The sequence below is a fragment of the Hemitrygon akajei genome, unplaced genomic scaffold (assembly GCF_048418815.1).
Source record: "Hemitrygon akajei unplaced genomic scaffold, sHemAka1.3 Scf000089, whole genome shotgun sequence".
Lineage (NCBI taxonomy): Eukaryota > Metazoa > Chordata > Chondrichthyes > Myliobatiformes > Dasyatidae > Hemitrygon > Hemitrygon akajei.
The window spans coordinates 2,408,084-2,480,172 of record NW_027331975.1 but is presented as its reverse complement, the minus strand read 5'-3'; the positions used below and the strand labels follow the sequence as shown (position 1 = coordinate 2,480,172).

The following is a 72,089-nucleotide window of genomic DNA, read 5'->3' as shown; positions in this document are numbered from 1 at the left end:
TCATTATTTCAGTTTGCAACACTGTCAAAAATGGTCACAATAAAGACAGAAACCACCAACGCCGTTCAGTCAGAACATTTCACTTTGGCATACTCCCTGTCAGAGGTGACTGCCTGACAGCCGTTACCTGTGTTGTGTTGTGTTTTATCATTGTTTGACATGGATAATACATATAAAACAAACATAACAAGTGCCGAGCACTTTAAAGACAGGGTAACAATGTTCTGCTCAGAGCAATGGTTTGTCCCCGAAGCAGGAAAATAAAACAGAGGGAAGGTTGCTGGGGTGCGAGATCTTGGTTTCGGAATCTGACCTTGCAATCGATTAATAACTAAAGCCTCTAGAAAGAAGCGTAGATGCGCACGTCAATTACACTACCTCTCTCCTTGGAGATACTGCGCTTGTAGTTCTGTGAACAGTTCTGGTCGCCCTGTAATACGAAAGGCAGATGTACGCTGAACGGAATGTAAAGAATATTTACAAAGATGCTGCCGGAACTCCAGGGCTTGAGTTACAGGGAGAGGTTCGGCAGAAGGCATTTTATTCTTTGAGGCAGGCAATTCGCGGATGGCTTAATAAAGATTCATAAAGCTATGATAATGGGGAAATTCCGGGAAACAGCGAGATCCGGAGATGGAGAGTCGGAGGCAATCCATCATTCTGCTCTTCAGCCTGTCGGCGAGTTTCCTTCTCTGTTGGGCGACAATCACTCTGGTCTTCATTCTCATGCGATGCCTCTACACAGACCTGGAAATGTTCTATTCGGCTTTTTCAGACACAGTTTGCAGGTTCTGTGTTTCAGAATTTCAGCAGCTGCACGAATACATTTATCTACGGAATGACCCAGACCAGATTCAGAGAGCAGTTGGAAGTACTTTTGATCTCCCCCGCTATTTTTGTTTTGAAACATTTTAGAAGTCTCTACCACTCAGTCGAAAGGGTCAAGTAATTTTGACATTCCGAAAATAAATCCACACCAGCTCTACAAGCGCATGAATAAATTGAACTTCCTGAAAACGTTGTTGTTCCCAGCAGTTCAGCCTTTCCATTATTTCAGGAAATGAGGTATTGTTATTTATATATAAGTTGTGGGGATAATCAGGTAAGAAGTTGTGAAAGGGAGACATGAATGCGGAATGGTGAAGAAGTTGTGGGGGTGAGTGTGGGTAATGACCAGACGTTAGAGAAATCGATGTTCTTGCCATGATATTGGAGGCTACCCTGACGGAATACAAGGTGTCAGTACTCGAACCTGTGTGTCGGCGCCTTGGCAGTAGAGGAGGCCGCGGACGGGCATGTCAGAATGGGAACGGGAAGTAGAATTGAAATGGGCGGCCACCGCTTTCCGTGGCAGGTGCTCGACGAGGGGGAGGGGCCTTCCGATCTACGTTGGGTCTCACTGATATATAGGAGCTGTCAACGACCGGATACATTAGATGACCAACAGACTCGCAGGTGAAGTGACGCCACACCTGGAAGGACTGTTTGGGCCCTGAGGGAGGGGGTGTAAGAGCAGATGTTGCGCTTGTTCCAGTTGTAATGATAAGTGCCAGGAGGAAGATCAGTAGGGAGGGACAAGAGAGTAACATAGGGAGTCATCCCTGCTGAAAGCAGAAATGGTCGGGAGTTGTATGAGGATGGGAAGATGTGCTCGGTGGTGGGATCCCGTTGGAGGTGGTGGAAGTTATGTACAATTATGTGCAGAATGTGCATTGTGGTGCGGTAAGTGAGGACAAGAGGAACACTCTCCGTGATGGGGCGGCGGGAGGATGGTGTAAGGGCAGATGTGTGTGAAATGGAAGAGATGCGGGTGAGGCAGCGTTCATGTTGGGGGAGAGGAAGCCCCTTTCTTTGAAGAAGAAGGACATCTCAGTTGTTCTGGAATGAAAAGGCTCAGCCTGTGAGCAGATACAGAGGGGGCGGAGGAGCTGAAAGAAGGGGTGACTTTGTTTACAAATGACAGGGTGGAAAGAGGGACCGTCTGGACTGCGGTGAGGCAGTAGGTTTATTAAATATACCAGTGGATATACTGTCTCCGGAGATGGAGGCAGAGATGGAGAAAGGGAAGAGAGGAGTCGGAAATGGAGCAGGTAAATTTGAGGGCAGGGTGAAGTCGGAGGCAAAGTTGAATAATTCGACGAGCTCAGCACGAGTGCGGAGAGCAGCAACTATGCAATCGTCGATGTAGCGTTGGATGATTTCGGGAACGTTGCTGTTGTATGCTTTGAACAAGTCCAGCTGACTTATCCAACTTCATGCTTTCCAAATGCTCCAGCACATCTTTTTCCTTAATATTTAGATACTCAGGCTTTTCAGTCCGCTGTTGCTTATCCCTACAATCCTCAAGATCCTTTCTCCGTAGTGAATACTGAAGCAACGTACTCATTAAGTACCTCCCCTATCTCCCCCCGTTCCATATACTCTTTTCCACTGTCACACTTGATTGGTTCTATTCTCTCATTTCTTATCCTCTTACTCTTCACATACTTGTAGAATGTCTTGGGGTTTTCCTTAATCCTGTCCACCAAGGCCTTCTCATGGCCCCTTCCGGCTCTCCTAATTTCTTTCTTGAGCTCCTTCATGCTAACGTTATAATCTTCCAGCTCTCTATCATTACCTAGCTTTTTGAACCTTTCGTAATCTCTTCCTTTCTTCTTGACTAGATTTACCACAGCCTTTGTACACTTCTTCGGCTTCTCTGCTCCAGGACGAGTAATAACAGATTTTCCAGTCTAACCTGCGTCTGAGGTCCCTTACCGGTGGAAATATTCCTAGGAATATTCTCGGCTACATGACGGAAACGTCCACATCCATCCTAAATTGCCCGAACCAGAATTGGGAGCCACAGTCCAGCTGTGCCCAGCTTTGCTCCAACATCTTCCTGCTTTTGTCTCTGGGCTTCGAAGTGTCCGATGTCCCTCACTCCCCACTCTCTCAACGAAGTAGTGAAGCTGTCCAACTCATCACAAGCACATCGCTTCTCGGAGTGAGCAGTATCTACAGGAGGCGCCTCCTCAAGAAAGTGACGTCGTCATCAAAGGTCCCGTCATTTAGGACATTCTGTCTGTCACAGCTGCAGTCAGACAGGACCCGTATGCGTGTCACGTGCTTTTGTCGTCATGCGGTAACCGTGAATTCCATTACAGAATAACACAGCTATAAATTACAATAACTACAGTCTGTACAGAAATAAATTAAATATACTGTGCAGAACAAAAGACAAAAATACAGAGGAAGATTTCATCACCGGATCGATCTCTGTTCAGAAATCTGATTGCGGATGGAAGAAGCTGCTCCTGAGTGTGTGAGATCGGGTCCCTGTGCCCTCTGGGCGAGCGAGGGGAGTGGGGTGAACTCTTTACTGATGGATACAACTTTTTGAGGCATCGCCTTTTGAAGGTGTTTTGGGTGCGTGGGAGGCTGGTGCCTATGATGCAGCCTTGCGAGAAAACATTTTCAGCAGACTGATCTGATCCTGTGCAGCGGCCCCTCCATGGCGGACGGTGATGCTTTCAGTCAGAATGCTCTCCACGGTACGTCTGTCGAAATGTGCGAGGGTCCTCCGTGACATATCGATTCCTCTCAAACTCTGAATGAACGATCGCCGCCGTCGTGCTCTCTTTGAGACTGCATCAATATATTGGGCCCGAGATGGATTCTCAAAGAGGTTAACACCAATGAAATTGAAACTGCTCACTCCTTCCACTTCCGGTCCGTCAACGAGAGGACTGTTGGATGGTCCCTCGACCTCCCCTTCCTGGACACAGAGGCTGAGGCTGGGGGGAGATCTGGCAGAACCTGGTAGAGTTATGAGAGGCATAGAAGGTGAATTATTGTGGCTAAGGTAGAAATATCAAGTCAGTGATGGTTTGTTTTTAACGCGAGAGGAGAGTAGCTTAGAGGAGATGCGCCGCACAAGTTTGTGTTTTTTTCCCCACAGATAATGGTGTGTGACTGGAAAATCTGTCAAGTGTGGTCGTCGGTAATACATTGTTGTTTACGACGTTGTTGGCTGAGCACATGAACATGCAGTGAATGAATGGAGATGGGTCATGTACAGTCAACAGAGTTTAGTCTCATTCGGTATCTTGTTGAGCGCAGGAAGAGTGAGTCACAGGGCTTGTTCCTGTTCTCTACTGTTCCATGATCCCAACATGTCCAGGTGATGTGTTCACATTGTGATATCAGTCTGTTCATCATCTTCTGTCCATATAACCATATAACCATATAACAATCACAGCACGGAAACAGGCCATCTCGGCCTTCCTGGTCCGTGCAGAACTCTTAATCTCACCTAGTCCCACCTACCCGCACTCAGCCCATAACCCTCCACTCCTTTCCTGTCCATATACCTATCCAATTTTACCTTAAATGACACAACTGAACTGGCCTCTACTACTTCTACAGGAAGCTCATTCCACACAACTATCATACTCTGAGTAAAGAAATACCCCCTCGTGTTTCCCTTAAACTTTTGTCCCCTAACTCTCAAATCATGTCCTCTCGTTTGAATCTCCCCTACTCTCAATGGAAACAGCCGATTCGCGTCAACTCTATCTATCCCTCTCAAAGTTTTAAATACCTCATTCAATTCCCCCCTCAACCTTCTACGCTCCAATGAATAGAGACCTAACTTGTTCAACCTTTCTCTGTAACTTAAGTGCTGAAACCCAGCTAACATCCTAGTAAATCGTCTCTGCACTCTCTCTAATTTATTGATATCTTTCCTATAATTCGGTGACCAGAACTGTACACAATATTCCAAATTTGGCCTTACCAATGTCTTGTACAATTTTAACATTACATCCCAACTTCTGTACTCAATGCTCTGATTTATAAAGGCCAGCGTTCCAAAAGCCTTCTTCACCACCCTATCTACATGAGACTCCACCTTCAGGGAATTATGCACTGTTATTCCTAGATCTCTCTGCTCCACTTCATTCCTCAATGTACTACTATTTACCCTGTATGTTCTATTTGGATTATTCCTGCCAAAATGTAGAGCCTCACACTTCTCAGCATTAAACTCCATCTGCCAACGTTCAGCCCATTCTTCTAACCGGCATAAATCTCCCTGCAAGCTTTGAAAACCCACCTCCTTATCCACAACACCTCCTACCTTAGTATCATCGGCATACTTTCTAATCCAATTTACCACCCCATCATCCAGATTATTTATGTATATTACAAACAACATTGGGCCCAAAACAGATCCTTGAGGCACCCCGCTAGTCACCGGCCTCCATCCCGATAAACAATTATCCACCACTACTCTCTGGCATCTCCCATCTAGCCACTGTTAAATCCATTTTATTACTCCAGCATTAATAACTAACGACTGAACCTTCTTAACTAACCTTCCATGTGGAACTTTGTCAAAGGCCTTGCTGAAGTCCATATAGAATGCATCCACTACCTTACACTCGTCAACATTCCTCGTAACGTCTTCAAAAAATTCAATAAGGTTTGTCAAACATGACATTCCACGCACAAATCCATGCTGGCTGCTCCTAATCAGATCCTGTCTATCCAGATAATTATAAATACTATCTCTAAGAATACTTTCCATTAATTTGCCCACCACTGATGTCAAACTGACAGGTCTATAATTGCTCGGCTTACTTCTAGAACCCTTTTTAAACAATGGAACCACATGAGCAATACGCCAATCCTCCGGCACAATCCCCGTTTCTAATGACATCTGAAAGATCTCCGTTAGAGCTCCTGCTATCTCTACACGAAATTCCCTCAAGGTCCTCGGGAATATCCTGTCAGGACCCGGAGATTTATCCACTTTTAAATTTCTTAAAAGTGCCAGTACTTCCACCTCTTTAATTGTCATAGGTTCCATAACTTCCTCACTTGTTTCCCACACCTTACACAATTCAATATCCTTCTCCTTAGTGAATACCGAAGAGAAGAAATCGTTCAAAATCTCTCCCATCTCCCTCGGCTCCACACATAGCTGACCACCCTGGTTCTCTATGGGACCAATTTTATCCCTCACTATCCTCTTGCTTTTAATATAACTGTAGAAACCTTTCGGATTTACTTTCATCTTATTTGCCAAACCAACCTCGTATCTTCTTTTAGCTTTTCTAATCTCTTTCTTAAGATTCCTTTTACATTCTTTATATTCCTCAAGCAATTCCTTTACTCCATGCTGCCTATATCTATTGTAGACATCCCTCTTTTTCCGAACCAAGTTTCTAATATCCCTTGAAAACCATGGTGCTTCCAAACCTTTACCCTTTCCTTTCAACGTAACAGGAACATAAAGATTCTGTACCCTCATAATTTCACCCTTAAATGACCTCCATTTCTCTATTACATCCTTCCCATAAAACAACTTGAACCAATCCACTCTCTCTAAATCCCTTCGCATCTCCTCAAAGTTAGCCTTTCTCTAAATCCCTTCGCCTCTCCTCAAAGTTAGCCATTCACCCCATTCATCTCGTTCTTCTGCACTGACGGTGTAATATAGGACACTGTATCCTGCAACACAGGAGTAACTCTTCCGCGCATCATGTGCCTGACGAGGGGAACATTCCAGGCTGTGCAGTGACGTAATCAGTGACGCCAAATTCTCAGGATTCTTCGATCAACCGCGTGCTGCAGTGTGTAGCTTTGGATGATTCTAAATGTGAAACTTGATCTCCCCTCGCATTCCCAATCACAAACGCTTTCAGTGCTGCACGGAACAAGGCTGTCACAATTTTATCAATGAAAAATGCATGGCATATTGCAGAGCAGTCTGAAGCTGTCATGAGAAAATCGAAATTAATATTATATTATTTGTGAGTCGGAAATAACTCTAGTTAATTCATGGACAGGTGCACATTGAGGAATATCGGACAGAATCGGCAAACATAAGAGTGCGGAATACACGGTGAAGGGCGCAATTTAGAACTGTTCAAGGCAAGTCAAGTCACGTTTTATTGTCATTTCGACCATAACTGCTCGTACAGTACATAGTAAACATGAGACATCGTTTTTCAGAACCATGGTGCTACATAAAACAGTACAAAAACTACACTGAACTACGTAAAAAGCAACACAGAAAAAAAACAACACTAGACTACAGACCTACCCAGGATTGCATAAAGTGCCCAAACAGTGCAGGCATTACAATAAATAATAAACAAGACAATAGGCACAGTAGAGGGCAGTAAGTTGGTGTCAGTCCAGACTCTGGGTATTGAGGACTCTGATAGCTTGGGGGTAGAAACTGTTACATAGTCTGGTCGTGAGAGCCCGAATGCTTCGGTGCCTTTTCCCAGATGGTAGGAGGGAGAAGAGTTTGTATGAGGGGTGCGTGGGGTCTTTCATGATGCTGTTTCCTTTGCGGATGCAGCGTGTGGTGTAAATGTCCGTGATGGTGGGAAGAGAGACCCCGATGATCTTCTCAGCTGACCTCACTATCCGCTGCAGGGTCTTGCGATCTGAGATGGTGCAATTTCCGAACCAGGCAGTGATGCAGCTGCTCAGGATGCTCTCAATACAACCCCTGTAGAATGTGATGAGAGAAATGCATATAAATGCTGCTCCAACATGAAACTCGCTGCGCCTGTGGTTTTATTTCAATCACTTTATTAATTTAGTTTTGCACTTACTGAATTAACTTCTTTGAAATATTTATTTTCCTTATTTTAATTCAACATTTCAGAGATTGTTTTACCAAACCATAGAAATATACAGATCAGGTGCTGTTCGTTTGGCTCTATGTAGTTTAGCAACGAATCGCATGCAGAATGATGTCGGGCCGAACGGTCTGTTTGTCATAAGACTCTATTACACAGGACGTGCTGCTCCGTACAGCCGTCACCTTTCATCAGTGCACTGTTTCTCTCACATTTTTAGCATAAACCAACTGCAGGAGACTCTTGTTCTAAAAATAGCTCAGGGAATACAGAGTCTATTTTAAGAGTATTTTCTGAATTTGAGGAACAGCGGGAAAAAAAGAGGAAAATAGACCCGCTCACACTGAATCAGAGGCTGACAGGTACAGGACTGAGATGACACACGTAATGCTCGAGCAGAGACTGACAGATAAAGAATGACCCCCAAAAATCTGACACTGTGGAAGAGACTGACAGATACAGACAGGTAAGTTTTTCGTTTGCTTAGAGTAGAGAGAATGCCAGGCAGGATGTTGGAATGCTCCTTTTGCAGGATGTGAGAAGTCAACGAGACCTCCGGTGTCCCTGACAAAGACATCTGCAGGAAGTGCATCCGGCTGCAGCTCCTAATAAACCACTGTAGGGAACTGGAGCAGGAGCTGGATGACCTCCGGATCATTGGGGAGAATGAGGAGTTTATAGATAGTAGCTTCAGGGAGCTGGTTACGCTAAAGGAACAGGGCACAGGTAATTGTGTTACCATCAGGCGAGGGAAGGGGTAAAAGCAGGCAGAGCAGGGTTCCCCTGTGGTCATTCCCCTCAACAACCAGTGTACCAATTTGGATACTGTTGGTGGGGGGTGGAATGACTTTACTGGGACAAGCTGAGGGATTCGAATTTTAATTTTCACATATTGATTGGGACTCCGATACTATTAAAGGTCTAGACGGTTAGAGTTTGTAAACTGTGTTCAGGATTTTTTACTAAATCAATATATAGAGCTACTAACTCGGGAGGATGCAATATTAGATCTCCTATTAGGAAACGAGTTAGGACAGGTGACGGAAGTGTGTGTAGGGGAACACATTGGTTCCAGTGATCATAACACCATTAGTTTCAAACTGACCATCAATAAAGATAGATCTGGTCCCCGGGTCTTCTAAAATGGAGAAAGGCCAAATTTGAAGAAAGGAGAAAGGTTTTAAAAAGCGTGGATTGGGACAGGTTGTTGTCTGGCAAGGATGTGATTGGTAAGTGGGGGCCTTCAATGGAGAAACTTTGGAAGTGCAGAGTTTATATGTTCCTGTCAGGATTAAAGGCAAAACGAATAAGAATAAGGAACCTTGGTTCTCAAGGGATATTGGAACTCTGATAAAGAAGAAGAGAGAGATGTATGACATGTATAGGCAACAGGGAGCATATGAAGTGCTTAACGAGTATAAAAAGTGCAACAAAATACTTAAGAAGCTTGTCAGGAGTACTACAATAAGACATGAGGTTGCTTTGGCAGTCAAGGTGAAGGATAATCTTAAGAGCTTCTACAGGTATATTAAGAGCAAAAGGATAGTAAGGGATAAAATTGGTCCTCTTGAAGATCAGAGTGGTCGGCTATGTATGGAACCAAAAGAAATGGGGGAGATCTTAAATAGTTTTTTGCCTCTCTTTTTGCTAAGGATATTGGCATCGAGTCTATGGAAACAAGGCAGACAAGTAGTGAGGTCATGGAACTTATACAGATTAAAGAGGAGGAAGTGCTTGCTGTCTTGAGGCAAATCAGAGTAGATAAATCCCCAGGACCTGACAGGGAATTCCCTCTGACCTTGAAGGAGACTAGTGTTGAAATTGCAGGGGCCCTGGCAGATATAATTAAAAAGTCGATATCCACGGGTCAGGTGCCGGAGGTTTGGAGGATAGCTCATGTCGTTCAGTTGTTTAAAAAAAAGGCTCTAATCCAGGATATTATAGGCCGGTAAGTTTGACGTCAGTAGTAGGTAAATGATTGGAAGGAGTACTAAGAGATCGAATCTGTAACTATTTGCTTGGATAGGCACTTATTAGGCTTTGTGCGTGGTAGGTCATGTTTAACCAATGTATTACAGTTTTTCGAGGAAGTTATCAGGAAAGTGGATGAAGGGAATGCAGTGGATGTTGTCTACATGGACTTCAGTAAGGACTTTGAAAAGGTCCCGCATGGGAGGTTAGTTAGAAAGATATGTTCTCTAGGTATACTTGGAGAGGTAGTGAATTAGATTAGACATTGGCTCAATGGAAGAAGCCAGAAATCTGTAGCAGAGGATTGCTACTCTGAGTGGAGGCCTGTGACTAGTGGTGTGCCACAGGGATCAGTGCTAGGTCCATTGTTATTTGTCGTCTATATCAATGATCTGTATGACAATGTGGTAAATTGGATCAGTAAATTTGCTGATGAAACAAAGTTTGGAGGTGTGGTGGACAGTGAGGCAGGTTTTCAAAGCCTGCAGACGGATTTGGACCAGCTGGAATAATGGACTAAAAATAGCAGATGGAGTTTAATGCGGACAAGTGTGAGATATTGCACTTTGGAAGGGTACCAAGGTAGAGCATGCAAGGTAAATGACAGGACGCTGAGGAATGCATTAGAACAGAGGGATCTGGGAATACAGATACATAACTTCTTAAAAGTGGTGTCACAGGTAGATACGGTCTTAAAGAGAGCTTTTGGTACATTGGCCTTTATAAATCAAAGTATTGAGTATAAGAGTTGGAATGTTATGGTGAGGTTGTATAAGACATTGGTGAGGCCGAATTTGGAGTATTTTGTGCAGTTTTGTTCATCTAATTACAGGAACAATATTAATAAGGTTGAAAGAGTGCAGAGAAGGTTTACAGGGATGTTGCCGGGACTTGAGAAACTGAGTTACAGAGAAAGGTTGAATGGGTTAGGACTTCATTCCCTGGAGCTTTGAAGAATGAGGACAGATTTGATAGAGGTGTATAACATTATGGTGGGTATATATAGATTGTATGAAAGCAGGGTTTTTTTTTCCCACTGAGGCTAGGGGAGAAAAAAAAAACAGACGACATGTGTTAAGGGTGAAGGTGGAAAAGGTTAAAGGGAAATTTAAGGGGACCTTCTTCACACAGAGGGTGGTGTGAGTGTGGAATGTGCTGCAGATGAAGTGGTAAATGCGGGCTCACTTTGAACATTTAAGAAAAGTTTGGACAGAGGGGCAAGGAGGGATATGGTCCAGGTGCAGGGCAGTGGGACGAGGCAGAAAACTGGGTTGGCACAGGCAAGAATGGACAAACCGCCCGTTTCTCTGCTGGAATGTTCTACGATTCTACCCTCTAACACTGTAGCAGAGACTGACAGATACAAAAGGAAACCCACACTCTCACACTGTAACAGAGACTGACTGATACAGAATAAAATGCATTCTCTCAGACTGAACCAGAGAGTGACACAGACAGAAGGCCAAGTTCTCAATCTGTAGCAGGGTCTGATTCTGCAAAATGAAGCCCGCACTCTCACATTGCACCGGAGACTGGTGGGTGTAAAATGAACCACCCTTTAACACAACACCGGCGACAATCAAGCAGAGATTTAAACCAACAGACTCATTATCCGACTGAATGTCTCCCGTTGGTTAATTGTCTCTGCGCTGCTGTCGTTCTCTCTCAATAGTTCTTTATTTCATGTGAAATGCATATAAACTCTCTCTTCATTTACCGCTTGAACCCGACTGCATAATAAATACTTTGCTCTCCGGCAGACTGAGCAAATACGCTATATTCTCCCAAATCACTATTCATTTTTCTTTAGCTTTTACAATATGGCACTGCAGCTGTTTAAATATATGTTCTGTTTCCATCGTCCCTTTATCAATGATATGATCGATCGTAAAATAACCTGTTTCACGGGTTCAGTGAGGGAAGAGAAAGGATCGGACAGGGAACGGGGCAAATAATTTAATACATGCACTGGTGTGTGTGTGTGTGTGTGTGTGTGTGTGTGTGTGTGTGTGTGTGTGTGTGTGTGTGTGTGTGTGTGTGTGTGTGTGTGTGTGTGTGTGTGTGTGTGTGTGTGTGTGTGTGTGTGTGTGCGCGCGCGCGCGTTCGTCTATGTGATTATAACAGTTTCTAATATGACCTTATCTGATGATGTGACCTTACCTGGCGGTCCTGCGTTTATTTCTACAAGGCACCTCGGAGGAAATGATAAGGACACGTGTATTTCAATGTTAAAGCAGTAGATGAAAGCCTCTGAGTACCGAGTGGAATCTATACTTGGCAGAGAATATTCTGTTAAATGATGCTGGTATTTGCACCAGAGACAAACGTGTTGATGGCTGTGCTCTTAACCCGCAAGGCAGTGAATGGTCCTATCTACCCACTATAATTCTACAGCTAATTGAATGTCACAGTATTTCAGCATCTTACTGTATCTCAGGTAGATTCAACAGAGAAGAACCTCCGTGTGCAGGTAGCTTCGCCCTGTGTCTGACCCCGGGAGTGTGTGATGGGACGGTCTGGAGGGAGATTCACTCGGTGTTTCACCCTGGAAGAGTGTGTTAGGATGGTGCGGAGGGAGCCTCACCCTGTGTCTGACAACGGGAGTGAGTTATGGGATGGTGTGGAGGGAGATTGACTCTGTGTCTGACTCCGGGAGTGTGTGATGGGACGTTGTGGAGGGAGATTCACTCTGTGTCTGACCCCGGGAGTGTGTGATGGGACGGTGTGGAGGGAGATTCACTCTGTGTCTGACCCCGGAAGTGTGTTATGGGACGGTGTGGAGGGAGATTCACTCTGTATCTGACCCCGGGAGTGTGTGATGGGACAGTGTGGAGGGAGATTCACTCTGTGTCTGACCCCGGGAGTGTGTGTGACGTGACGGTGTGGAGGGAGATTCACTCTGAGTCTGACCCCGGGAGTATGTGATGGGACGGTGTGGAGGGAGATTCACTCTGTGTCTGACCCCGGGAGTGTGTGTGATGCCTTTTCCAATTGTAACATTACATCCCAACTCCTCGACTGAATGCACTGATTTATAAAGGCCAGCATACCAAAAGGTTTCTTCAGCACCCTATTCACATGAGATTCCACCTTCAGGGAACTATGCACCATTATTCCGAGATCACTCTGTTCTACTGCATTCCTCAATGCCCTACCATTTCAGTTCATCGGGTGCTGGGGGCAGCAGTAACCCCATGTCACTGATTCTCCTATAATGAGACCAAAGTCAGACACCAAGACACTAAGTTACAGCGGTTTATTGATATCATCATGACAAATGTAAATCGACTCACTCACAGTCACACACAATTAACTGACCGGCGACAAAGAGTGACCGGTTGAATAATCAGTCCCGTTTCTCACCGTCACTCTGTATCGGGGAACCGATGATTATAAAATCACACTTCAGGCCCGTGTCCGGGATCGCTGCAGATCCAGGGTCACTGCCGAGGTATTTGTCAATTTAACATCATTACATCTGACACACTGCCGAATGCACCGTCATCAGCAAAAGGAACAACAGGATTCTCCCCAGGCATAATCACTCCCGGGGACACCGATGTCCTGGGCTCTTCCTGTCTGTGTAATTCCCCGGGGTCTCACGTGGGGGAGTCTCGAGTCCGCACATCCGGCGGAAGCTGTGCCGCCGGATAACAGGCGGAATACGTCACTGCAGGACCACTTCCGATGTCACAGAGCCCGAGCCTGGAACCCATTCCGTTAGAACGGCTGTTAAAGGTAAGGGCGAGGAATCGGACAAAATGTCCCCATCCCATCAGATGTTCACACGGTCACCATCAGTCCGGGTTTGCAGAGAAACCAGTTCCTTCCACCCGATCTCACTGAACTGATTCCCCCCCAGCCTGAAAGAGATGGGAGAATAAAGATGAAATAAACAGATTACACAACAGTGTCAGTAACAGGGGACCGGGGTTAATGTTTCAACAACACACACAGACAAATATCACCAGAAAACCCGCGGATCCGTTGATATTTTATCACATTGAACATTAACACAAACACTCACGCGATCCGCTCCAGACTCGGGAGGGTCAGTATGAGGCGGCGGAGAGCGGGGACAGATCGGTCTGTGAGTGAGTTTGATCCCAGGTCCAGCTCCATCAGTAATGTTTTTTTATTGACATTGGAGACGAGATCCTCGACACCAGAATCTGTGAGACCGACATCCCACAAACTGGAGATGAGAGAGACTGAGGGTGAATGACACAGAGAGACAGGGTGCGGTACAAATCCCCAGTGTTTACCAGTAACGCAATTACTGATCACATTAATGTTCAGTGTCAGACACCAAGTGACTGTAAGCACAATCTCCCATAGTCTGGTACTTACCGCAGAGTCTGTATTTTACACTCCGGGTTTATCAGAACCGACGACACCAGTTTCACTCCTGAATCTCCCAATTTATTAGCACCCAGGTTCAGCTCCGTCAGTGATGGGTTTGTACTAAGAGTGGAGGCGAGATCCTTGGCAGCAGAATCTGTGAGACCGATTCTCTCCAGCCTGGATATGAGAGAGAGTGAGGGAAAAGGACACAGAGAGACAGGAGACGGTAAAAATCCCCAGTGTTTATCAGTAATACAATTACTGTTCACATTAATGTACAGTGTCAGATACCCAGTGACCGTAAACACAATCTCCCACAGTCTGGTACTTACTCCAGTTTCTGTATTTTACTCTCCAGGTTCCTCAGAGCCGCAGACAACAGCTTCACTCCTAAATCTCCCAGTTTATTAGCACTCAGTTTCAGCTCTGTCAGTGATGTGTTTGTACTAAGAGCGGAGGCGAGATCCTCGGCACCAGAATCTGTGAGACCGACTCTCTCCAGCCTGGAGATGAGAGAGAGTGAGGGTGAAGGACACAGAGAGACAGGAGACGGTAAAAATCCCCAGTGTTTATTAGTAACACAATTACTGATCACATTAATGTACAGTGTCAGACACCCAGTGACTGTAAACACAATCTCCCACAGTCTGGTACTTACCACAGAGTCTCTATTTTACACTGCGGGTTCCTCAGAGCCGCAGACACCAGCTTCACTCCTGAATCTCCCAGTTTATTATCACTCAGGTTCAGCTCCGTCAGTGATGGGTTTGTACTGAGAGCGGAGACGAGATCCTCGGCACCAGGATCTGTGAGACCGACATTATCCAGCCTGGTGATGAGAGAGAGTGAGGGTGAAGGACACAGAGAGACAGGAGACGGTACAAATCCCCAGTGTTTATCAGTAACACAATTACTGATCACAATAATGTTCAGTGTCAGACACCCAGTGACTGTAAACACAATCTCCCACAGTCTAGTACTGACTGCAGTGCCTGTATCTTACACTCCGGGTTCATCAGAACCGATGACACCAGTTTCACTCCTGAATCTCCCAGTTTATTAGCACCCAGGTTCTGCTCCGTCAGCGATGGGTTTGTACTAAGAGTGGAGACGAGATCCTCGGCAGCAAAATCTGTGAGACCGACTCTCTCCAGCCTGGATATGTGAGAGAGTGAGGGAAAAGGGCACAGAGAGACAGGAGATGGTACAAATCCCCAGTGTTTATCAGTAACACAATTACTGATCACATTAATGTACAGTGCCAGACACCCAGTGACGTTAAGCACAATCTCCCACAGTCTGGTACTTACCCCAGTTTCTGTATTTTACACTCCGGGTTCCTCAGAACCGCAGACACCAGTTTCACTCCTGAATCCCCCAGGTTATTCCGCCCGAGTCTAAACACAAACAATCAAAATGATGAACAGAGTAATTCATAACGCAGGTCTCAGGGAATTTCTCTCACTCGGATATTTCAGGAAACATTAAACCCTTCAGTAATTCACTGATCGGAGTTCCCATCACTGTCAGTGTCCCTCACTGACCAGCTGCAGCGTATTCACCGAATGTCAGTAATTTAGTCTGTCACTGTGACCCCGTAAACTCCACCCATTCTGTTTCATTCGCCGACGGTTAGAAAAGTGTTCCTGACCTGAGAGAGTCAGAAGGGGCAGGAAGGAAGGGGAGAAAGTCCCACAGTGAGGAAGATTTGTGAATCCTGAAATATCGATGGGAGATGGAGGCAGATACCCCACCTGATGAAAAGGAGGATGGGGAAAAGTGATCCCACAGGAGGAACGGGGGTGGGGAAGAGAGATCTGATGGGAGAAACGGTAATGGGTAAGATAAATCTGACAGGAAGAAGGAGGATGGGGAAGCGTGATCAGAAAGGGGATGGCACTTGTCACAATCTGATTTCCAACAGTTTTACCCAAATCCCTTTACGTTGAAACAGCACAATGGAACAGATTCACAGTTCAGGAATAAATCAAGTTACCTCAGCTCCTGGCACTTGTACAGCCCGGGTTCCAGCCGCTGGATTCCTTCACACTGAATGCGGCAGCTCTCCAGTTTGAGGTGTTTTATTGTATCACAGAGTCCGATGACATGAGACAGGACCGCGCAGTCAATCGGGGTCAGTGTCATTCCACGGAATGAAAGTGTTTCCACTGATCCCAGTGTGTCCTGAGCCAGTCCACGATTCTGAGACTCAAACAGGTAGTGCAATGTGTTCAGGAGGCTCCTTTTACCAGCTTCACTCTCTGTGTTTCCACTCTGGCGTTTAACCTCCTCCTTCACCCAGTCAATCACCCGGCAGGTTGTTGGATGAGGAAATGGACCCAGAAACTCTTCCAGGCCCCGAGCTGTCATTGGGTTGGAGAGACCAGCAACAAAACGGAGAAATACCTGAAATCGCCCATCTGTCGTGTTGTGGGCTTCAGTGAGGAATTTTAGGATATCCTTGGGATGTATAGTCAGGAATTGTGCGACTGCAGCAACAAACTCTTGGATGGTGAGGTGTGGGAATGTGTACACCACGCTCCGGGCAGAATCCTCTCTCTCCAAAAGCTCCATCAGGAACCCGGACAGGAACTGGGAAGGCTGCAGATTGAACTTGATCAAATCTCCATCTGTAAACACAATCTTCTTCTCAGACACTCCTCTGAAGGCCATCTGACCAACCCTGAGTAACACATTACGGGGTTTCTCAATCTCACGGCCGTGGTTTTTCAGGATGTTGTAAATATAGTAGGAGTACAGTTGGGTGATGGTCTTGGGAATTCGCTGCGGGTCCCTGACTCTTTGTGTGAAGAAGGGGCCCAGTGCCAGAGCGAGGATCCAGCAGTAGGAGGGGTTGTAGCTCATGGTGTACAGGATCTTGTTCTCCTTCACATAATTGAAAACAGCTTCCGCCACCGTCTGATCTTCAAAATGTTTGAAGAAATATTCCTTCCGTTCCTCATCAACAAAGCCCAGGATTTCAGCCCGGACAGTGATCTCTGCCTTTTCCAATAAATGTAACGCAGTGGGACGGGTGGTCACCAGCACTGAACACCCTGGGAGCAGCTTGCCCTGGATTAAACTGTACACAATGTCAGACACTTCACACAACCTCTCAGGATCTGGGCACTGGTGCTTGGGTTCTGTATCTCTCCGACTGTCCGAAAAATCAATTCTGTGTTTGAATTCATCCAAACCATCGAATATAAACAGCAATCCCTCTGGGTTCTTCCAGACCTCATTCAGCAAATTCCCAAAGTAAGGATACTGATGCAGAATCAGTTCCTTCAGATTTATTCTGCAGTTAATGGTGTTTAAATCGCGGAATTTGAAACTGAAGACAAACTGGAATTGTTGGTATATTTTCCCCGTGGCCCAGTCATAAACAATCTTTTGTACCATTGTTGTTTTCCCGATCCCCGCGACTCCGGCCACTGCTGCCGAACTTGCAGATTTGGATTTACTCCGGGAAAAGCTGCTCTGGAACAACTGATCAGTCCGGATTTTCTCCAGCTTTCCCCGGAGAAGTTTCTGTCTCCATTCCTCGTGGTCTCTGCCTCTTGCCAGCAGCTCATGTTCCACCAGTCTCAGATCTCGAACAGTAGAAATGACCGTGAGCTCAGCGTATCGATCAACCAGCTGGAAAACCTTCACCTTCTCCCTCATCAGGATCGTGTTCACTCTCAGTGTTTCAGTTTGTGCCCGCAGGGTCTCCTTGTGTTTCTGTTGAACATCTTCCATGGGAACAGAGAACATGGTCAAAATATTAAATGGATCAACTGACATAGAATTTTATAAATTTAACATTCAGTGTTTGAGATTACATGAATTAATTCAATGCTTCCATGGATATGAGGACAGAAAGTAAAACTCTGTTCACAGACACTGGAACTGAGAGCGATGGGTGTCCCAGAAAATGTACAATCCTCATATTCCGGTACTAATTACTTGTGAAGATGAACATTTCCCCGATATCATATTGCAATCCTGACTGCACTTTTGTTACAGCAACTTTTCACTATATTTAAAACATTGTTTGCATCATTAACAGACGATGTTAAAGTTGATCTGCTGTGGAACTTTGTTTGAACATTGTGTGCAGGACACTGTGTAATTTGGCAAAGCTGCACACTGGGGAGTCACAGGTGTCCACTGCTCTTGCAGTAAAACAGGAGCAGAATATGCGGGAAATACTCAAGTCGGAAGCATCTGTGGAGAGAATCACAGTGAGGTTTCGGTTTGACAACTCATCGTAAAGGCAAGCAAGATAATTCTTTGCATTCGGTTTCAAAGATGGAGGAGCGGTGGTCAGATAGCCACTGTAAATGGAAGAGACCACAAGAGTGTCAGTGATGGGCGTCGTGTTTCTGGGAGAGGGCAGTGAAGTCTTGGCAACTGTTACTGATCAAGTCTGGCAGTGGGGTGTGGGGCACTGTCTCATGAGACCTCTGCCTGTCAGGGTCGACCAAAGATGTTACGTCCCAGCTGACTCGATACGCAAACCAAGACACTGCAATTTGGAGAGCAAGCTGTTTCCCATGTAGCACGCTCCCCTCTCCATGCATCTGATGCACACAAACTGATACGGCTTGGGAGCAGAAGCATCACAGGAGCAGCCAGTTTGCACTGAGCACAACATAAGACTGCCTTAGGAGCTCCAGCTCTAGGGTTTTACACCTGTGAGGGGTAGAGTTGCAAGGCAGCAGAGGATTGAGATCAGAGTTCCCCATCCACTGGATTAGCTGCCATTCGTGTCTGACGAAACCCATCTTCCGGACGCGACCAGTTGTAAGGCCCAGTAACCCGCCTCCGGCCTGTCTGCTCTCGGATAAAACGCTTCCACCGGGCTTAGTAGCTAGGCCACACATGAAGGCCAGGAGCTAGACTTGGTCACAGAGGATATTTAATTCCGATGCTATTGAGAGAATTTAATAGGACATGGGATCTTATCCACACCTCTACCTCACGGAATAACAATCTTAAGCAATTAAGGGGCGCTGTATTATTGTCAACAATAAATTGATAAATTGATTTATTGTCACATTCACCACGGTAAAATGGAAATCATTTCTGCCTGCGATCCAAATAGATCATCACATCACATTGGTGCAATGAGGTCGTACAATGAACACCGAACAGAATAGTTCAGGGAAACTGTGTTGCAGTTGCCGAGAAAATGCAGAGCAGAATGTCACTAAGGTAGAAGGCCAACGGATCATCACGGAAAGGTTCAAGATGTCATAAGGTGAGCGTTGGGAACGGACTCAAATGCAAGACACGGACACTGAAGTCCTATGGAGAGGACTAGGTGTATCTGAAAGCAAGGAAAGTGGGGAAGAAACGACAATGGACAAGACAAGGCCCTGGACGATACTTGGATCTGGAGCATGGGCTAGGGCTAGACTAGGAAAGTTGGACCTGGATGAGGAACTAGGAACCTGGGCAAGGACTTCCATCCAGAAACTACACAGGAACACGGAACCTGGGTCTTGACTCGGGCTCGGTCTCCGGATCCAGGCAAGGGCTGGGAGTGGCAAGTCAACAGGACTGGACGTCGGGGCAGGACGCGGGACTCCACGGCTGGACGAGGGCATGAAGCTCAGACTTGGTCTTGATCGAGGGAGAGCAAAGCAGTCGCGGGGAGAGGCGTAGCTCGACACAGACACTAGTCCTGGACGAGACCAGGACTCAGGGACTATGCTGCGACTTGGACTTTGACACGGACTGGAACTTCCTCGGAACTTTGCACATGGACTGGAACCTACTCGGAGCCTTGGACACGGAATGGAACCTCCTCGGAGCCTCGGACCTGAGCACAGGAATACTGAGCCTTGGGCCTGAGCACAGGAACACTGAGCCTTGGACACGGAATGGAACCTCCTCGGAGCCTCGGACCTGAGCACAGGAACACTGAGCCTTGGGCCTGAGCACAGGAACACTGAGCCTTGGACCTGACAGCGGGAACACAGAACCCAGAGACTGGTCCCCTCCTTGGGAACTGGACTCAGGGCCAGGGCTTTAAACGGATTCTGGAACCCTCCTTGGGGACAGGACATATAGGGCTGGGACTCATACACGGACACTAAACACGGGGACACAAAGAGACAGTTCCAAGCTCAACGATAGATAGTTGCTTCTGTTGGCGTGGCAAGGCTCCGGTCGCACTCCGGCGGCTGAACCTGACGGCAATACAGACGAGGTTGCCGATAGGGCTTCAGGCGTAGGTCGCCGGCAGGGCTTCAGGACAGGCTTCAGAGGGAAGGATGTGAACAGTCTAGCCTCAGGGTAATGGCAAAGATGGCCTGACTTACTCAACGGAGGCAAGGACAGGAAAGGACAGATCCGACCATAGTGTAACGGCAAGAAAACTCACTTATTCCACAGAGGCAAGAACAGGATAGCGACGAGACGAAGCAGCAACCATACTCGAACCCAGCCGCAATATGAGAACCAACGTCCCCGCCCCCCTCTATGGGAGCATCCGGGCTACCTAACAGGCTCTCCAGGACTAAGGACAACCTGGATGGCGGGGGGTGGGGTGTGTATTCAATCAGGAGGGAAGCCAGGATGACGAGAGTTGGACGGCGTCGGCGTTGCTGTGTCCATGTATGGCTGGTTCGTTCTGTTATATGGTGGGACGGACCCGAATGCAAGACGCAGCCACTGAAGTACGGGGGACAGGACTAGGTGTATCAGAAAGCAAGGGAAGTGGGGAAGAAACGACAACGGACAAGACACAGGCCCTGTACAAGACTAGGATTCTAGGCCTGGGCTAGGGCTAGACTAGGAAAGTGGGACCTGGACGAGGAACTAGGATCTGGGAACTAGGAACTAGAAACCTGGGCAAGGACTCCGAGCCAAGACTGGACAGGGACCCGGAACCGGGATCTTGACTCGGGCTCGGACTCCGGACACTTGCGAGGACTTGTCGTAGCAAGGCAACGGGACGGAATGTGGGGGCAGGACGCGGGACTCCACGGCTGGAGGAGGACATGAAGCTCAGACTTAGTCTTGATCGAGGGAGAGCAGGAATGCAGAGCCTAGGTCGAGGGAGAGCAAAGCAAAAGCGTGGAGAGGCGTATTTGAACAAGGACACAAACCCTGGACGAGACCAGTACTCAGAGCCTAGGCTACAACGTGGACTTGGACACGGACTGGAATCTCCAACGAGCCTTGGACATGGAGTGGAACCTCCTCGGATCTTTGGACACGGAGTGGAACCTCCAGGGAGCATTGCACTTGAGCACTGGAACACTGAGCCTTGGACTTGAGCCCGGGGACACTGAGACTTGGACTGGAGCCCGGGGACACTGAGACTTGGACTGGAGCCCGGGGACACTGAGACTTGGACTGGAGCCCGGGGACACTGAGCCTTGGACTGGAGCCCGGGGACACTGAGACTTGGACTGGAGCCCGGGGACACTGAGACTTGTACTGGAGCCCGGGGACACTGAGACTTGGACTGGAGCCCGGGGACACTGAGCCTTGGACTGGAGCCCGGGGACACTGATACTTGGACTGGAGCCCGGGGACACTGAGCCTTGGATTGGAGCCCGGGGACACTGAGACTTGGACTGGAGCCCGGGGACACTGAGACTTGGACTGGAGCACGGGAACACTGAGACTTGGACTGGAGCCCGGGGACACTGAGACTTGGACTGGAGCACGGGAACACTGAGCCTTGGACTGGAGCCCGGGGACACTGAGACTTGGACTGGAACACGGGAACACTGAGCCTTGGACTGGAGCACGGGAACACTGAGACTTGGACTGGAGCCCGGGGACACTGAGACTTGGACTGGAGTCCGGGAACACTGAGCCTTGGACATGAGCACGGGGACACTGAGACTTGGACTGGAACACAGGAACACTGAGCCTTGGACTGGAGCACGGGAACACTGAGCCTTGGACATGAGCACGGGGACACTGAGACTTGGACTGGAACACAGGAACACTGAGCCTTGGACTGGAGTCCGGGAACACTGAGCCTTGGAATGGAACACAGGAACACTGAGCCTTGGACTGGAGACCGGGAACACTGAGCGTTGGACTGGAGTACAGGAACACTGAGCCTTGGACTGGAACACAGGAACACTGAGCCTTGGACTGGAACACAGGAACACTGAGCCTTGGACTGGAGACCGGGAACACTGAGCGTTGGACTGGAGTACAGGAACACTGAGCTTTGGAGTGGAGCACAGGAACACTGAGCCTTGGACTGGAACACAGAAACACTGAGCCTTGGACTGGAGACCGGGAACACTGAGCCTTGGACTGGAGCACGGGAACACTGAGCCTTGGACTGGAGACCGGGAACACTGATCCTTGGACTTGAGGACAGGAACACTGAACACAGAGCCGGGAAGCCTCCTTGTTGACAGGACATAGGGCCGGGACTCATACACGGACACTAAACACAGGGACACAAATATACAGTTCCAAGCTCAACGATAGATAGTTCCTTCTTTTGGTGTGGCAAGGCTCCGGTCTCACTCCAGCGGCTGAACTTGGAGGCAGTACAGGCGAGCACGCAGGCGATGTTGACGGCAAGGCTTCAGAGGTGGGTAGCCGGCAGGCCTACAGGCGTGGGTAGCCGGGAGGGCTTCAGGCTAGGCTTCAGAGGGAAGAAAATGAACAGTCCAGCCTCAGGGTAACAGCAAAGACGGCCTGACTTACCCAACGGAGGCAAGAACAGGAAGGGACAGATCCCACCATAGGGTAACGGCAAGGACGTCCTGATTTACCCTACGTAGACAAGGACAGGATAGCGACGAGATGAACCAGCAACCACACTCGAATCCAGGGCCACCTGTATTCCTGCCCCATTATGAGAATCAGGTGCCTGTGATTAAGCCCATTTGAAACAACGGACAGTCAGTAGACTCGGAGTCCGGAGTGAACCAGAACGCAGACCACACGGACCGGACCAGGACACAAGAGCTTCATCCGGAAGTGTATCGTGGGTGTTGTTCTCCAGATATCGGTCACGATCTACCCAAACCAGAATTCCTGGATCCGCAGTTCCGTAAGAATAGCATTTAACGTGCGGCAGACAGCTTACGTTGCTGGTAAACAGCAGGAGCTCAAGAAATGCGGTAAAATCATCAAGGCAGCGAAACGCCAATACAGGGACAAGATCGAGGCGCAAAAGCTAAGCGCAGTGGTGCTGCCAACATCGCTGCCTCTCCCAGAGGAGCTAAATCTTTTTCCGCTCAGTTCGAAATCGCCAACACTGAGCCCCTGACGAGAGCCGCCAAATCGACCTGGTCATCTCTGAGGCTGAAGTTCGCAGGTGTTTCCAACAAGTGGACAATCGCCAGGCTGCGGGACCGGACGGCATCCTATGGCGGGTACTCGGGATGTGCGCAGCACAACTAGCAGGAGTGATTAGAGACAATTTTAAATCTCTCCCTCTCCCAGTGTAGAATGCCCTCCTACTTCAAAACATCCTCCATTGTCCCTACCTAAAAGACCAAGGTAACATGTCTACTGGTGTCCTGTTGCACTCACCTCAATAATAAACAAACGCTTTGAGAGGCTGGTCAAGGACTACATCTGCAGCTTGCTACCACCCACACTGGAACCCCTAAATTCACCTACCGACACAACCGATCGACAGATGATGCAATAGCCACAGCTCTACACACCGTCGTTACACATCTGGAGAAGGATGCTTATGTGAGAATGTTGTTCTTGAACTACAGTTCAGCATTGAACACCAGAATTCCCTACAGGCTTAACAGGAAGCTCTGAGTCCTTACTATGTGCAGCTGGATCCTGGACTTGCTGTCAGATTGCCGGCAGGGTGTAAGAGTGGGCTGCTTCAACTCTGCCTCTCTGACCCTAAACACAAATGTCCCTCAGGGCTATATCCTAAGCCCCTTCCTTTACTGTCTGTATACCCATGATTGTGTCGCCACCCACAGCTCCAATCTGCTGACGACACTACATTGATTGGCCTAAACTCAGCTAATAACAAGGCAGCGTATAGAGAAGAAGTGACCTGGTTGTGGACTACAGGAGGAATAGAGATAGACTAACCCCTACTTACATCAATGGATCTGGGGTAGAGAGGATGAACAGCTTTCGGTTACTCGGCATACACATCACCAAGAATCTCATGCCGTCTGTACATACCGGCTCTGTCGTGGAAAAGGCACAACAGCGCCTCTTTGACCTCAGATGATTGAAGAAGTTCGGTAGGGGTCTCCAAATCCTAAGGATCTTCCACAGGGGCACAATTGAGAGAATCCTGCCTGCCTGAATCACTACCTGGTATGCGAATTGTACTTCCACCAATCGCAGGACTCTACAGAGAGTGGTATGGACAGCCCAGTGGATTTGTAGTTGTGAACTTACCAGTATTCAGGACATTTACAGAGACAGGAGTGTAAAAGGGCCCAAAGAATAATTGAGAAAACAAGTCACTCTAACCACAAAGTGTTGCAGCTGCTACCATCCGGGAAATGGTACCGTAGCATAAAAGCTAGAACCAGCAGGGTCCGGGACAGCTTCTTCCACCAGGCCATCAGACTGATTAATTATCTTTCTATAATTGTATACATGTATACACGCTCACCACACACGGTTTACTGTAATTGAGCTGCTGGAGCAGAAAAACAATTTTCACAACATGCATTGGTAATATTAACCCTGATTCCGAGAACATTAATCTGACTGTTGTGTCATTTTTTTATTCATTTCCTCATATTGTCCTAGCTCGGGTTAATCTAAGTGCACATGGTATTTTCTAAAAATGGTTATTTAAGTTCTTATTTTTCTTTCCATACCTTTCAGATCTGTTTCAGATCAGGATATTACACCGAAAGACTATCAATACGGGCATAGGTAGTGTTTAGTACCTTTGTTATAGTTTTACTGTTCAGCTGTGTTTGGCAGATGGCAGATTTTCTTAAGCCTTGAAGTAAATTTTGTTGAAAGATTTTGTTTTATCACACGATAGCATATTTTCTTTGTTTGATTATATTGTAGATCATATATGTCAAACTCAAGGCCCACGGGCCAAATCCGGCCCGCGGTGGAATTATCTTTGGCCCGCGAGATAATATCTAATTACTATTAAAGCTGGCCCCAGTAATCGAAGCGCCTATGGCGTATGATATGGCTAATGCTGAGTTTATTCAGGTACCAGTTTTTCCAGGGTTTTTAGTGTTTATTCAGCAGTCTTGCTCGGCAGTCTTCTTCATAAGAAACTGAATTTGTAAAGTGAAACAATTTGTAGTTATAGCAGAGACTGAGACACATGAGAGCAGGCTGAAAAAACGGAGGCAACGAAAGCTGCGTTCGCACGCGTCCGACTGATCCGGCCCGCATGAAGCTGCATTTTGCTCAATCCGGCCCGTGACCTAAAATGAGTTTGACACCCCTGTATATGTTTCATATTCTTCCATCGGTTTTATATTCTCCTGGCTCTATTGCACGTTCCTTTATGTTATTTTTCTGTACTTTTCTCGTCTAAAGCTCATGTTTTTTTCTTGGGAAATTAGTTCCATTATTTGAATTGATAGTTTTAGCTTTACTGAATCAAGAGTAACTAATTTCAAATCATCTCTGCATAGCTGTGTCAAGGTATAATTCGTCTTTGTTTTTTTTAATTTGATACCCGATTGCTGTCTATTTCACCAAATTAGAGAGTGGGTTTAAAGCCAGACAAAACAAGTGTTCATCAGTCACTGAAAGTAAGCGTGCAGGTACAACAGGCAGTGAAAAGAGCTAATGACATGTTGGCCTTCATAACAAGAGGAGTTGAGTACAGGAGCAAAGAGGTCCTTCTGCAGCTGTACAGGGCTCTGGTGAGACCACACCTGGAGAATTGTGTGCAGCTTTGGAATTCAAATTTGAGGAAAGACATTCTTGCTATTGAGGGAGTGCAGCGTAGGTTCACGAGGTTAATTCCCGACATGGCGGGACTGTTATATGTTGAACGTTTGGAGCGGCTGGGCTTTTGTACACCAGAATTTAGAAGGATGAGAGGGATGGGATTGAAATATATAAGATTATTAAGGGATTGGACAAGCTGGAGGCAGGAAACAAGTTGCCGATGTTGGGAGAGTCCAGAATCAGAGGCCACAGTCTAAGAATAAGGGGTAGGCTATTCAGAACGGAGTTGAGGAAAAACTTGTTCACTTAGTGAGTTTTGGATCTGTGGAATGCTCTGCCTCAGAAGGCAGTGGAGGCCAATTCTCTGGATGCCTTCAAGAGAGAATTAGATAGAGCTCTTAAAGATAGCGGAGTCAAGGGATATGGGGAGAAGGCCAGAGGATGTCGTGTACCTGAACTTCCAGAAAGCTTTTGATAAAGTCCCACATAGGAGATTAGTGGGCAGAATTAGGGCACATGGTATTAGGGGCAGAGTACTGACATGGATTGAAAATTGGCTGGCTGACAGGAAACAAAGAGTAGCGATTAACGGGCCCCTTTCGGAATGGCAGGCTGTGACCAGAGGGGTACACCAAGGTTCGGTGCTAGGACCGCAGCTCTTTACAATACATTAATGATTTAGATGAAGGGATTAAAAGTAACATTAGCAAATTTACTAATGACACAAAGCTGGGTGGCAGTGTGAAATGTCAGGAAGATGTTATGAGAATGCAGGGTGACTTGGACAGGTTGGGCGAGTATGACAGATGCAGTTTAATGTGCATAAATGTGAGGTTATCTACTTTGGTGGCAAGAACAGGAAGGCAGATTATTATCTAAATGGAGTCAAGTTAGGAAAAAGGGAAGTACAACGAGATCTAGGTGTTCTTGTACATCAGTCAATGAAAGCAAGCATGCAGGTACAGCAGGCAGTGAAGAAAGCCAATGGCATGCTGGCCTTTATGTACAGGGCCCGGGTGAGACCCCACCTGGAGTATTGTGTGCAGTTTTGGTCTTCAAATTTGAGGAAGGACATTCTTGCTATTGAGGGAGTGCAGGGTAGGTTCACAAGGTTAATTTCCGAAATGGCGGGACTTTCATATGTTGAAAGATTGGAGCGACTGGGCTTGTATACACTGGAATTTAGAAGGATGAGAGGGGATCTGATTGAAACATATAAGATTATTAAGGGATTGGACACGCTGGAGGCAGGAAGCATGTTCCCGCTGATGGATGAGTCCAGAACTAGAGGTTACAGTTTAAGAATAAGGGGTAGGCCATTTAGAACTAAGATGCGGAAAAACTTTTTCACCCTGAGAGTCGTGGATATGTGGAATGCACTGCCCCAGAAGGCAGTGGAGGCCAAGTCTCTGGATGCATTCAAGAGAGAGTTAGATAGACCACTTATAGATAGCGGTGTCAAGGGATATGGGGAGAGGGCAGGAACGGGGTACTGTTTGTGCAAGATCAGCCATGATCAGAGTGAATGGCGGTGCTGGCTAGAAGGGGCGAATGCTCTACTTTTGCACCTAATTTCTATTGTCTGTTGTCCAAAACCATAGTGGACAATGAGTCACTCTGCAAAATGCCTCCATTTATTTTGATAACGGCGGCTGTTCCTTTGTGGTTGTTAATAGGAAGAGTATTGTACACCAACGCTTCATCAGATGTTGCATACATTTCACAAGTATTGCATGCATATTTTAGGAACTTCTCCTAACCATGTGAGAGACAAAATGAAATGATTTTTGATAGACAATATAACATTGTAAGATTTCTGCTTTCCTCAGGCCTTGATATAGAATTACATAATATATTGTTCCTTAAATCCGTTCATCCCCTATCGGTATCTTTCTGCTCTTCTGTACGTATATTGTGGTTAGCTAAGTGACTGGTTATTAGTTACGAAATGCACTTTGTTAGGATTTTATATATAAAGTTGTCTTATTAAGAGCCAGTAATAACATAGTAACATAATAACATAATATTCCCAATGAAAGCAGAATTAACACTGTCCTTGAGGCCGGTAGTACATACCTTCAGCCTTTTATATCTTCTGTCCCATGGGAATATGAAAAAGAGAATGTTTGAAGGTTCAGCAGCGAGGCTTTGGGCGGGGTTAGAATCTTGCTAACTTGATTGTGTCCTTCCAGGAGGTAACAAAGGTGATGGATGAAGTTACACATGCTTGCATATTAGAAGGGTGTTTGATAAGGTCCCACGTGGGAGGTTCAAAGAACATTAACATGCTTGGGAACTGTAGTGAAATTTCCTGGCTGCTGGGGGCCCACACTGGGAGACATTTCGTTCACAGGCAGGTGGTGAATCTGTGAAATTATTGTCATAGACAGCTGAAGAAGACAAGTCATTGGGTATATTTAACATGTTCCTGATTAGGAAAAGGGTCAACGTTTACTGGGAGAAGGCAGGATAACGGGGGTAGAGAGGAATTGTGGAGGAAATTCACTGAGCTGAAAGGTTTAATTCTGCTTCTAAGTCTTATGGTTTTAGGGTGCATCTGGAGTATTGCATTCATTTCTGATTGTCCAGCTTTTGGAAGGATTGGAGAGGGTGCAGAACAGGTTCATCAGGGTGTTGCCTGGATTCGGTGGCATGTGCTACAAGTAGAGGTTTGATAAACTTGGTTTGTTTACTCTGGAGTTCAATTAGAGATCTGACAGAGGTGTACAAGTTCGACAGATAAGAGTTTGGGTAGACAGCCTGTAATTTCTTGTTTTTTTTCCGTATATGACTGGGGTCTAATGCCAGAGGGCATTTGTTTATGATGAGATGGGGTAAAGTTACAGCACTTATGGGTAGTTTTTCACAGAGTGGAGGGTGACTGGAATTTACAGCCTGTGTCATGGCGGAGGCAACCATTTTATAGATGCTCCTAGATATACATGAATGTGCAGGAAATGCAAGGAATTGGTCAATAATATAAGAGAGGATACCAAAGTATTTCTTCTATTTCCCAGATATATAAAGAGTTAAAAAAAGAGAGAGGATCGATATCGGACAGCTGAAAAAAGCAATTGCAGATGCCGTAGCGGGTGAAAAGGACTTCTGAGAAAAACTCTGTGGAAGTCACTAGCAAAATTCCAAAATATAAATTGTATCAGCGGACAGAATTGCGTGCAGCTTCTATTACGAGGGAGAAGTTGTTTCGGAATCTGAAAGGTCTGATGATACAAAGGTCACCTGGACTGGATGATTCAGTGTATCAGGAGCCTGTCTGTGGTGTATGAGGACTTCCAGAGTAGCAGGAACTGGACTGAAGGGTTCAGCAGGCCCAACATATGGACTAATACATTAACAGCTGGAACAGCTGGTTTAATAGCTGGAAAATACATTTTAGAATATTCAGGCTGCAACGAGAGATTCTCTGAATTGTAATTTGAATCAAGAGATCACCGAGTGATTAACAGTGAATTTTCATTCCCAGATTCCGCCAAGTCACAATATAACATTTGAAAAGTGGTTTGAACCTTGCATTTCATTACTCACCGATCAGTTGAGTGGGTAACTCCGAAAACCCTTGGGCAATGTCCATGTATTCCTGTGGATCAGGACCTGTTTAAGTAAAAAATGTCCATGGAAACAGAGCTAGAATAAATTAACTTCTTTATTTCAATGTGACTTTGTGTTCAGTGCGTGCTTTTAACATACCTAGTTCCTGTATTTCCCTCAGTATTTTGTCCAACTTCGGTAACTCAGTCCTCCACATCACAAAGGATTCCCACATCGCCCTCCGGGCCTGGGAGCCTTTGTCCATCACCAAACTGAGGAAGAGTCTGGAACTCTCTGCCCGGTTTCCCTTCTCTGTCAGCTCAGTGACTTTCTATAAAAGAAAAACAATGAATTTATTGTGGAGCAGACAGACAGACATGGAGAATGTGGAGGAAGATATCTGTTCATGGTCCCGGTAGCTTCAGAACAGATGCAGTCACTGGGCTGCTGTCTCATCCTCCCTGGGTTCAGTCATTAACAGAGAAACAGTAACTGAAGGAAATTCTAAATCAATAGTGTGAAAGAATAAGTATTCACTGACACCCTGCGTGATTAATAAACTGGTTCATCAATGTGCAACATTACATCAAAAAGATGTGACAACAAGAACGGAAGAGAGTGGAGAGCGAGAGAGCAAAAGAAAATGGATGGTGTGCATCACTGAATCATGACTGAAAGAGGATCATATTAGGGTGCTTACATCCAATTATAAATATTTAATAGAAAAGATAGGCAGCTCGGTGAAAGTGTTAGGTTGACTGTTGTCATAAAACATGAAATGTTCTTAGATAGAGTTGATATCGGATTGGATGATGTAGATGTTAAGAAAGCGCATAGGAAAAATGACCCTGATGGAACAGTAACCAGGATGTGGGCTACAAATTCCAGTGGGAGAGAGAAGAGGCATGTAAAGAGGTCAATGTAAAAATAGTCATGGGGAATTTCAATATACAGGTAGATTTGGGAAAACATGTCGGTGCTGAATTCCCAAGTGAGGGAATTTATAGAATGCCTATGAGATGGTTTTTGAGAGAAACCTATGGTTGAGCCCACTATGAGAAAGGCGGTTCTGGAGTCTGTGTTGTGTACTGCACCTGATTTTATTGGGGAGCTTAAGCTAAATAAACCCTTAAGAGGCAGTGATCATAAAATAACAGAACTCACACTGCAGTTTGAGAGGGAGAAGGTAAAAGTTAGATGTATCCATATTACAGTGGGATAAAGGAATTACAGAGGCATAAGATTGTTGCTGGGCAAATATAAATTCGAATGTGACACTAACAGGGAGAATGGCAGAGCAGAATTGGTTCAAGTTTCTCAGAGCAATTCAGACGGTGCAGGACAAATGATCACAAAGATGCAGAATTATTCTAAAGGGAGGATGATCAACCATGGCTGACGAGGTAGTCAAAGCAGCACAACAGCAAAGGTGAGGCTATAGAATATTGCAAAATATAGTAGAAAGCTGGAGGACTGGGATGTTTTTACAAACCAACAGAAGGCAATTAAAAAGCCGTATGTAGAAAAACATGAAATATGAATGTAGGGTAGCTAATAACGTAAAATAGCTTACCAAAAGGTCCGAAGAGTGAAGAGAGGAAAGTGGATATTGGGCTGCTGGAAAATGACAGTAGAGAGGTACTGTCAGGGGACAAGGAAATGCCGGATGGTATTAGTAAGTATTTTGCATCAGTCTTCACTGTAACAAACACTAGAACGTGCCAGATATTTGAGAATGTGAGGTGGCAGTTGAGTGTGTTTTCAATTATTAAGGAGAAGGTACTCGGGAAGCTTAAAGTTCTGAAGATAGAGGAGTCCAGATCAACTGCACCCGATTGCTTCTGAAAGAGGAGGCTGAAGAGATTGTGGAGACATTAGTGATGATCTCTCTGGAATCACTAGATTTTGGAATGGTTCCGGAGGACCAATCATTTTAAATTATAGCAAAACGTACAACACGCTGGAGGAACTCAGCAGATCGAGCAGCATCCGTGGAAACGAGCAGTCAACGTTTCAGGCCGAGACACTTCTTCAGGACTGAAGAGGGAGGAGGCAGGTCCCTATAAAGAAACTGGGGGGAGGCTGGGAAGAGAAGGCTTGTAGGTGCCACCTGAAAAAACAGTCAGAGGAAAGATCAAGGGGTGAGGGATGAGAAGCAGGGAGACGATATGCAGGAAAGGTGAAGAAGAAATGCAAGGGGAAAGCACTATGTGTAGTAGAAGAAGGCAGAATTATGCGAGAGGTGATAGGCAGCTGGAGGTGGAGACAGAGTGAAACTGGGATGGGGGAAGGGAAAGGGAGGGAATTGCCGGAAGCTGGACAATTCAATGTTCATGCCAAGGGGCTGGAGACTACCCAGACGGCATATAGGGTGTTGCTCCTCCAACCTGAAATTGGCCTCATCATGGCAGTAGAGGAGGCCATGTATGGACATATCCGAATGGGAATGTGAAGCAGAGTTGAAGTGAGTCGTAACCGGGTGATCCTGTCTGTTGTGGCGGACGGAGCGTAGGTGCTCGACGAAGCGGTCCCCCAATCTGTATCGGGTCTCGCCGATGTAGAGGAGGCTGCACAGGATGCAATAGATAACCCCAACAGACTCACAAGTGAAGTGTTGCCTCATCTGTAAGGACTTATTTGGGCCATGAATGGCGGTAAGAGAGGAGGTGTAGGGACAGGTGTAGCACTTAAGCTTGCAGAGACAAGTGCCAGGTGGGAGATCTGGGAAGGACGTGTGGACCAGGCAGTCGCCGAGGGAACAACTCCTGAGGAGAGCGGAGAGGGGTTTCATTTTAAATTATAGGCCAGTTAGTCTGATCAACGTTTGGGAAGATGTCAGCAGTCGATTATTGAGGATAAGGTTTCGGGGTATTTGGAAGCACATGATGAAAAATGGCCAACATCCATGGAAGGGAATCTTGCCTGACAGACGTGTTGGAATTTTTTGAGAGAACAGTATGTTGGATCGACAACGGAGAGTCCGAGCAAGTTGTTTACTTGGACTTCCCGAGGGCCTTTGACCAGGTGCCCCACATGACGCCGTTTCACAAGACAAGGGCCGACAGTAGGACAAGAAAGATACTAGCATTGATAGAGGATCCATGTTTTTCTCCAGACAGATTTTGTCTGACTGTCAGGAAGCACAGATTGGGAACAAATAGAGCATTTTCTTGTTGGATGTTGGTGACCAGTGGTGTTCTGCAGTGGCTGGTTTTGGGACAGTTTCTTTTTCCATTATGTCAATGATTTGAAGGCTTTATGGCCACGATTGCAGGCGTTATGAAGATATGGGGAAGGGCAGGAAGCATTGAAGGAGCAGGGTTTCGCGGGAGGACATAGACCGATGAATAAAATCGACAGATCAGTGGCGATTGGCATGTAGTATAAGGAGGTACATGGCCATACACTTTGGCAGAAATAATGAAGAATCTATGAATCTCTGAGAAAATTCAGAAATCAGAGTTGTAAAGAGTCTCTGCAGACCTAGTGCAGGATTCCGTGCAGTTTGAGTCGGTGTTGGGAAAGGCAAAAACAATGTCAGCATTAATTTGGAAAGGATTTGAATACAAGCACAAACGTTGGCCAGACGGCTCTTGCATATTGTGAACGGTTTTATTAACCAGATTAGAGAAAGTATGTGATAACATTGTGGAAAGTCCAGAGAGGAATCAAAACTAACAGAACCAGTGATATTAAACCAGATTTTGATGAGAATGATTGCTCGATGCGCCTGTACTGGCTAGAGTGTGGAAGAATGAGGGGGAATCTAATTGTAACCTGTGAACATGAGGAGTGGCTGCTGAACGTGTTAGGCCGGCTTAAGGAGAAAGGGTTGAAACTTTCCCTGGACAAATGCCAGTTCCGTAAGCCGTCGGTCGGCTATGTTGTCCACATAATTTCGCTAGAAGGAGTGGCTAAAAATCCGGCTAAGACAGACGCAGATTACCGGCGATTCGTGAAAGGATACGCAAAAACGAGTCACCTGTTGAATCAGCTATTGTGTGGCTGTCCACCTGTGGGGAAGAAAAGGAAGGGGGACCAAGGACAGGAAGCAGGAGGATACTGGAACCTGGCGGAGCCTTTGGATCGAGATGGGATGATCAATATGAGGAGGCGTTTCATTGTCTGAAAAGGGCGCTGACCCAGGCCCGGTGTTGGCTTTTGCCGATCCCCGGAAGCGGTATGTGCTGCACACTGATGCCAGCCTAAAGGGTCTAGGGGCTGTCCTGTACCAGGAACAGGGTGACGCATTGAGTCCGGTGGCGTTTTTTGTCGAAATTTGTCGCCATCTAAGAGAAACTATCCCACTCACAAGTTAGAGTTCCTGGTGCTGAAGTGGGCGGTGGTGGACAAGTTGAGCGACTATTTATACGGGGCAAAGTTTGAGGTGAGAACGGATAACAATCCTCTCACTTATATCCTGACTTCGGCGAAGCTCGATGACACAGGTCATCGGTGGTTGGCAGCTTTATCAGTATATGATTTAAGCCTTAAGAATCGCCGGGAAGCAAGAATGTCGATGTGCATGCTTTGTCACGACGGGAGCATGAGGAACAGGAGACGGACGAGGAGTGGGTGAGCATTCCTGCCCCTGGAGTGAATACCATGTGTCAGTTTGCTATCACCGTGAAGGCCGAGGGAAAGGGGAGACCGGAGCGATTAGGGGACCCATTAGGGGCTTCTGATGACGCCCTGCCCCAGTTTACTATGACCTGACTGAACTGAAGACTAAACAGTTTCCGGAACTAAGTCCGGGGGAAGTGGCAGCTGCTCAGCGAGATGACCCGGGCATTGGCGCTGAGTGGTGAGCGGTAGAGAAGGGGGATGCGACGTGTGCAGAGAAGGCGAAACACGTTTTAGTGTCTCCGATATTGAAGGAATGGTCTCGGTTAAAGTTGAAGAACCAAGTTCTGTACCGGGTCACGGCGCGTTCGGACCACCTCCGGTGTTGGCAGCTGGTCATCGCCTGAGAAATATCGGAAAACTGCTCCAGGCACTGCATGATGATTCCGGTCATTTGGGGGTGCAAAAGACCTATGGATTACTCAAGGACCGGGATGAGGGGGGAGGTTGAAGAATACTGTAAAAAGTGCAGTCGTTGCATCAGGAGGAAGACCCTGCCTGAGCAGGCGGCTCCTTTGTCGCACTTACAGAGTGAGGGACCCCTGGACCTGGTGTGTATAGATTTCCTGTCTATTGAGCCAGACACCACCAACACTGCGAATGTCTTAGTCATCACGGATCACTACACTCGATATGCTCAGGCGTTTCCCACTAAGGATCAGAAAGTGACTGCAGTGGCGAAGGTGTAATGGGAGAAGTACTTTGTTCATTATGGCCTCCCCAAGCGGATCCATAGTGATCAGGGACGAGACTTCAAGAGCCGGCTTATCCATGAATTACTGGATATGTTTAGGGTTGAGAAATCCAGGACCACACCCTATCACCCGCAGGATGATCCTCAGCCCGAGAGGTTTAACCGGACATTGTTGGATATGCTCTGGACTCTGGAGATTGGTCAGAAAAGTAGGTGGAGTTGGCACATCGGGCATTTGGTTCACTGTTACTATTGTACTCGCAATGACGCTACAGGATACTCGCCCTATTATCTGATGTTCGAGCTGGAAGCGAGGTTACCCATTGACTTGTGTTTTGGGACTGAAGCGGTTGAATTACCTTCGAAGCCATATCTGAAGTATGTGTCCGATATGCGGAGAGAGATGAAAAGGGCGTCCGAGTTGGCTGAGGCGGCGGCCACCAAGCAGAATCAGAGGAATAAGAGGAGGTATGATCAGAAAGTGAAGTTCGCCCAACTATTGCGGGGAGACCGGGTCCTTATACGGAATTTAGGACTACCTGGTAAGCTCAAATTGGCGGATCGCTGGACGGCCACTCCCTGTGTGGTAGAGAGCCAGATGCAGAATCTACCTGTTTACCGGTTGAGACCAGATGATGGGAAGGGACCTGTCAAGGTACCCCATCGGAACCACCTGTTGCCCCTGGGTCAAGAAGTGCAGGTGGATCAAGAGCCAGAGTGGGAGATTGCGCCTGTTATGAGGACTCTGCAAGGGCGCGGAGCGAGGGAAGAACCCGCAGCGGAAAAGACGGGACCAGTCCTCACCCCGGAAAGGGATACTGTTTCGGAAGACGACGATTCAGATGTGTGGCACCTGTTTCCATTAACTAAATCCCCAGTACCGAAAGAAGAGGCTCCTGGCCCTTTCCCCAATGAGTTAGGTGAGAGGAAGGAGGGTGTTGAGGGGCAGACAGAGATACAGCCTGCAATGGGGGGAGAGAGGGTGGAACCCGAACACGAGACAGGGGGTTCTCAGGTGAAGAGGGATCCCAGTGAGGGAGAGAGTGAGGGTCAGACAGGTAGACCCGGGGTGTCCCCAGTGGTGTCAGAGCTGGAAGGGTCGGCAGAGGAGGTACGGAGGTCTCAGAGTAGTAGGCACCCCAACCCCCCCGGAGTGATTGACCTATGCAGCGCCGGGAGAATCGAGAGTGATCTCTACCGCCTTGGGAAGTTATGTCTCTTCTTTATGGACCTGGGTTGGGTTTTGTGTCTCGCAAGAAGTATTAGGGAACTCTGGTAACGACACGAGGGCATGACTTTTGTTGATGGGAGAGATGTGTAAGGGGTTTCTTCTTTATGTTACTGCGTGTGTTAATCAAAATGGCTTCTTGTTTTGTTTAAAGTAAGAATGCTTCTTTGTTGTGGTAACTGGTGAGAGAGTGTGTTCTCTCACAGCTTGTTTGGGATATAATTACTGATAATGAGAATTGTATTCATTTGTTAACCAATTGGGATAGATGGGTCTGTGGGTCTGTAAACAAGTGTTGCGTGTACTTTTGGGGTGGTGAAGGGGGAGATCGCGAGGAAGGAGGACGTGCAAGATGCGCTCTGGTCGACCACCGAGGTTGGTCCCAGGCAACGGGTCGAGGACGTCGGCGAAGACCAATTAGTGGACCGAAGACTTCGATAGTTGAGCTCCAACGGTTGTGCACGAATTGACTGAGCTCTAATAATTTTTGGCGCTTTTTCTTTTTTTTTCTTTCGTATATATTGTATCTCTATTAATTACCTAGTTCTCGTAAGATTTATAAAGTGTATTTTGTAACCGTACATGTTGTGCGGTCTGATATTGTGTGTGCGAGTTGGTACCAGTCTGCATTTCACAGCATCCACGCATACAGGAGACACGGTTTGGCGGGTGTATGGATTTTCCCCTAGACATACACCTGCTGATAACGTGAGCGTTACAGATATATTTAAAACAAAGTTTGGTACTTTCCTGATTAGTCAGATCAGAAAATTTCACCGAGAGATGGTAGGAGAATGTGGTTGAGAGGGATATTAAATCACCCATGATGTAATGGCGAAGCAGAATCGATGGGTCTAATTGCACATCTGTGCTCCAATGCTTATGTTGGTATGATTGTAAAAACAACAGAGCATTAAGGAACATCAGTGCGGCTGTCTCATGATGGAGATGGTTACTGCCTGGCACTCATGCTGTAAAATGGTGATCACTTCCTGAATGCAGGCATGGGCTTCCTCATTTACTGAGGAATTATGAATTAAACATTGAACCGTCTTCAAGCAACGTCTCTCTCTCTCTCTCTCTCTCTCTCTCTCTCTCTCTCTCTCTCTCTCTCTCTCTCCTCTCTCTCTCTCTCTCTCTCTCTCCTCTCTCTCTCCTCTCTCTCTCTCTCTCTCTCTCTCTCTCTCTCTCTCTCTCTCTCTCTCTCTCTCTCTCTCTCTCTCTCTCTCTCTCGCTCTCCATCCCTTAGGATGATGATGGTTCCTTTCAGTTAGTTAGTGGGGTGCTACCCCACTCCTCAGAAAGGAACCGTGTGCGAGAGTGGATTTTAGGTGTGTAGGGCGTTGCACCGGTCCAGATCCACACTCTCGACATCCCCTCCCGGATCCGGCAGCCTGGTTGGGTCCAGGACGGCTGGGGGAAGTTCTGTTGCAGTGAATGGCCAGACCAAGCTTCGATGCGAGGGATACCCTTTCCGCGCTTGTTTGCTAGATGACCGTTGATCCTAACAGAGGGATCATCCGCTCTTTGGCAGGTCTTGTTTTTCATCCTGCAGGGTGTCTAGCCACCCTCCTCACCAGGCCAGCCTGGTGGGGGAGCTGGTTTAGTCACCGACTATCCAACCATGCGACAGGTATTACTGGGTTACATGGTACCGGTAGCACTCAGACGAGTGGTCTGACCAGAACATACACCGATGATGGAATTAAGGTAATCGAGGATGCAACTGAACATGGATGGGCTTAGGACATCGCTCTGAGAGATAAAAGCAATGATGTCCTGGGTTTGAATCATTGATCTCCTAGAACAGTTACCATTAGGGAATTGGAGAGGTTTACCATAACACGAATAATGGACGAGAATTATGGAATATATCAGCATAATTCCCTGATGGTCCACTGCACTGTGAAATAATCCCTCAGTTTCACTGCTTCCAGGTCTGAGGAGTTTGTAAGGAACTCGGCCGGATGGACCCAAACGAAGGACGCAGACACTGAAGTACTAGGGGGAGGACAGGATGGGGATGCCGTGGCATTTAAGGGTAGAGCTGGGGTTCAGGTAAATAGAGTGTCAGGCAGGCAGAGCGGAGCGGGCTCCCGGAGTTCGAGTTCAGGTAGACAGGTCCCCGTGTACAGGCAGGCAGGCAGACAGGTCCCCAGGGTTCAGGCAGGCAGGCAGGTAGACAGGTCCCTGGGGGTTCAGGCAGGCAGGCAGACAGGTCCCCGGGGTTCAGGCAGGCAGGCAGACAGGTCTAGGTGGCTAGATAAGCTGGCGGAGAGCCCTGCCTGGGCGGGCCGCATCTGTCCTGAGTAGGGCCGCCACCCAGGCGGAAACACCGGAGGCCTGGGCAAGACGCGAAACACCCTAGGCGGGTGCCGGGCACGATCTCAGAGTTCGGGCGGAAGAGGAGGACGGGGCAGAAGAGAGCCGTCCCTGGGCGGGCCGCATATGTCCCGGGTAGGCCACCTCCCCAGGCGGAAACACCGGAGACCTGGGCACGACGCGGACCCCTAGGATGGTGCGGAGCACAATTCCAGGGTTCGGGCGGAAGAGGAGGACAGGGTAGAACCCTTGCCGGGCAGCGGCAGACCGGCCAGGCCTGCCTGATGGAGGTAAGGGGTAGGAACGGGCATAGGTTCAGGGTGACCAACACAACAGCCATGTTAGTGGGAAAATCGGGAACGGCCGGCAGCGAGCGCGACCGCGCAAACAAAACAAACGAGCGGAGAAGCGGGACCAGCGCATGGGAAGAAAGGTGGGGGAGCGGACCAACCTGGCAGTACTAGTACGGGTCAGAGAAGCATGATGAGGAGTAGATCTGAGCTCGGGCAGGATAACAGAATGCAGAGAAGTGTTCGGAGCCAGCGGGGAAACAGAACAAAACGACCACCCGCCTGGTCCCAGTCCCAAGGCCCCTTATAAACACCTGCAGCTCAATGAGTTACAGGTGTGCCTCCTTGAGCCAGGAGGGCCCTAAATACATCACGGGTGACGGGAGGGACAACTGCAGGACCCGGAGTCCGGAGCCCCCGGACCGGATCAAGACCCGGAACGTGGACTCCGATCCGGACTGAACCCTGACAGAGTTACAGTTGTGAAAGCAATTCAAGGGTTTACCAGTAAAGCAGATGTCTTCGGATGATGAATTTATAGATGAGCATACATATTTACAGATGTCTTCTCTTGCCTTTGGATAAATCCTGTCTAATTAAATACATTGCCAATGAATCCTAACGAGAACAGAGTCACTCAAGGGTGTAACACATTTAATTTTCCAAGTGCCACTCATGGCTGAATAGGTCAGATCTAGGACAAGACAATCACTGCTTGTGAGCTCCAAGGAGAGTGACCTCAAATGGTGTATCCTTGTCTCTCATTATTAGATACTCGTTTTCCCCTTCCCTCTTAGGACAACCTATTGATCTTCTTCCTTTTTAAGACAACCTGTTGATTTTTTGGGATCATGAGATATCAGCCAGTCAGCAGATTTATTTTATGTTTGTGCTTTCTTCTTCCCTTTTACGTCAAACTGTTGCTGTTTGTGGTCGTATCAGCTTAGAGCGTGATCTTATACGTCTAACCTATCTTAGACATTTTCAAGGAAGTTGCCAAGACAGTTGATGAAGGAAGGTTGTGGATATTGTCTACATAGACGTCAACACGTTATTTGACAAGGTCCGGCATAGCAGGCCGGTCAAGAAGTTTCAGTTGCTCAGCATCCGAGATGAAGTAGTAAACTGGATTAGACACTGGCTTTTTGGAGGAATTCAGAGTGTGACTATAGACTGTTGCATTTCTGATTGGCGCCTGTAACTCGTGTAGTGTCACGGGGGTCGGCGCTGTGCCTGTTGTTGTTTGTCATCTATATCAATGATCTGGATGAAATTACGTTTAACAGGATCAGCAAATTTGCTGATGACTTCAACATTGGGAAGGTGCAGTGGACAAAGATAAGACTACAAGAGCTTGCAGTGAGATCTAGACCAACTGGAAATTGGAATTAAAAGGGACCGATGCAATTTTATACAGACAGGTGCAAGATGTTGTACTTTGGATGGACCAAGCAGGGTAGATCTCACAAAGAGACCAGTAGAACAAACTGATCTGTTAATACAGGTCCATAAGTCATTGAGAGTGGTTGCAAATGTGCACAAGTTGCGGATCTGAAAGTGTCTTTGCGCATTAACCTTTATAAATGAAAATATTGTGGACAGAAGATGGGATATAATGCTGTATAAGACGTTGGTGAGGCCTAACTTTGATATGATGTGCAGTTCTGCTCACCTACCTACAGGGCAGATGGAAATAAGTTTGAAAGAGTACGCAAAAAAAATTACGCAGACCTTCTAACCCCTTATTCTACTTCTAGGTCCCTCAGGTCGGCTGGCTTGAGGCTCCTGGCTGTCCCACCATCTAAATTTAAGTTCGGTGGTGATACGACTTTGCTGTTGTAGTCCCTAGACTGTGGAACAGCATTCCCCTCCCTATCAGATATGCCCCCTCCATTGACTCTTAGAAGTCCAGGCTCAAAATTTCACTAGCGTTTGAATCTTCCTGATGTGGCTGATTTTTGGCTTGTGCCTAGGCTTATGTGTTGATTATTTTGTGTCAGTAAGCTAAGTGTCTTGTTGTTTCTATCTGTGTTTCTTGTATTTGTCATTTTAGCTACCTGTTATATTTTGTACAGCACTTTGGTCAACATGCGTGGTTTTTAATTGGGCTTTATAAATAAATTTGACTTGACGTGACTGGACAAGGACGCTGTCGGGACTGGAAGACCTGAGTTATAAGAAAAGAGTGAACGGGTCTGGGCTTTATTCATTGGAACGTGGAAGACTGAGGGGAGATTTGATAGAAGTGCACAAAATGTCATGGGGTATAGACAGGATATATACAAGCAGGCATTTTGTGCTGAGGTAAAGAGGTACTACAACAAGAGGTTATCAGTAAAGGGTGAAAGTGAAAAAATCAAGAGGTAAAAAGGTGAAACTTATTGACTCAGAAGGTGCTAATAGTGCGAAACTAGCTAGCAGCGCAAGCAGTACAAGCGTTTAAGATGGAATGAATGATAAGGGTATAGAGCGCCATGGCCCAGTGAAGGTCAATGGGAATAGGTAGTTTAAGTATTCCAGCATGGAACAGATGGGCCAAAGGGCCTGCATCTGTGCTGTAAATTTCTATGACTACGACAAGTCAACCACTCATTGTTCGGGAACTCAGGTAGAGACCAGACCAGATGTGGTTAGCAGTTTTCCATCCCTCAAGTACGGCAGTGAAGCCGGTTGGTCCAATGTACTATCTAACAGTTTAATATTCATCCTGGATTAACGAGCTGAGGTGAATTTGACCGATGGTCCAGATAAAATACTAAATTAATTTTAGACTGAATGCCTGTTCAACAGTCCAGATATGCAGCCACTGCTCTTATATCACACTGATAAATACAGCAGGTGTGAGAGGAAAAGGTGATGCTGAACCTGCAGTTCCCAGTGCTCCCCACCTTAACAACTGAGACCAGATCGGCGAGAGACAAGTCAGAGATCAAAGTCTCCATTCCCATGTAGAACTCGTAGAACGTGAAGGAGATTAATTTTGGTCACTATTCCCAGCGGTTCAGTGACAATACACTAACTACACTCACCTCATTTTCTTCTCTACTGAAATGTCCCTCCTTTGTCAACATCCAACCGAGCCTTTCAACCTTTTCTTCAATCGCTTGTTGGAGTCTGTCTCTGTAGAACGTTGTCAGTTGGTACAGTCGATATTCGTCCCCCTGTGCCAGGAGTTCAGAGATTGTAAACTTTGGCTCTGTAAATATAGAAAGGAAAATGTAGGCTTGAACTCAAATATCCACCGCTGTCACCCAACTGAACAACAAAAAGAACGTGTCTTGAACATGCCTACAGACACAAACAATGGATTAATTCCCCATCTCCAACAGTGGCCTTCAAACCTACCCAACAATATTCTAGGCATTACGTAAAAGAAGGACCACATTTAATGCGAACCAGTCCATCCCCCATCCCACCCACTCAGCTATTTCAGTTTTGGAATGGCAATAAATGCTGGGACAGTAGGTAATATTCGTTTCCCAGAGATACTCTCTCCACCCTGACGATACATTCCCCTTGATTCATATTCCAGAAATACTCTCCTCATCTGGACAGCTGCATTTCCTCCAATACACATCCTAGAAATCCTCAGAGCAGGCAGAACATTTCCTGTAGTGGGGTAACGGGTGCCCACTACACCACATGTACCACACTCACACATTCCCCCTCTCATCTGACCAACCCTCCAACAAGGCCTCATCTTTACCCTCCTCCCTCCCAGATTCTGTGAGCACATCACCCCCATATTTCACTTACCTGCTCCTTGTTGGGGACTTGACAATTCCATGTTCAATGAGCTTCCGAGCTGATAGACAGTCGCCTCACTTGTGGATGTTCCAGGGTCCTGATCGGTGTCTCCGACATCCCTGTCTTTAGGCCGACTTTGCTCCACTTCCACTGCGGCCGGACTGCATTCCATTGGGACATTGCTCTCAATCTGACCCTGCTTTGGTACCTTGCTTCCCGTGTCCCGATCATCTTCCCTCGATGATCCGCCAGGTAAAAGTCTCTTTGGTGCTTTCCCTGCTAGATTCCCCCCTGAAATAGATGACGAATTGCAGGTTATACGAGTATGATTTAGAGATGAGCAAAATTGATTCAGACTGCCGTGGAGCCGAGACTCTGGCTGATCAGGTTTGGAGTGGAACTGTACTGATTAATGTGAACCGTACATCCTGCCAGGTGACCATTCCGATAAGCCGGTGACTGGACACATTCACGCCCAGTAAAATAACAAGATAGACACAGTAATGCTAATCACTGAATTCACAGCAGTTGAACACACGGATGACACGGATCTTATTGCAATGGTCTCCGGTGATACTGGGAAATATCACAGCGATTATCTTCCACAAGCAAAAATCTCCCAGGGTCACTAACTGTCCAGTAGTCTGTGACAAGCACAGACCAGCAACGCAATTACACATGGTCCAGATTGCTGAATGACACATTCTCCAATCACTTTGTCACAGGATGTCCAGTCTCCTTGGTCACAGACTGACAATTCCCTTGTGACGCACATCATCCGGTCCCCTGGATCATAGACTGACCATTACCTTGAGATCTATGTTGACCGCTCCCCTGGTTCCCATCTTATCCCGCGCCTGATGATCGTCATGTAACAACTATGCTAGTCATTGGCAAAGTTTTGCTTCGAGAGCTTTGTGTGTAGTTGCAGTTGCTAATCTATAGGATGGAGGTGACTAAACTGGAAAGTGTGTAGTGGAGAATGACCACTACGGGACTGGACTAGGGTGTTGTTTTTTTTGTTTTATATGGTTCTGCTAGGAATGTTTTCCCTGGAGCTCAGAAGCTTGAGGGGTGACCTTACGCACATATATGAACATAAAATGATCAGGGGTGTAGATAGGGTAGGTGGTCACAGTCTTTTTCACAAGGTAGGGGAGTCTAAGACTTCAGCACAGACATTTATAAGGGACCAAAAGGGCATTTTTTCACATTATGGGTGATGGATATAAATTAGGTGCATCCAGAGGAGGCCGCAAACGGAAATAAAATTACGAAGTTGAGAGCATGTGGGCAGGAAAAAGGATAGAAGTTTACAAGGAAAATATGGTAAAAAGTGCAGGAAAATGGGGCAAGCTCAGACATTTAGAACAGCATGAATTAGATGGGCAGAAGGACCCGTTTCCAGGCTGTAATATCTTTTTATTCCATCTGGAATCACAGATTTGAGTACAATCGCAATTTCTATTGGTGACAGAAACATTTAGTCACTGGTTATAACAGGTTTCCCTGCAGAGACCCTGGGAATTTAAATTCAGGTAGAAGATCATCTCAAGAGTGAAATATTTAGAAACTGACGTTCACCATTTCTCCACAGCCCAGACATTCATTGGGGTATTAAAACTCCGAAGCAGACCACAAATATATCTACAATGAGCTGCCTCTTGAACCTCAGCCATTCCCAACACCGGCAATGATCTCCGCTCCGCTACAGAAAACAGATTTAGGAAACACCCCTGTTCTCCTTTGCGCAACAGCCTATAAAAACCTGGAGGGTCTTGAAAGCTTTCTTTCCAAACCCTGAAATGTTGGGTTATCACAAAATCTCTGAAATCCCGTAAATGTTCCTATCATCTGGCGTTGAGTTTTATAAATTAAAGTTGGCGATGTCTTACACATCAGGGCCGTTCTGGAGGTGAAACGGACACTGACCTTGGACATTTAGATAAACCACAAGACCACAGACTCATTCCTGCCTGTGATTCACTCACGACCACCTATTTCAAGATCTCCTGCTCCTTTCACACAGATGAAGCTTTGTATGGTGAGTGGAGTGATTCGACAATTACCGGTGTCACGTCCCTGCGCTGGAACTGTTAGCTTGATCAATTACTCTAGGCCGTTTACCAGCGGGATAAATGACACTGCTTGATGAAACTTTTCTGTGCCCTGTTAACACCTGTGTCAGTTGTTTCATCTGAATTACTGTGTACCAAAGCGACAAAAGTTTAATTCTAAGATCCCAGTGATCATACCTTCGTCCATTCTGATTCTGCCTGACGGTTGTTGATTGTCGTCGTCTTGTTTACATTATGGTCCCGGTTCTGGAAACCTCTACATGCTGGTGATGCCCTGAATTACACAACAAGCAGACAGTGAGTAGAGAGAGTACGATTACTTTGCAAGTATCAGAGAAGCATTCCCCATTCACAACATCTTCCACACGATGTATGTATGTCTGCCCACTGATACATCTACAGAGAGACTCACACAGCAATAGAGTTCAAATTCAGAGCGTTCATCTCAACGAGAGAATGCCAACCACAGTGCCCATCGAGATGGTTACAATTTCCTGTGATGGGCCCACTTCCCTTCTGGCCTTTTCACTCCATCTACACATCCCAACTGCTTTTTGAATTATGCGAATGCGCCTGCCTCATCCACTTCCTCTGGCTGTTTTCTCCATATAATCCCCAACATCTGCATGAATCCGTTGCTGCTCGGTTCGGTTTTGAAATCTCTTTACCACCCCCTGTCCACTTAGATCCCCTATAGCTACGATAATCTTCTCTGTGATAATCTTCTAATTTTGTGCATTCTGCGAACTTACCAGTCAAATAATCCTTGTGCAACCGCATCCAAATCATTGCTATAAAATAACGAATACCAAAGGTCCCAAACCCTAATTACTCGCCTCCATTGCGAGGAGAAGGAGAAACCTTCAATCAGCACGCTTTGCTTGCTACCTTGAAGCTAATTTTGAATACATCCAACTTGCTCTCTCCGGACAGCATGGGACTTGATCATCGAGACCAAGCTGTCATGTGACACCTTGTCAAAGACTTTGCTGAAGACCCATGTACAACATCCATGGGAACATAACTTTGAATGTAAACCTCTGCTTAACGTCACGTTCACAGGCTCTGACAATGTAATTAGCAGAAAAGTACTTGATGAGGCCAAGGTATGTAAATGTAAACTGTTTGTTGCCATTTGCTAGTGAGGACTGAATAAAATGCAGTGTTGGGACATTTTTCTTTATAAAAGATCTGTTCTCAGCAAAGGCCTACACGACGATATATTCGAGGGTAAGTGTATCATTGCAGATTGTAATAGCCAGAGGAATCAATGGCATGTTGCTGCAGTTCATATTAATTCCACATTTCTTCAATCACTACAGCACAACGTACCTGCGGCTTCTGATAAAGGGAGGAAATTGTCAAGGTTTTTTGAGATGACTATAACGTAACAAGGAAACATCAGAAATGACCAAAAGCTGCTGCAGATGATGCAGGACCTTCAAATGAGCGAACACTGAGAGAATGTGCGAGACTTAAAAGAGCTGGGCTTCTGAAAGCACATTACCAGACCTGGAGTGATCGCAAGTGGGTTAGGCAGAGGCATAACTGGTGTTTCTGGGCACATTCAGTCCAATCCACCTATTTCATACCTTCCTTTGTACAGGTATGTAATGTCTAAAGGACCAGTGTTTGTGTAAATTAGACTCACCAAACTTTCTCCTGACTGAATCAATGGAAAATCTGAGTCAGAAAGGTTCTCTCCAGTTGATGCTCTCAATCCTCGGGCTGGTTCACTTGTCGCTGTTCCCTCGTTTCAGTCGTGGTTTGCTTCCAGTTGTGGGTTTTTCTTCCAATAAATCTCTCACCGCAGATCTAACTATAACCAGAGAGATAATGAAGCACGTTAACAATACAAATGAGAGCAAATCATTTCTGCTTAATGTACCAAAGGCAAATCTCACTGAAATTTAAACGCTGAAAACAAATAAAAGGATCTCAGTGAACAAATCTGTAATTGTCCCTCACACGTCACAAATCCTGATACGGGATACGAAGGACTCATCGTTCAGTCATGATAAGATATTGGAGCAGAATTAAGTGATTCAGTCCATCGAGTCTGCTCCATCATTCAATCATGGCTGATTTTTTTTTTCACCCCAATGTCATATTCCTGCCTTCCTCTCATAAAGTGCTGGAAACTCGGTACATCAGATTGGATCTGTGTAAAAAGACACTGTGGAAGACCCAGTATCAGAATTGGGATTGTCCAAGATGATGCGTGATATGCTGAACGCTTAATTGAGCAATTTGGCCCAGATCTCATCCTTGCTCATACCTATAATGGGGGATGTACTACACCCAATGTTCTGAAAAGGTAGTAAAAGTGATTATCGGGGCATTAATCAGAATCAGAATCAGAATCAGAATCAAACTTTAATCGCCAAGTACCTGTACACATACAAGGAATTTACTTCCGGCAGATGTTGTCTCTCTGCTCATAACAATAATAATGATAAATATAAATGAAAATATAGATTATACATAGAGGTACTGCAATACAAGTAATAGTTAGCCGACAGTTAACCGGCAGTTAACTGTTCAGCAAAGTGACCGCAGTACGGAAAAAACTTCTCCAGTGCCTATTAGTCTTAGTCTGGAGGGATCTGAAGCGCCTACCAGACGGAAGAAGATCAAACAGTCCGTGTGCAGGATGGGAGGAGTCCTTTATGATGTTCCCCGCCCTCTTCTTCAACCTGGAAGAGTACAGGTCCACAATAGAAGGCAGGGAGGCTCCAATGATGCGCTCGGCAGTCCTCACTGTGCGCTGTAGTCTTGTTCTATCCTGTTTGGTGACGAAACCGAAAAGCTCTTGAATTTATAGTAAATGGACCTTCTAGTTATTCGCTGCTCAACATTAGTTCTGTATTGTTAATCACTTGAGCCTCATTGCCTCACACTATGCTCCCTCGGACAAGACGAAATTATTATTAATTTTCTTGCGTTATTCATTACTATTTCCTGGATACCAGAGAGGCTCACGGTGAAACAGTTTTGTCCTCTCTATTAAGTTTTAACCGCGTCTATAACAGGGAGCACGATAATGTACCGTATTCAATCGTGATTAATATGCATAGAATCTAACGTGGTCCCGTCTCCAATGTTCCCACTAATTTCTATGTTTGACGCTGCGTGGATGAGCCATTGCGCTGAGCTGGAAGTTTTCACACGGGCTGAAAAATATTCGGCATCTTTTGTAAAATGCATCTATGAATATTTAGGATGAAGACAGACCAGAAAAAAATACATTCTTTTGATTTTAATTATTAATTAACGAATAGGATGAAATGCAGTACAACAAAGAAAAACTTTCAGGTCTCATAAACGTTTCTCTGGCAGTGTTTAATTCCATCTGCGCTGCAACAAAGGCTCCGCTCGCGGGAGCATTTTGGTTACGCAGACGCGCAATTTAGAGGGAACAGCGACGGGTCTCTCTCTCCACGTTACCCCCATCTTATAACAATGTTTTGTCTCCTGCCTTGCCAGCGACAACCTGTTGTTGCAAAAATTGCAAATCGTCAATAATCAGGCCCAGATCTCATCCGTGTTCATATTCGAGATGGTGAGGATTTGTCTAAATGTGAAATGCAGTAAATGGCCACTTTGTTAGGTACAACAGTATACCAGCTCATTAATATGAATCTGTTAATCATCTGCCTGCATCTGAAAAAACATAAACACATGCAGGTATGGTCAACGAGTTCAGTTGTTATTTAGACCAAACATCTGAATAGGAAATAAATGTGATATAAGTGACGTTGACCGTAATATACACTGGAATTTAGAAGGATGAGAGGGGATCTGATTGAAACATATAAGATTATTAAGGGATTGGACACGCTAGAGGCAGGGAAAATGTTCCCGATGTTGAGGTAGTCTAGAACCAGAGACCACAGTTTAAGAATAAGGGGTAGACCATTTAGAACAGAGTTGAGGAAAAACTTTTTCACCCAGAGAGTTGTGGATCTATGGAATGCTCTGCTTCAGAAGGCAGTGGAGGCTAATTCTCTGGATGCTTTCAGGAAAGAGTTAGATAGAGCTCTTAAAGATAGCAGAGATGAGGGATATGGGGAGAAGGCAGGAACGGGGTACTGATTGTGGATGATCAGCCATGATCACGTTGAATGGCGGTGCTGGCTCGAAGGGCCGAATGGCCTACACCTGCACCTATTGTCTATTGACCGTGGAGTGCTGGCTGGTGCCAGACCGGGTGGTCTGAGTGTTACCAAAACTCATCAGCTACTTGGATTTTCACGTATAAATCTCTCGATTTACAGAGAATGGTCCGGAAACAAACCAAAGGAACATCCAGTGAGCGGCGGTTCCAAAGGCCCCGTTAATGAGAGAGCTCAGTGAGATTGTCTAGACTGATTAAATCCGACAGGAAAGCGGTAAGAAATCAAATAAGCATGCGGTCCAACAGCGGCGTGCAAGAGAGCGTCACTGAACGCATAACCTTGGATTTGGACGGGGTGCAGCCGCATTAAACGCCGAACATTCACTCAGTGTCTCATCATTAGTTACAGGGGTACATAAAAACGTGCCCCCTGAGTGTAGACTTCCATACGTTTATCAACTGCCAGTGAGATTTATTACAGGAATTTTTATCCTAAATATCACTGCCAGATATATAAAGTTTTTGCTAAGAAAAAACACACAAACAAAATAAAACACACATATTCGTAAATCCACGCAATCCTAAGGACAATATTGAACTGATAGAAACAATAGCACGACTAGGGCGATCAGTGTGTGAAATGAACGCCATAACATTTCCCCTATGACACTGTCCTTACCTGGTGCTGGACTCCTGAGTCTGGTTTCAGCGAATCCGAGCATCTGAATTTTATGGCCCTAACAGTAAGTGAACACACCCTGAGCAATGTTCAGTTGATAACACGCTCATAAACTTGAGCTTCAGTCTATTCAGCATGTAACGCCATAGCTTGTTCCACAACGCTTGTGTTAAACCACATAAAAGCTTAATTTGCATGAACAAGTCACTCTTACAAGTGGTCTGAACCAGAATTAATACTACAGTGCAAACGGTGCAGTAATTTCCTCTCTCTGGAATACTTGATGTGCTCTAGAGAAGAATCACAACCCACATCCTGGTTCGGTTCGGTTGGCGTCGTCGCTTTAATTTATTGTTCACCCTTGGACCAGTTTATTGTCAGATTATAAACCCCAGCGACAGCTCAGGGCAAAGATCGCTCTGGGTTTATTGCACAGAGACAGCAGAAGGAAGGGCGCTGTCAACTCTGATGGAATATAATGTATTTGGTATAATACTCTCTTTTGAACAGGAGGCATTCTTTTTCTCCTGATTTTACTGTGTCCCCCCGGCCTGGAGCTGACTTCAAGGTCACCCTGTTTACAAAGAGCCATCTTTAACAGTTGTCCGCAGTTGGCCCTTTACAGTAATGAGCCAACTGGGGAGCAACTGTGCCGAGATAACCATCTCCCAGAGATAACAACCGGTCAAAGTCGACAGCAAGATAAGAACGCCCTTCTCCTTCAGCTTATTGCTCAGTTACTGGAAACAGATTACCACATCACAGTAACAATCATATGAAATTATGATCATATCCCGTTGGCGAATTTGCCTGGCAGCCCATTTACTCCACACATACATCAACCAGCATCGCATTTATTTTACAAGTACTTGTACCGTTACTCGTCAGAGACCGATGGGAATAAACATTAATTTCACTGCGTTTCTTATTTGTCTGAGGGTGCTGCCGGTATGTTGAATTAGTAACAGGACATTCACCTCCTCAGTCCTGTTCCGCCATTCTCTATGATCACAGCTGATAGATAGATAGATAGATAGATAGATAGATAGATAGATAGATAGATAGATAGATAGATAGATAGATAGATAGATAGATAGATAGATAGATAGATAGATAGATAGATAGATAGATACTTTATTAATCCCCATGGGGAAATTCAACATTTTTTTCCAAATTCAACATTTTTTCCAATGTCCCATACACTTGTTGTAGCAAAACTAATTACATACAATACTTAACTCAGTAAAAATATGATATGCATCTAAATCACTCTCTCAAAAAGCATTAATAATAGCTTTTAAAAAGTTCTTAAGTAGTTTACTTAAATACATTAAATACAATCAACCCCGGCACTTTAACATATCTTACTCCTGGCGGTTGAATTGTAAAGCCGAATGGTATTGGGGAGTATTGACCTCTTCATCCTGTCTGAGGAGCATTGCATCGATAGCAACCTGTCGCTGAAACTGCTTCTCTGTCTCTGGATGGTGCTATGTAGAGGATGTTCAGGGTTTTCCATAATTGACCGTAGCCTACTCAGCGCCCTTCGGTCAGCTACCGATGTTATACTCTCCAGTACTTTGCCCACGACAGAGCCCGCCTTCCTTACCAGCTTACTAAGACGTGAGGCGTCCCTCTTCTTAATGCTGCCTCCCCAACACGCCACCACAAAGAAGAGGGCGCTCTCCACAACTGACCTATAGAACATCTTCAGCATCTCACTACAGACATTGAATGACGCCAACCTTCTAAGGAAGTACAGTCGACTCTGTGCCTTCCTGCACAAGGCATCTCTGTTGGCAGTCCAGTCTAGCTTCTCGTCTAACTGTACTCCCAGATACTTGTAGGTCTTAACCTGCTCCACACATTCTCCATTAATGATCACTGGCTCCATATGAGGTCTAGATCTCCTAAAGTCCTAAAGCTGGACCGAGATCTTAGTGACATACATCCCTGCGGCCGCCTGGAATAATTTGCACTCTCTTGTCTGTCAGGAATTTGTGCGCTGCAGAATTAAACACATTGGAAAAAAAATCCCTGCTTCTCATTTCCTTTGAAAACAGTTTCAACTCATAAAAATAACATTATCTACCTTCACCTGTTTCAGCTTCCCCTGGAACAGTAACTGATAGTATTGATACGGTAGAAAAACTAGAGATACTTGCCGTGACAAGTGGGCTTATTGAAACACCAAAACACAACCCAGTACGGTCCCTATTCTTACCTGGTGCTGGACTCCTCATTCTGGTTTCAGCGAATCCAAGCATCTGAATTTTATGTCCCTAACAGTAAGTGAACACACCCTGAGCAATGTTCAGTTGATAACACGCTCATAACCAGAACTTCAGTCTATTCAGCAAGTAACGCCGCACCCTGTTCCACAACGCTTGTTATGAAAAATGCAAAGACTCTGTTTTTAAGCCTTCCGAATGTGTAGTTCGAGCCAAAAGTACGATTTCAGTGCGCGATGCAATGATTACCTTTCTCTGGACAATTTGATCTGCTCCAGGGAGGGAGCACAACTCGCATCCTGGTTCGGTTCTGTTGGTGTCTTCCCTTTGATTTATTGTTCACCTTGTGACCAGTTTATTGTCAGATTATAAACTCCAGCTGCAGCTCAGGGCAAAGATCGCACAGAGACAGCAGAAGGAAGGGCGCTGTGAACTCTTGTAAAATATTATGCATTTGGAGTCATGTATTTTTTTTTTCGTTTTGAACACTGGCATTCTTTAAGTGTGTTCCGACTACCTGGAGCTGACTTGAACGTCAGCCTGTTTAGAAAGAGCCATTTTTAACAGTTGTCCGCAGTTGGTCCATTACTGCAATGGGCCGATTGTGGAGCAACTGTGCTGAGATTACCATCTCCCAGAGATAACAACCGGTCAAAGTCAACAGCGAGATAAGAACGCCCTTCCCCTGCAGTTTATTGCCCACTTACTGGAAACAAGTTACCATGTCAACGTAGAACCATATGAAATTGTGACCATATAACGCTTGCTTATTCGGCAGGTATGGCACTTATTTTGCAAATACATCTGGCGTTCCTCGTCTGAGATCGAAGGAAAAACATCAAACGTTAAATACACCGGGTCTCTTATTTGTCAGAGTGTGCTACTGGTATGTTGAATTAGTAACAGGACATTCGCTCCCTCAGTCCTGTCCCGCCATTCTCTATGATCACAGCTGGATCGTGATCTCAGTGACACATTCCTGCGACCGTCGGCAACACTTCACTCCCTTGCCTGTCAAGGATCTGTGCGCTGCGGAATCAAACACACTGAAAAAAAACCTCTGCTTCTCTTTCCCTTTGAGGAAGAGAATTCCAAATTGACACTAGTTCCACCTCAGAAATATAACCTCATAATAACTTCTTCTGCTTCAGCTCCCCCTACAGGAGCAAACACGCATTCCTTCTTCAGAATCGGCGTGATGTTCGGTGTCTCCAGCAAAAGCTTTATTTATGTAACCACCAGCGGAAAAAAACCTCCTCACCTTCATCTAAATAACAACGCATACAATCAACTCCCCGTCTTTACCGAGTTCCAGCGAATACAGACGAGAGGTCACCATTGAAGCAGACGGGGAACGGTATCAGAGGTCCCGGTCATGCACTCAGTGGCCACATTATTAGGTACAGTAGGTACATAGTAAAGCGCCCACTGAGTGTAGAATTTGCTATTTTTGTCTACCGTCAGTGAGAATTACCACATTATTTGTTAATATAAATATCACTGCCAGATCTATCTTCGCTAAAAAAAAGCATACAGAATAATCGAGCTCACAGATACGTAAAGCCGCGCGATTTCAATGATAATATTGATATGGTAGAAATATTAGAAATACTGCCGTTACAAGCGGGCTTATTAAAACGCCGTAACACTGCCGAATACAGTCCACCTTCCTACCTGATGCAGGACACCTATGTCTGATTTCAGGGAATCCGAGCATCTGAATTTTATGTTCCTAACAGTAAGTGAACACACCCTGAGCAATGTTCAGTTGATAACACGCTCATAAACCTGAACTTCAGTCTATTCAGCAAGTAACGCCACATCATGTTCCACAACGCTTCTGTTAAAGCAGACAAAGACTCACTTTGCTTGAATGAGTCTTTCTAACTCGTGGTCCGAACCAGAATTAATACTTCAGTGCGCGACATTTTACCACCTCCAGAGAGGAATCATAACCTGCATCCTGATTCCGTTCGGTTGGTGCCGTCGCTTGGATTTATTATTCACCTTAGGACCAGTTTATTGTCAGATTATAAACCCCAGCGACTTCTCAGGGCAAAGATCGCTGTGGGTTTATTGCACAGAGACAGCAGAAGGAAGGGCGCTCTCCACTCTGATGGAATATTATGCATTTGAAATAATGTTCTTTTTGATCAGCGGACATTCCCTTTCTCCAGATTTAAGTGTGCCCCCGTCGCCAGGACCTGCACTGATTTTAAGTGGCCAATTTAAAAGCCATCTTTAACAGTTGTCTGCAGTTGTAAACTTCGGGTAATGGGCAATGGGGAGAGGCTGTGGCGAGATTGCTATCTCCCAAAGATAACAACCGGTCAAAGTCGACAGCAAGATACGGATGCCCTTCTCCTTCAGTTTATTGTTCACTTACTGGAAACAAATTGCAGGATCACAGCGCCATCATATGAAATTTAGACCATTTCCTGCTGGTGAATTTGGCTGATATCGCATTTACTTTACACATACATCAACCGTTTTTCATCAGTGAGTGATGGAAGAACTCGGAGCATTAAATTCACGGGGTCTCTTATTTGGTGAAGGTTGTTGCTCGCATATTGAATTAGTAACAGGACATTCGGCTATTTCTATTTGAAGAAATAACAGGCAGGTTAGAGAGAGGTGAATACGTTGATGTTGGGTACTTGGATTTTCGAAAGGCCTGTGACAAGGTGCCACACTCGAGGCTGCTTAGCAAGCTACGAGCCCGTGGTGTTACAGGAAAGAGTCTAGCATGGATAAATCGGTGCCTGATTGGCTGCATGTCTTATGGTCTTATGGAAATGCAGCTTCCATGGAGGTGAAGGAAAGAGGTGGAACTGGCTGCTGGAAGACATAGTTTGTCAGGTCTGAAAACGAGCTGAATGTACCATAACCTTCAGACTGAATCAGAAAACCATTCTGACGCTGCTAATATACCCGTCCTGTACTCTGTGCAGATGGATTTTAAACACCCTCCACATGTCAGATGTGGACTTGCCAGAAACAGTTGTTTCCCAGTAACTCTCAGTAGTTCTTGCTTACTGAATTAGAAAATTTACCCTGATCCAATTCTTTACTCTCCCGCAAAGTCTACACTTTTCTTCTCTATAGCTATCTTAAACTTAAGGAGTTCTGCCCTCACCATTCACCCACCAAATGGTCGGGTATCTAGCTAGCATAATTACCCATCAGTTTCAGTGCAGCTCCTGCTTTTGTTGGACTATCTACATCCTGATTTAAGATGTCATCCCAGATAGATAAAATAGTTGAAACTAGAGAATCGTGGAGCTTTTAATAATCAAAGGGAGGCAATTAAAAATGAATAAGCAGAGAAAAGGTGAAATATGAAGGCAAGCTAGCTAATAATATAAAATAAGATACCAAAATAATGTATCATAATGAAGCACAGTAATGTATCATATTCAATCGTGATTAATATGCATAAAATCTAACATGGTCCAATCTCCAATATTCCCACTAAATTACTATTTTTGCAGCTGTGTGGATCAACCATTGCTCTGAGCCAGAAATTTTCACACGGCCTGAAAAAAGCGCCGCATCTTAGATGTGTGTGTTTTTGCTCATCTCTGAATATTTAGAATGGACTGACAAATATATATATATACTTTTGTCTTTATCTATTATTGGAAGGATAAGATAAATTATAGTGCAATAAAGAAAAACTCTCAGATTTCATGAACTTTTTTTCCAGCTGCATTTTAATCCACCTGCACTGCAACAAAGGCTCCGTGACGCGAACATTTTAATTACAGCGCAGCCGCACACCGGCGCAGCTCAGAAGGAACAGTGACAGTCTCTCTCCCCAGGTTACCCCAAACTGCCTTGTCAGCGACAACCTGTTGTTGGAAATAGAAAGATTGCAAAAATCAGCACCAAATCTCACCCATATTCAAATTCGAGATAGGTGAGGGCCCGTCTAAATGGTAAATGCACCAAATGGCCGTGTTATTAGGTACAGCCGCACATTAATGGGAATCTGTTAATCGGGTGGCGGCAACTCAAAGGATAGAAAAATGCAGATATGGTCAAGGGGTTCAGTTGTGGTTAGGCGAAACATCAGAATCTGGAATAAATGTGGTTTCAGTGACCTTGACTGTGGAATGATCGCTGGTGCCAGACAGAGTGGCATGAACATTGCGGAAACTGATCATCTCCTTGGATTTTCACGCACAAGTCGCTCGGTTTACAGTGAATGGTGCGAAAACAAAACGAAAGAAAATCCAGTGAGCAGCAGTTCTGAGGGTGGAAACGCCTTGTTAATGGGAGACATCAAGGAGATTGACTAGACTGATTAAATCCGACAGGAAGGTGACAGTAACTTAAATAGCCATGCGCTTCAAAAGCCGGGGTGCAGAAGAGCGTCACTGAACGCCGAACGTCGGATTTGGACGGGGTACAGCCACGGTAAACTCCGAACATACACTCAGTGGCCATATTATAAGGTACAGGAAGTAGATAAGAATTGCCCACTGAGTGTAGACGTCTATACGTTTAACAACTGCCAATGAAATTCACTACAGGATTTTTCATTTTAAATATCACTGCCAGATATACGCTGCCTTTGTTCACAAATTTGCACAGAATAAAAAAAAACACGCATCCATAAATCTAGGCAATTTCCTGGACAATATTGAACTGGTGGAAAGTCTAGAAATACGACCGTGACAAGTGGGGTAATAAAAGACCATAATAACCCGATTTTACCATGTTAAAATATCTCATGACTATCGTAACGTTGTCCTTCTGACACACATTTTCTATCTCCCGTTGTAATTTTCAGACCATGTCATTACTACTGTGTGGAGGATCTGTATATAATCCCCATCAGGGCCTTTGCACCCTTGCAATTACCGAGCACTACCCACAAGGATTCAAAACCTTCCTATCCTATGGCACCTCTTTCTAATGATTTGATTACATTTTTCTCCAAGAGTCACGCCACCCTTTCTGCCGACCTGCCTGTCCTTTTGATACAGTGTGTACCCTTGGATGTTAAACTCCCAGCTGTAATATCCTTTCAGCCGCGATTCAGTGACGCCCACAATGTCATACATGTCAATCGGTTAACTTTGCTGCGTTCGTCTATTATTCCCTTTTCTGTTCGCATTCAACTGTAACATCGTCAGTCTTGTACTCCCCGTTTTCCATTTTGTCTGCCTTTTACATTGCAGCTCATCCCATTGACTGCAAGTTTGCCCTATCATCAGCCTCCCGTTTCTATCACTATGACTGCACACTGCCTCTGTTTGTGAACCAGCGACCCCATTCTCAGCATTATAACTCCAGTTCCCATCCCCCCGCAAAATTAGCCCTCCTGAATTGTTCTGGAAAACCTGCCCGCAAGGATATTGGTTCCCCTGGGATTCTGGTGTAACTCATCCCTTTTGTACAGGCCATACCTTGCCCAGACGAGATCCCAATCGTCCATATATCTGAACCTCTTCCTCCTGCACCATTTCCTCAGCCACTGCCAAATTATTCCAGTCTTGTCCTCGCTGGCACGTGGCACGGCCAGCAATTCAGAGATTACTACGCTGTAGGTCCTGTTTCTCAGCTTTCTACCGAGCTTCCTATATTATCACCCAGGAACCCCTTCATTTTTCCAACCAATGTCATTGGTGCCAATATACACCAAGACATTTGGCTGCTCACCGACCCCCTATAGAATGCCATGGACCCAATCAGAGACATCCCTGACCCTGTCACCTGGGAGGCAACATACATCCAGAATCTCATCTCTGTTCTTCTGATGATGGAATCTTTATACCCACTGTAAACCTCTTCCCTTCTGTTCTCTTCCAAGCCACAGACAGCAGAGGTTGTGCTTCCAGCTGGTAGGTTGTCCCTCTCACTCGGTGTATACTGAGAGTGGTATACTTATTACTGAGGGGTACGTCCACGGGGCTTGTCTGCACTGGCTGCTCATTTCGTTTCCTTCTGCCGACAGTCACCAAGTTACTGCCCCTCCTGCAACCTAGGGGTGACTACCTCCTTGTATCTCCGAACTGAAACTTAAACCATACCGGTAACCCAAGAAGAGTGTGGTTAAATTCCTCAATGACTATCGCCCAGTCGCACTTACATCCACAGTTGAAGTGTTTTTCAGGGGCTGGTGTTGAAGCATATCAGCTCCTGTCTGAACAGCGACCTGGATCCACTCCAATTTGTCTACTGAAACAACAGATCTACAGCACATCTTCTACGTCTTCAGTGATCAACGTTAATCCTGAATTGTAAAGCACTTGAGCCTGATCGCCTCACAGTACAATTCCCCTGACGAGGTGAATTCAGTTTTTGTGTGCTACACATTACCATTTCCATGATGCCTGAGTGTCGCCAATAAAACAGTTTTAGCTGCTCTTTTGAGCCTCAATATCCCGTCTGCGACAGGGAAGTGCGATACCGTGCCATGTTCAAATGTATTTGTTCTTCGCGATTATTTTGCATAGATTCCAGGATTTTATGTTCCCTATGATTAACCTACCCTTGTCATCACGACAATGTTTAGTTCACGGGTCTTGTCTGCGCCATCCAGTTGTGGGAAACAGGGGAATGAATAAATAGATCCAGATCTCATTCTTGATAACACCCGAGATCGGGCTGTGTGGGTTTTCTAGTTCGGAAATAAACTCAGTGGTAATTTTTTGAAGTGCACCTGTACACCAACTCGTTAGTGCTGATCAACAAATCACGTGGCACCAGCTCAGTCACTTTAACAAAAACATGCAGAAATGGTCAAGAGGTGCAGGTGTTGTTCAAAAACAAACATCAGATTGGGGGAAAACTGTGATCTCAGTGACTTTGACAGTGGAATGATTGTTGCTTCCAGACGGAGTAATGTGAATACCTCTGGGATTGTCATGCACACACTGTCTCGATTTACAGACAATGGAGTGAAATACAAACAGACGAACACCCAGTGAGTGTCAGTGCTGGACGGGAAAACGCCGTGTGTATGACAGAGACCGGAGGAGAAAGGCCAGACTGGTTCTAGCTGACGGGAAGGCGACCCTGAAGTCTAATAAGCAAACGATTGCAACAGGGAAGGCGGCCAGTGAGTGAGTAGGTGAGTGAAGGAGTGGAGCTTTGAGGCTTTGACTGGAGAGGCTTCGACGAGGAGAGGCGGCGGACGAGCTTGTTCCCAGTTAGTCTTTTATAATGCCTCCTCAGACGGGTGACGTGCCTCTCCTGTGAGATGTGGCAGTCTTGGGGGAACTCCCCTCTCCCACAGAGGCACATCTGCCAGAAGTGCGTACGGCTGGGTGATCTGGAAGACAGTGTGAGGAATCTGGAGCAGCAGCTGGATGACCTTCGACTCATAAGGAGGAATGAGACAGTCATAGATGAGAGCTACAGGGAGGGTAGTCACACCTAGGCTGCCGGAAGTAGGTTGTTGGGTGAGAATCCGAGGGGGGGAAGCGAAGGAGAGTAGACAGGTAGTGCAGAACACTCCTGTAGCCATTTCCCTGAATAATGTGTACCGTCCTGGATACTGTTTGGTGAGGGCCGACAGACCAGGGTGTGAGCCACGATGGCAGGGCCTCGGGCAGAGGGTGCAGAAGGGTGGGACGGAGACGAGGAGAGCTGTCGTCATTGGAGACTCTATTGAAGACAAAGGAACTTCATCAGTTGCCAGTTGTTTAGGCTGACGTGTCCAATCTGTATGTTACCTTGACAGAAACAGATACTCCAGTGGTGACCAAAGGGGTTCAGTCTGGTTTATTTCAGGTTGGAGAGGGGATGTGGAGTTTTGAAATCAATGCCCTTGCGGTGCCACCATCGTTAATTTTGCATGTCCGAGTGGTGGATCACACAGCACGGAAACAGGCCTTTGGTCGGCCATACCTGTTCTGACCATCCACTCACTGTCTACACTGGTCCCATTTATCAGCACTCGGTTCATGCCCGACTCTATCTCGGCAGTTTCAATGCTCATCAGGATTATTCCCCTAGATTATGTCTTGAATGATGCCATCAACATGAGGTACTATCCTGTTCTCAGCAGAGTTTGTTTGTGGCTAGGCAGGACACAAGTATATTGGTCAAGGCCCCAGCAATCTCTTCACTTGGCTCTCTCTGTAAGTTGTGGTATATCCCGTCAGGGCTTGGAGACTTATACGCCTTAATGCACTTTAAGAGACCCAACACTGTCTCCTCTATTTCAGAATGCCCGAGCATACTAGTACTCCTGCGCACTGATCTCCCTATCCTCCGTGTCTTTCTCCTTGGTAAATACTGATGTAAGTTACTCATTAAGGACCCACACACATTCTCGAGGGCTCTGTTTGATTTGACCTTCCTGAGCTATACATACTTTTCCTCACACGGCCTGAAAAAAGCACTGCATCTCTGATATGTTCCTTTTTGTAATGCGCATCTATAAATATTTAGAATGGACTGACAAAAAATATAATTTTGTCTTTATCTATTAATAGAAGGATATGATAAATTATAGTGCAACAAAGAAAAACTCTCAGATTTCATGAACTTTTTTACAGCTGAATTTCAATCCATCTGCGCTACAACAAAAGGCTCCGTGACGCAAGCATTTTAATCACAGCGCAGCCCGCACAACCGGCGCAGCTCAGAAGGAATATTGACAGTCTCTCTCTCCAGGTTATCCCAAACTGCCTTGTCAGTGACAACCTGTTGTTGAAACAGAGAAATCGCATAAATCAGCACCAAATCTCACCATATTCAAATTCGAGATAGATGAGGGCCAGTCTAAGTGTTAAATGCACTAAATGGCCGTGTTATTAGATGCAACTGTAAAGCCGCTCATCAAAGGGAATCCGATAATCGCGTGGCAGCAACTCAAAGGATAAACATGCAGATATGGTCAAGGGGTTCAGTTGTTGTTCAGGCGAAACATCCGAATCTGAATAAGTGTGGTCTAAGTTGACCTTGACCGTGGAATGATCGCTGGTTGCCAGACAGGGGTAGCATGAGCATTACGGAAACTGATCACCTCCTTGGATTTTCATGTACAATTCGCGGTGCGAAAACAAAAGAAAACCCAGTGAGCAGCAGTTCTGAGGGTGGAAACGCCTTGTTAATGGGAGACATCAAGGAGATTGACTAGACTGATTAAATCCGACAGGAAGGTGACAGTAACTAAATAGCCATGCGCTCCAAAAGCCAGGGTGCAGCAGAGCGTCACTGAACGCCGAACTTCGGATTTGGACGGGGTACAACCGCGGTAAACTCCGAACGTACACTCAGTGGCCATACATTAGGTACGGGAAGTAGATAAGAATTGCCCCACTTAGTGTAGACATAATTTTAACAACTGCCAGTGAGATTTACTACAGGATTTTTTATTTTAAATATCACTGCCAGATATACACCGTCTTTGCTCACAAAAATACACAGAATAAAAAAAAAACGCATCCGTAAATCCAGGCAATCTTGTGGACAAAATTGAACTGGTGGGAAACTCTAGAAATACTATCGTGACAAGTGGGGTAATAAAAACACCATAACAAACCGATTTTACCATGTTAAAATATCCCATGACTATTGTAACGTTGTCTTTTTAACATACATTTTCTATCTCCCGTTGTAATTTTCAGACCATGTCATTACTACTGGAGTGGGGGTCTGTATATAATCCCCATTAGGGTCTTTGTACCATTTCAGTTTCCTAGCTCTACCCACAATGATTCAAAACCTTCCTACCCCATGTCACCTCTTTCTAATGATTTGATTTCATTTCCACCGAGAGTCAACGCCACCCTTTCTGCCGACCTGCCTGTCCTTTTGATACAGTGTGTATCATTGGATGTTAAACTCCCAGCTGTAATATCCTTTCAGCCACGATTCAGTAACACCCACAATGTCATGCATTGCCAATCTGTAACTTTGCTGCGTTCGTCTATTATTCCCTTTTCTGTTCGCATTCAACTGTAACATCGTCAGTCTTGTACTCCCCGTTTTCCATTTTTGTCTGCCTTTTATGTTGCAACTCATTCCATTGACTGCAAGTTTGCCCTATCATCAGCCTCCCGTTTCTATCACTATGACTGCACACTGCCTCTGTTTGTGAACCAGCGACGCCATTCTCAGCATTATAACTCCAGTTCCCATCCCCCCCGCAAAATTAGCCCTCCTGAATTGTTCTGGAAAACCTGCCCGCAAGGATCTTGGTTCTCTTGGGATTCTGGTGTAACTCATCCCTTTTGTACAGGTCATACCTTGCCCAGCCGAGACCCCAATCGTCCATATATCTGAACCTCTGCCTCCTGCACCAGTTCCTCAGCCACTGCCAAATCATTCTCCTCTTGTCCTCGCTGGCACATGGCACGGCCAGCAATTCAGAGATTACTACGCTGTAGGTCCTGTTTCTCAGCTTTCTACGAGCTTCCTATATTATCTCCCAGGAACCCCTTCATTTTTCCAACCAATGTCATTGGTGCCAATATACACCATGCATTCTATAGGGGAGTGGGTGAGCAGCAGATGTTTTCTTCCGAGCCAGAGACCCAGAGGTTGTGCTTCCAGCTGGTAGGTCGTCCCTCTCGCTCGGTGTATACTGAAAGTGGTATACTTATTACTGAGGGGCACGTCTACGGGGCTTGTATGCACTGGCTGCTCATTTCGCTTCCTTCTGGTGACAGTCACCAAGTTACTCTCTCCTCCTGCAACCTAGGGGTGACTAACTCCTTGTATCTCTGAACTGAAACTTGAACCCTACCGGTACCCAAGAAGAGTGTGGTTAAATTCCTCAATGACTATCGCCCAGTGGAACTTACATCCACAGTTGAAGTGTTTTGAGGGGCTGGTGTTGAAGCATATCAGCCCCTGTCTGAACAGTGACCTGGATCCACTCCAATTTGTCTACTGAAATAACAGATCTACAGCACATCTTCTACAGCTTCAGTGATCAATGTTAATCCTGAATTGTAAAGCACTTGAGCCTGATTGCCTCACAGTACAATTCCCCTGACAAGGTGAATTCAGTTTTTGTGTGCTACACATTACCATTTCCATGATGCCTGTGTGTCGCCGATAAAATAGTTTTAGCTGCTCTTTTCAGCCTCAATATCCCGTCTGTGACAGGCAAGTGCGATATTGTGCCATGTTCAAATGTATTTGTTCTTCGCGATTATTTTGCATAGATTCCAGGATTTTATGTTCCCTAAGATTAACCTAACCTTGTCATCATGACAATGTTTAGATCACGGTCTTGTGCACGCCATCCAGTTGTGGGAAACAGGGTTACGAATAAATAGATCAGATCTCATTCTTGATAACACCCGCGATGGGGGTGAGTGGGTTGACTAATTCAGAAATAAACTCAGTGGTAATTTTTTGAAGTGCACCTGTACACCAGCTCGTTAATGCCTGATCAACAATCACGTGGCACCAGCTCAGTCACTTTAATTAAAACATGCAGAAATGGTCAAGAGGTCCAGGTGTTGTTCAGAACAAACATCAGATTGGGGAAAAATGTGATCTCGGTAACTTTGACTGTGAAATGATTGTTGGTTCCAGACGGGAGTAGTGTGAATATCTCTGGGATTGTCACACACAACTGTTAAGATTTATAGACAATGGTGCGAAATACAAACAGACAAACATCCAGTGAGTGTCAGTGCTGGATGGGGAAAACGCCGTGTGTGTGAGAGAGACCGGAGGAGAATGGCCAGACTGATTCAAGCTGCCAGGAAGGGGACAGGAAGTTTAATAAGCACAGGTTGCAACAGGGAAATCGGCCAGTGAATGAGTGGGCCAGTGAAGGAGTGGAGCTTTGAGGCTTTAACTCGAGAGGCTTCGAGAGAAGAGGCGGAGGATGAGCTTGTTCCCAATTAGTCTTTATAATGCCTCCTCAGACAGTGATGTGCCTCTCCTGCGAGATGTGGCAGTCTTGGGGGAACTCCCCCCCCCCCCGCAGAGTCACATCTACTAGAAGTGCACATGGTTGGGCGATCGGAAGACCGTGTGAAGAATCTGAAGCAGCAGCTGGATGACCATCGACTCATAAGGAGAGAATGAGGCCGTCATAGATGAGAGCTACAGGGAGGTAGTCACACCTAGGCTGCCGGAAGCAGGTCGTTGGGTGATGTCAGAGGGGGAAAAGTGAGGGTGAGTAGGCAGGTAGTGCAGAGCACCCCTGTAGCCATTCACCTGAATAATAAGTTTACCGTCCTGGATACTGTTGGCGGGGATGACCGAGCAGGTGTGAGCCACAGTGGCAGGGCCCCTGGGACTGAGTCTGGACCTGTGGTGCAGAACGGTGGGACAGAGAAGAGGAGAGCTGTCGTCAGGGGAGCAGACAGGAGATTTTGTAGACGTGAGAAGGACACCCGCATGGTTTGTTGCTCCCGGGTGCCAGTGTCTGGGATGTCGCTGACCAGGTGCTTGACGAGAGGGGAAAACAACCAGAAGTCGTGATACATGTTGGTACCAACGACATAGGCAGGAAGAGGTTATGAGGTCCTGAAGTGTGAGTTTTGGGAACTAGGCAGAAGGCTGAATAACAGACCTCAATGGTGGTGTTCTCAGGATTGCTGCCAGTGCTACGTGATGAGTGATGGTAAGAATTAGAGGAGATGGCAGTTGAATGCGTGGCTGAGGAGTTGGTGCAGGGTGCAGGGTTTTAGATTTTTGGACCATTGGGATCTCTTCTGGGGAAGGTGGGACCTGTACAGATTGGATGGGTTGCACCTGAACTCGAGGGGGTAGCAACATCCTTGCAGGTAGGTTTGCTAGCATGGTTCGGAAGTGTTTAAAATAGTTTGCAAAGGGTTGAGACCCGGAGGGATTGAACAGTGAAAGAAGTGCATGGAGTAAAGCCAGATCCAACATATAGAGAGGCTTTGAGGAAAGAGAAGCAGAATGAAGGGTGAAAAGGTAGTAAGTTAGAAGAGCTAAAGTGTGTGTACTTCAATGCAAGAAGCATCAGGAACAAAGGTGGTGAACTGAGAGCTTGGATACGTACATGGAATTATGATGTCGTGTTCATTCCAGAGACTTGGCTGGCACCCAGGGCAGGAACGGATTCTCAATATTCCTGGAGTTCAGTGCTTTAAAATGGATGGGGGGGGGGGGAGGGGGAGGGGAGGGGTAGCATTACTGGTTTGGGATACTATTACAGGTACAGAAAGGGTGGGTATTCAAGCAGGATCCCCATTTGAGTCAGTATGGTGGAAATCTGGAACAGGAAGGGAGCAGCTACTCTATTGGTGGCATTCTAAATGCCCCCTGGTAGCAGCAGAGATACTGAGTAGCAGATTGGGAGCAGAGTTGGTAAGGCACAAAAATATCAGGGTTGTTATCATGGTTGACTTTAACTTCCCTAATATTGGTTGGCACCTCATTAGCTCCAAAGGTTTAGATGGGGCTGAGTTTTGTTAAGTGTATTCCTGTCACTGTATTTTGACGTCCAACTAGAAGGGAATGTCATACTAGATCTAGTATTAGCGAACGAACTGGGTCAGGTCACAGATCTCTCAGCAGGTGAGCATCTGGGGGACAGTGATCACCGCTCGCTGGCCTTCAGCATTATCATAGAAAAGGATAGAATCAGAGAGGACAGGAAACCTTTTAATTGGGGAAGGGCAAGTTTTGAGGCTTTAAGTCTAGAACCGCGCGGGTGTGAATAGGGATGTTTTGCAGGTAAATGTACTATGGACATGTGGTAGATGCTTTAGGATCTCTTGCAGGATGTTAGGGATAAATTTGTCCCGGTGAGAAAGATAAAGAATGGTAGGGTAAAGGAACATGGGTGACAAGTGAGGTGGAAAATCTAGTCAGGTGGAAGAAAGCATCATACAGGAGGTTTAGGAAGCAAGATCAGATGGGTCTATTGAGGAATATAAGGTAGCAAGAAAGGAGCTTAAGAAGGGGCTGAGAAGAGCAAGAAGGGGACATGAAAAGGCCTTGGCGAGTAGGGTAAGGGTAAACACCAAGGCATTCTTCAATTAAGTGAAGAACAAAAGGATGACAGGATGTGAAGGTAGGACCGATTAGAGATGAAGGTGGGAAAGATGTGCCTGGAGGCTGTGGAAGTTAGTAAGGTCCTCAATGAATACTTCTCTTTGGTATTCACCAGTTGAGGGGGACCTTGATGACGGTGAGGACAATATGAGTGAGGTTGATGTTCTGGCGCATGTTGATATTAAGGGAGAGGAGTGTTGTATCTTTTAAAATACATTAGGATGGATAAGTCCCTGGGGCCTGATGGAATATTCCCCTGACTGCTCCATGAGGTGAGGGAAGAGAGTGCTTGAGGCCTCTGGCTAGGATCTTTATGTACTCGTTGTCCACGGGGAATGGTACCCGGAGGATTGGAGGGAGGCCGAATGTTGTTCGTTTTTTGAAAATAGTTAGTATGGATAGTCCCGGGTAATTATAGACCAGTGGGCCTTACGTCTGTGGCGGGAAAACTGTTGGAAAAGATTCTTAGAGATAGGATCTAAGGGCATGTAAAGAATCTGGTCTGATCAGGGGCAGTCAGCATGGCTTTGTGAAGGGCAGATCGTGCCTAACAAAACCTGATAGAGTTATTTGAGGAGGTGTCCAAACATATAGATGAGGGTAGTGCAGTGGATGTGATCTACATGGATTTAGTAAGGGCATTTGACAAGGTTCCCACACGGTAGGACTTATTCAGAAGGTCAGAAGGGCATGAGATCCAGGGACGTTTGGCCAGGTGAATTCAGAATTTGCTTGCCTGCAGAAGGCAGAGGGTCGTGCTGGAGGGAGTTCATTCAGATTGGAAGGTTGTGACTAGTGGTGTCCCACAAGGATCTGTTCTAGGACCTCTACTTTTCTTGATTTTTATTAACCGACCCTGGGTGTGGGGGGTAGAAGGGGTGGCTTGACAAGTCTGCAGACGACACAAAGGTTGGTGGTGTTGTAGATAGTGTAGAGGATTGTCCGAAGATGCAGAGAGACATTGATCGAATGCAGAAGTGGGCTGAGAAGTGGCAGATGGAGTTCAGCCCGGAGAAGTGTGAGGTGGTACACTTTGGAAGGACAAACTCCAAGGCAGAGTACAAAGTAAATGGCAGGATACTTGGTAGTGTGGGGGAGCAGAAGGATCTGGGGGTACATGTCCCTAGATCCCTGAAAGTTGCCTCACAAGTAGATCGGGTAGTTAAGAAAGCTTACATAAATTACATAATAGCTTTCATAAATCAAGTGATAGAATTTAAGAGTCGCGATGTAATGATGCAGCTCTATAAAACTCTGGTTTGGGCCACACTTAGAGTACTGTGTCCATTTCTGTTCGCCTCACTATAGGAAGGATTTGGAAGCATTCGAAAGGGTACAGAGGAGATTTACCAGGATGCTGCCTGGTTTAGAGAGTATGGATTATGATCAGAGATTAAGGGAGCTAGGGCTTTACTCTTTGGAGAGGAGGAGGATGAGAGGAGACATGATAGAGGTGTACAAGATATTAAGAGGAATAGATAGAGTGGATAGCCAGTGCCTCTTCCCCAGGGCATGGCTTAAAAGCCATGTCCCCAGCTCAGTACGAGGACATGGCTTTAAGGTAAGGGGAGGGAATTTCAAGGGGGGATATTAAAAGAAGATTTTTTTACTCAGAGAGTGGGTTGGTGCGTGGAATGCAGTGGTGGGGCAGATACACTAGTGAAGTTTAAGAGACAAATAGACAGGTATATGGAGGAATTTAAGGTGGGGGTTTATATGGAGGCAGGCTTTGAGGGCCAGCACAAGATTGTGGGCCGAAAGGCATGTAATGTGCTGTATAATTCTAAGTTCTATAAGTAGTGTGCATGAAGGACAAGTGAGTGAGATGTTACAGATGAGAAGCAGGATTAAGGCGCTGAGATCACAGACAGACCTGGATCGGTCACAGTAAATTCAATGTGTGAATTTTATTAAATCTCCCATCAGCATCCCTCCGGCTGACAAAACACATCCAGTGAATTTAACGTTAAAGGGATTTTCATCACAAAGTAAAGAGTATCTTAGAACCATAGAACATTACAGCCCAGAAACAGGCCTTTTGGCCCTACTTGGCTGTGCTGAACCATTTTTCTGCCTAGTCCCACTGACCAGCACCTGGGCCATATCCCTCCAAACCCCTCTCATCATGTACCTGTCCAAGTCTTTCTTAAATGTCAAAAGTGAGACCCGCATTCACCACTTCCTCTGGCAGCTCATTTCACACTCCACCACTCTCTGCGTGAAGAAGTCCCCCCCCCCACCACCCCCAATGTTCCCCTTTAAACTTTCCCCCTTCACCCCTAAACCATGTCCTCTGTTTTTTTTTTCTCCCCTGGCCTCAGTGGAAAAAAACTTGCTTGCATTCACTCTATCTATACCCATCATAATTTTATACACCTCTATCAAATCAGCCTCATTCTCCTACGCTCCAGGGAATAAAGTCCTAACCTATTCAACCTTTCTCTGTAACTCAGTTTCTCAAGTCCCAGCAATATCCTTGTAAACCTTCTCTGCACTCTTTCAACCTTATTAATATCCTTCCTGTAATTCAGTGACCAAAACTGCACACAATACTCCAAATTCGGTCTCATCAATGTCTTATACAATCTCACCATTACATTCCAATTCTCTCATCTCAGAGATTTGTAAAGTAAGATAGCAAGGAAACACACCAACGGGAGTAACGTAAATAGACCCATTAGAGACCCAGAGGGTGGCAGAGAGAGGGGGGAGAGAGAGAGATTGAGTGGAGAGAGAGGGGGAGGAGAGCGGGAGAGAAGGGAATAGAGGGGTCAGAGGGGGAGAGGGAGAGGGAGAGGCAGTGGGGGGCAGGGGGGAGAGAGAGAGAGAGAGAGAGAGAGAGAGAGAGAGAGATGAGAGAGAGAGAGAGAGAGAGAGAGAGAGAGAGAGAGAGAGAGAGAGAGAGAGAGAGAGAGAGAGAGAGAGAGAGAGAGAGAGAGAGAGCAGAGAGAGATGCTTTCAATACTTGATTTCTCATCGAATATCCCAATGATTTTACCAAACTACTACGGATAAGTCAAGTACATTGTTATTTTAAAACAAAACTGCAATGTATACACCACCCTGTAAACTTAGGTCATGTCGAACTCTTCTCAATCACTGAAAAAAGCCAAGATCACAGAATTTTCCTCACAGGACAACTCACATGGTGCAGATGTCTCGCTGGTAAACCTTCTTTTGATCTCCACATACCCACACACTTCTGATAGAAGGGAATCAACACTGCTGACGGTGATCCACAACAGGTCTCACCAACCGATTATAAAATAGAGCCATCACATATTTACACCCCTCCCCGCTCCCACCCACCCCTGCTGTAAACTGCAGTGTGAGTAGTTCTCATAATTTCACCCTCTCCCAGCAGCTACCTACCGAAATGTCGTAAAGGGCAGGCAGATAGTGTCGATCCCGCCTGCGATGGAATAAGCAAAGCGAATCCTCAATTCCCTCGGTCAGGGATCAGTAAATCCCAGAGTGTGGGCGGATCGGCTTCCTGCTGTTGCAAGCAGTAGCCCGGGGACAGTTCAAGATGCGGGAAGCTCGCACCTCCCGAGCCTTTGCTGATGATTCGGAGCTGGGTTGAAAGTGCGGCGTTTCCGATAACACCTCCAACTACACCGGTTTCCCCCGGGACGTGCACAGGAAGTCGATGCATTCAATTAGATGAAGGGAATTAGTAAAACATTTAAAAGCGATTCGCTGCAGTTCTAATATCGATCAACACAATACGTTATCAATCTCATTCAATTGTTCATAAAAGTGGGTGACTGCCTTTATGATGTTTATATTTCAATAAAAAGAGCTTCTTACCGTGTACCGCGGCTCCAGATTCTGTTACCACCCTGTCCCAGTGAGGCTGTGTTACGGGTTCTGTAAGTAATGAACACACCCTGGTTAATGTTCAGTCAGCTCCTGGTGATAATCATTAACTAAACCCACAGCCTTATCAGTGGTTCTCTCTCTATCCTGTTCCTTAGTACAGGTTACGTTCGGTCTCCAAACAAACATCACCATGGAGATGAAATGTGATCTCAGTGATTTTGAGAGTGGAATGTTTGTCGGTGCCAGAGGGTGCAGTTTTATAGACAATAGACAATAGGTGCAGGTGTATGCCATTCGACCCTACGAGCTAGCACTGCCATTCAATGTGATCATGGCTGATCATCCACAATCAGTACCCCGTTCCTGCCTTCTCCCCATATCCCTTGACTCCGCAATATTTAAGAGCTCTATCTAACTCTTTCTTGAAAGCATCCAGAGAATTGGCCTCCACTGCTTCTGAGACAGAGCATTCCATAGATCCACAACTCTCTGGGTGAAAAAGTTTTTCCTCAACTCTGTTCTAAATGGCCTACCCCTTATTCTTAAACTGTGGCCTCTGGTTCTGGACTCCCCCAACATCGGGAACATTTTTTCCTGCCTCTAGCGTGTCCAATTCCTTAATAATTCTTATATGTTTCAATCAGATCCCCTCTGATCCTTCTAAATTCTAGCGTTCCGGTGAAAACACTGTCATTCAAGCGTGAAGAAAGTTTAACTCTTTGTGGTACAGGGAAGAGCGATAGAACCAATGACGCGATGTAAAATACATCAGCGGGGGTCTGGAAGGTTGACTGTTCTATTCTCCATAAACGCTGCCTGGCCTGCAGAGTTCCTCCAGCATTGTGTGTGTGTTTCTCGGATTTCCAGCATCTGCTGATTTCGCTTGTTTGAGAGAGATCGGTGACGGGTCACTGCCCCGAGGGATGTTTCACATGTCACTACCGGGGTGAAAGATGCTTTCTGCTCACACTCAGTAGAAATCACCAGGAGAGTATTTCTGGTTGACGGCAACAAAGTTGTTTCTCTTAATCCATTTTGACAGTAACTGACTCGTTAACATGAACATGTCAGGACTCCCTTCTCCCACTAAATTCACTCCCGATTTCGACCAAAGCCGAGTCTTGCTCCTAAACGCTGAATCGTTGTGCAGAATCATAGACAACACTTACCTCTGATGTTTGTAGCCGAACAGCGTTCAGTGTGGTCCCGGGAAATCACAGTCTGACTACCCGGGTGGCCGACAATGTTTCTGCACCAGTGAGCTCACCCTGTACGGAGAGTTGAGTCTGAGCTGCTGCTCCCGAGGCCACTCGGCTGTGATGTGTCCGTCGCTCATTACAGATGGACAGGGCCGGGTGAGCCGGGGTAGAGCGGGACTGCCGCAGTCCGGGTCACACTAAGTCTCACCGGCTCAGGACGGGTCTGACAGCGGGAGGAGGCGGGAGTGGGATCAATGTAGCAACCCTGAAGAGGAAAACAGACAGGCTGCGTTAACCTTTCTGTCCGGATTTCCGTGTGGATCTCTCCTTTTTCTTTCTTCGCAACCAGTGGGGCGGAGTTTCTCTGTTTAACTCAGTGAGTCCCAGGCTGCGGATTTGATCCAGCCCGGGTTCTGGGAGGGTCTGAACTCCGCCCTCTTTGTAAGAAAGTCTGCCTGACATGGATAGAGTTTCAGCTCAAACCTCCCTCGCCTGTTCAGGTACAGGGAGCCGCATTTCTGCTGAAATTAAAGCAAACACGTTCGACTATATATTTCCACTAACTGGAAAAAAACTGGGAGAGATGTTTGCATTTCCATCCGGACAACTATTGTCACAAGAACCCTCCTCGCCCACGGTTTCATTCCACACCCCGCCGGAAATACTTGTCGAATTTATTTCTCTTAAAAGTCATTTATTCCAAATGGGCAGAGGTTTTACCGACGGAGGGAGCGACGCACTCACTGAAAATCGTCACATACGTTAAATTGGTCGACAGGGAGGGAAGGACGCACTGATTGAAATGAGCATGGGGGAGGGGGGGAGTTGTTTGCCGATTAAAAATGGGAGCCTCACTCCCCTCTGTCTCCTAACCTAACTCTCACTAGCCTCATCCCTCAACCCCATCTACCCTGTCTATACCCCTCATGATTTTGTAGACCTCCATCAAATCTCCCCCAAATCTTCTGCGTTCCAAGGAACAAAGTCGTAACCTATTCAATCTTCCCTTATAACTCAGGTCCTCCAATCGCAGCAAATCCTTGTAAATTTTCGTTGTACTCTGTCAACCTTATTTACATCTTTCCTGTGGGTAGGTGACATAAACTGCAAACATACTCCAAATTAGGCTCATAACTGTCTTATATCATGCAGTCTCCTGTACTGAATACTTTAATTTATGAAGGCCAATGTGCCAAAGGTTTCTTTACTACCTTATCTAGGGTGTGCTGCCACTTTCAATGAATTGTGGACCCGTATTCCCGGATGCCTTTGTCCTACCGCACCTTCAGTGCCGAACCCGTCATTGTGTAAGTCCCACCCTGGTTGATCCTACTGAAGCGTAACAGCTCACAAGCCTGCATTAAACTCCATCGCCATTATCAGACATTTTTACACCTGGCGCAGATCCCGCTGTAAGCTCCGATAGTTTTCCTCGCTGTCAAATACATCCCGAACCTTGGTGTCATCCGCAAATTTGCTGATCCGGATAATCTAATTATCATCGAGATCATTGATATAGATGACAAACAACAACGGATATCAGCACCGAACCCTCTGGAAATCCACAAGTCACGGGTCAGAGAGGCAACCATCTGCTACCACTATCTGCCTTCCTCCTCTATGCTAATGTCTACTCCCATTTACTAACTCAATTTGAATGCCAAGAGAATGAAATTTATTGGTCAACACCCTATGCGGGACCTTGCCAAATGCCTTGCTAAAGTCCATGTAGACAATATCTAGAGCCTTGCCTTCATCAAC

At 46.1% G+C, this 72,089-nt stretch overlaps 1 protein-coding gene and 1 long non-coding RNA gene across 2 annotated transcripts; both read right to left on the bottom strand.

The window, feature by feature from the left end:
- Nucleotides 1-13,217: 13,217 nt before the first annotated feature.
- On the bottom strand, nt 13,218-44,600 carry LOC140722792 (uncharacterized). Its single transcript, XM_073037458.1, has 12 exons — nt 44,505-44,600; nt 42,259-42,540; nt 41,532-41,698; nt 29,505-29,676; nt 29,343-29,408; nt 17,446-17,689; nt 15,266-15,352; nt 14,614-14,784; nt 14,288-14,458; nt 13,962-14,132; nt 13,639-13,806; nt 13,218-13,474 (listed from the first exon to the last, which is right to left on the bottom strand). The coding sequence occupies exons 1-12, from the start codon at nt 44,512-44,514 to the stop codon at nt 13,387-13,389; spliced, it is 1,797 nt and encodes a 598-aa protein (XP_072893559.1). The 5' UTR covers nt 44,515-44,600; the 3' UTR covers nt 13,218-13,386.
- A 15,343-nt stretch (nt 44,601-59,943) lies between these two features.
- On the bottom strand, nt 59,944-69,179 carry LOC140722803 (uncharacterized). Its single transcript, XR_012097750.1, has 3 exons — nt 69,118-69,179; nt 68,680-68,919; nt 59,944-60,015 (listed from the first exon to the last, which is right to left on the bottom strand). It is a non-coding gene; the product is annotated as an uncharacterized lncRNA (long non-coding RNA).
- Between the last annotated feature and the right edge of the window lie 2,910 nt (nt 69,180-72,089).

Bases quoted from the DNA above. Each gene is read 5' to 3' on its own strand.
- LOC140722792 (XM_073037458.1), bottom strand. The intron at 41,699-42,258 runs GTAAGTGAAATA...CTATATTTACAG, and splicing joins AAGTCCCCAACAAGGAGCAG to AGCCAAAGTTTACAATCTCT. The intron at 13,475-13,638 runs GTGAGTGTTTGT...CATCTCTTTCAG, and splicing joins CCGAGTCTGGAGCGGATCGC to GCTGGGGGGGAATCAGTTCA.